The sequence below is a fragment of the Nymphaea colorata genome, chromosome 1 (assembly GCF_008831285.2).
Source record: "Nymphaea colorata isolate Beijing-Zhang1983 chromosome 1, ASM883128v2, whole genome shotgun sequence".
In the NCBI taxonomy this organism is placed as follows: Eukaryota; Viridiplantae; Streptophyta; class Magnoliopsida; order Nymphaeales; family Nymphaeaceae; genus Nymphaea; species Nymphaea colorata.
In genome coordinates, this window is record NC_045138.2 from 38,360,205 (window position 1) to 38,421,152 (window position 60,948).

Sequence of the window (60,948 nt, forward strand, 5' to 3'; positions counted from 1 at the left end):
ACCATCAAGTTCGAAATGTCAATCACATGCATTTGAAATAAATGGCGGATTGAAGACATAGCCGATACATGGCCAACTAGATGCATCGACATAATTGTATGTTTTAGAATGTTATATGTGAGACAAAAGTATTGTCTATGAAAATACTATGGTAGGAAAGATACGATGAACCCCGTACAACAAGAGGGGAAACAGTTCCATAAGACATGCGAACTGCATATGGATATTGTTGAGGCAACGTCTCCACAATCAAGTGAAAAATGTCAATTACATGCATTTGAAATAAATGGTGAATTGAAAATATAGCCGATGCATGGCCAACTAGATGCATCGGCATAATGATCCGTTTTAGGAGGTTATGTGTGAGATAAAAGCATTGACTCTGAAAAAAGTGGGGTAGGAAAGATGTGATGAACCCTATACATCGAAAAGGAAAGCCGTACCTTGAGACATGGGAACTGCATATGGATCTTGATGAGGCTACGTCCCTACTATCAAGTTCAAAATGTCAATCAAATGCACTGTAAATAAATGGCTGACTGAAGACATGGTCGATGCATGGCAAATTAGATGCATCAGCATAATGGTGAGTTTTAGAGGGTCATGTGTGAGACAAAAGTATTGACTATGAATAACCTAGAGTATGAAAGTTACGACAAACCCCGTACAACAAAAAGGGAAGCAGTCCCGTCAGACATGCGAACTGCATATGGATATTGATGTGGCAACGTCCCTACCATCAAGTTCAAAATGTCAATCACATGCATTTGAAATAAATGGCGAATTGAAGACATAGCCGATGCGTGGCCAACTAGATGCATCGACATAATGGCATGTTTTATGATGTTATTTGTGAGACAAAAGTATTGTCTATGAAAATTCTATGGTAGTTAAGATTCGATGAACTCCGTACAACAAGGGAAGCAGTTTCGTAAGACATGCGAACTGCATATAGATATTGTTGAGGCAACGTCTCCACAGTCAAGTTAAAAATGTCAATTACACGATTTTGAAATAATTGGTGAATTGAAGATATAGCCGATGCATGGCCAACTAGATGCATCGGCATAATGATCCATTTTAGGGGGTTTTGTGTGAGACAAAAGCATTGATTCTGAAAAAACTTGGGCAGGAAAGATTCGATGAACCCTATACATCAAAAGGGAAAGCAGTATAATGAGACATAAGAATTGCAGATGGATCTTGATGAGGCTACGTCCCTACTATCAAGTTCAAAATGTCAATCAAATGCACTGCAAATAAATGGCTGACTGAAGACATGGTCGATGCATGTCAAATTAGATGCATCAGCATAATGCTCTTTTTTAGAAGGTCATGTGGGAGACATAAGTATTGCCTATGAAAAACCTAGAGTATGAAAGATACGATGAACCCCGTACAACAAAAGTGGAAGCAGTCCGGTAAGACATGCGAACTGCATATGGATTTTGATGAGGCAACGTCCCTACCATCAACTTCGAAATGTCAATCACATGCATTTAAAATAAATGGCGGATTGAAGACATAGCCGATACGTGGCCAACTAGATGCATCGACATAATTGTATGTTTTAGAATGTTATATGTGAGACAAAAGTATTGTCTATGAAAATACTATAGTAGGAAAGATACGATGAACCCCGTACAACAAGAGGGGAAACAGTTCCGTAAGACATGCGAACTGCATATGGATATTGTTGAGGCAACGTCTCCACAATCAAATTAAAAATGTCAATTACACGCATTTGAAATAAATGGTGAATTGAAGATATAGCCGATGGATGGCCTACTAGATGCATCGGCATAATGATCCGTTTTAGGAGGTTATGTGTGAGACAAAAGCATTGATTCTGAAAAAACTGGGGCAGGAAAGATTCGATGAACCCTATACATGAAAAGGGAAAGCAGTACCTTGAGACATGGGAACTGCATATGGATCTTGATGAGGCTACGTCCCTACTATCAAGTTCAAAATGTCTATCAAATCCACTGCAAATAAATGGCTGACTGAAGACATGGTCGATGCATGTCAAATTAGATGCATCAGCATAATGCTCTTTTTTCTAAGGTCGTGTGTGAGACAAAAGTATTGACTATGAAAAACTTAGAGTATGAAAGTTACGACGAACCCCGTACAACAAAAGGGGAAGTAATCCCGTAAGACATGCGAACTGCATATGGATATTGATGAGGTAACATCCCTACCATCAAGTTCAAAATGTCAATCACATGCATTTGAAATAAATGGCGGAATGAAGACATAGCCGATGCATGGCCAACTAGATGCATCGGCTTAATGGTATGTTTTAGGAGGTTATATGTGAGACAAAAGTATTGTCTTTTAAAATACTATGGTATGAAAGATACAATGAAACCCGTACAACAAGAGGGGAAGCAGTTCCGTAAGACATGCGAACTGCATATGGATATTGTTGAGGCAACGTCTTCACAATCAAGTTAAAAATGTCAATTACACGCATTTGAAATAAATGGTGAATTGAAGATATAGCCGACGCATGGCCAACTAGATGCATCGACATAATGATCCGTTTTAGGGGGTTATGTGTGAGACAAAAGCATTGATTCTGAAAAAACTGGGGCAGGAAAGATTCGATGAACCCTATACATGAAAAGGGAAAGCAGTACCTTGAGACATGGGAACTGCATATGGATCTTGATGAGGCTACGTCCCTACTATCAAGTTCAAAATGTCAATCAAATCCACTGCAAATAAATGGCTGACTGAAGACATGGTCGATGCATGTCAAAGTAGATGCATCAGCATAATGCTCTTTTTTCTAAGGTCATGTGTGAGACTAAAGTATTGACTATGAAAAACCTAGAGTATGAAAGTTACGACGAACCCCGTACAACAATAGGGGAAGTAGTCCCGTAAGACATGCGAACTGCATATGGATATTGATGAGGTAACATCCCTACCATCAAGTTCAAAATGTCAATCACATGCATTTGAAATAAATGGCGGAATGAAGACATAGCCGATGCATGGCCAACTAGATGCATCGGCATAATGGTATGTTTTAGGAGGTTATATGTGAGACAAAAGTATTGTCTTTTAAAATACTATGGTAGGAAAGATACAATGAAACCCGTACAACAAGAGGGGGTAGCAGTTCCGTAAGACATGTGAGTCCTTTAGTAAAGATATCAGCTATCTGTTCACTGGTGGATATATAAGTAGGCACGATCTCGGCTTCTTCAACCTTCTAACGGATGAAGTGTTGATCAATCTCTATGTGTTTGGTACGATTATGCAAAATGGGATTGAAGGCAATTTTTATTGCACTTTGATTGTCACATAGTAATGATGATTGGGCAATAGGAAGATTAAGCTCTCCAAGCAAATGTCGTAACCATGATGCTTCAGCGGTCCCTGCAGCCATTGCTCTATACTCTGCCTCAGTGCTGGATCGTGCAACAGCACGCTGCTTTTTACTGTTCCAATAGATGAGATTAGAATCAAGAAAAAGACAGAAGCCTGAAACTGATCGTCGATCATCGGGATCGCCTGCCCAGTCTGCATCAGTATATGTATATATGCTATGTCCAAGAGAAAGATTGGGGCATTTTGTGTAGACTAGTCCATCTCCAAGAGAAGCTTTGAGATACTGCAATATCCGCTTAGCGGCATCCATATGTCCTTCTGTGGGGGCATGCATGAACTGAGAAATCTGATTTACAGCATATACTATGTCTGGGCGAGTAAAAGTGAGGTATTGTAACATACCAACAATGCTGCGATAGAATGTAGGATCGGAATATGCTGCAGTTCCATCAGATGAAGTCAACTTAGTGTTTAGAACACTAGGAGTGGTTATGGGTTTGCAATTAGTCATGCCTGCCCTGTCCAAAACATCTAGGGTATACTTGTGCTGCGTAAGAGTCAATCTATCATTTGTCCTGTCAAGCTCAACACCCAAAAAATACCGTAATTCGCCAAGATCCTTCATCTTGAATTCTTGCTTCAACATATTTTTAACATAGGATATATGTGATGTCGAGTTCCCAATGATAACAATATCATCAACATATATAAGCAACCAAGTGGTAGCTTCTCCGGAATGATAGATAAACAAAGAGTGATCGAGAGAGCTTCGGAGAAAACCAACTTGTTGTATATGATGAGAAAAACGATCGAACCATGATCTAGAAGCTTGCTTCAACCCATATAGAGATTTTTGTAATTTACAAACCCATTGTTGAGGATCATGAGTAGTATAGCCAGGGGGTTGCTCCATGTAGACCTCCTCCTTAAGAATCCCATGAAGAAATGCATTTTTAACATCTAACTGATAAAGAGGCCACCCATATGAGACTGCAAGAGAAATAATCACGCGTATTATTCCCATCTTGATGACTGGACTGAATGTTTCATCATAATCTTCCCCATATTGTTGAGTGAACCCGCGTGCCACAAGACGCGCCTTATGTCGATCAATGCTACCATCTGGCTTATATTTCAGCTTGTAAACCCACTTAGAACCTACAACATTCTTAGTATTTGGACGAGGAACAATCTGCCAAGTTTGACATTCATGTAAGGCTGTCATTTCCTCATTCATAGCTTCAACCCAACATTTTTCCTTACTCGCATGGTGATAAGATTTTGGTTCCACCTTTTTGTTGACTTCTGTCATAAACAACTGAAAATCCAAAGAAAAAGTATTATAGCTCACCCATCTATCAATAGGATGTCTCACGCGTTGTGACTGGCGTGGAACTGCGGTAGGTTCTGCCGTAGGAACTGATCGCCTAGAATACACCAGGCCTGAAAATCGATTATATGGAGGTGGATCATTGGGTTGAGGAAATGGAGGCACGCTGTCCAAGGAGCTACTGACAGGTGTTTCGGGTTCATTAACAGCTTGCTCCTTGTGTTCATTCAACTTTTCCGCCCCTTGTCTTAAGATTTCAGCATGTATCCAAGTATCATAAACCTCATTTTTGTCCTTGAGTGTTAAAGAAGTTGCCTTGGAGTCCTGTAACCTGCTTTCATCAAAAACAACATGCCGTGAAATATGTACACGCCCAGTTTTAGGGTTGTAACACCTATAACCCTTGTAATTTTCTGCATACCCTATAAATCTGCACAAAACAGCACGATCTTGAAATTTGTTTCGTAAGGAAACATCAACATGTACATAGCACACACATCCAAAAACACGTAAATCTTCATAACACGGCTGTTCTTGATGTAATAGAAAAAATGGAGATTTTCCATCAAGCAAAGCCAATGGCAGTCGATTTATAACATGAACAGCTGTATGAAAAGCCTCGGTCCACAATGTCATAGGTAAGTCTGTGTCATGCATCATGCTAAGGGCGCTTTCAACAATATGCCTATGTTTCCTTTCAGCAATTCCGTTTTGCTGAGGTGTATGCGGGCATGAAGTTTGTCTAGTGATCCCATTATCTAGTAGATACTCAGTAAATTCATTAGAAATAAATTCACCACCACCATCACATTGAAAATGCACAATATTGCTGGAATATTTGTTCCGAACCAAAGCATGAAATTGAGTAAACAGGCGGAAGACTTCTGATTTGTGTTTGATGAAGTGAATCCAAGTATATCGGGAATATGAATCAATAAAAATAACATAATATCTACTCCCAGAAGAAGAAGAAATTGGAGCAGGCCCCCAAACATCGGAATGTATAGTGTCAAAAACCTTTGAAGCTCTTTTATTTATTAATTGAAAAGGAAGGGCATGGCTCTTACAGAGATGACAACTCGAGCACATGCTGGACTCACTGACTGAACTCAGACTGGACTTATCTAAGAGCCCGTCTGCAACAAGACTTCGAACAAAAGACTGACTACAATGAGCTAACCGACCATGCCAAATGGATGGCTTATTATATTCTGCGACATTGATTTCACTATGAATTGAAAAGAATGGATCTGAAGAGTGAGATTTTGACAACTTTGGAGCTTCTTCAAGAACATACATGTCGCCTTTGCGAGTGCCCTCAGCGAACGTCCTCTTGGTTCGAGCATCCTTGACATAAACAGAAGACGGTGTAAATTCAACAAAGGAGTGAGTATCATCAATCAGTTTGGACACTGAGATAATATTTTTCTTGACACTTGGAACAACAAGGACATCCTTTAATGGAATGGAAGAGGAACCCATAGATATTTGTGCATTTTCAATGTGCGATATTGTGTGATGGGAACCATCTCCCGTGACAACTGAGCCTTGATCTAAATAAGGGAAAACACTAGATAAAGTACCTGTGTCACCAGTAACATGGACTGCTGCTCCAGAGTCCACATACCACTCTCCTTGCTCATTTTGCTTCAAGTGGAGCTTAGATAAGGCTGTCATAAGAAGTTGTTGCACCTCCGATGAAACATTTGATGTTGGATTTGAGCTAGATGAGGATGAAACGGACCCTGCTGCTGCCTTGTTTTCACGCCTGACTTGATTATTCTTATTCTGAGGATTGTGCCAACATTCTGATTTCACATGTCCCCTCTTATTACAATAAAAGCAAGTTGGAACCCTTCTAGATGTGGCAGCAGTAGTATTCATGCCTGGTGGTGTCGGGAGAATCCCTCTTCCCATTCCTGCCTGAGGAGTCCAAGGTCGAGTACGATTCCCTTGCAATGCATGTGTTCCTGTGATCAATACATTGTGGCTGTTGGGAGAAGTCAAATTCTGTCGCTGGACACGACTAGCTTCGTGTTGAAATAACTTGGCTTTCAGATCTTCAAAAGATGGGAGGATAGGTAAAACCTCCAAGGCTGTGCAAAAAATATCAAACTCTGTTCCCAGGCCACTCAAGGCTTGTTGCACTTTGTCTTTATCACTGACAGGATGTCCAATGGCAGCAAGTTGATCACTTACGTTTTTTATTTCATTCAGATATTCCAAAACTGTACGCGTCCCACGCTTGATATCCTGAAATTGTCTTCTTAATTGCAGAAACCGTGCTTCCGATACTTGAGAATACGTTGTGGCAAGGGTAGACCACAATTCTAAGGCTGTCAAATCATCATCAATGCCTCCTAATACCTCCTCTGACAAGGTAGAAGTAATATATGCGACAAGTGACTGGTCGTGGGCCAGCCAAACATCATATTCAGGATTATTTTCCGTAAGAGTATCATATTCAATGCTAGTTTCACTTCCAGCCGAAGCCCCAATAGCTTGATCTCCCACTACGGTCTTCTTCACTTCACGGTAAATATATTTTGGAGGTGCTGGAGTAGTGCCATCGATATGCCCATAGAGTCTATGACTTTTAATAAATGGAACAATTTGACGTTTCCAAGTCAAATAGTTACTATGATTCAATTTTTGGGAAATAAGTTGGGAGAGAAAACTGGAGGATAGAAGAGAGGGCGTCGGCTGATCCATGACTGAATAAAGATGATTAGGGCAGACAACGTGAGGCAGAAAACAGAATTAGGGCAAAAACGGACCGGAATTAGGGCAGAAAACAGAATTAGGGCAGAAAACAGAATTGAGGCAGAAAACAGAATTAGGGCAAAAACGGACTGAAATTAGGGCAAATGGATTTAGGGCAAATCACACAAGATTCAAGGCAGAAACAGAAATGAGGGATATCCACGCCAGAAATGAGTACTTAGGGCAGATTAGGGATAATCACGTCAAACTGAAACCACTCACCGGAGGACGAGGGAACCTGGCTCTGATACCATGTAAGAATCTTTGCTTAATGTAAGAATCTTTGCTTATGCACGTCTCTCCGTCTGAAATCTGCTAGAATGAGAAGAAGAAGTAGAAGAGAAGACAAATGGAGAAAGAGAGTCACCGGCCATTTTAGCCGTGTGATCCTTAAGCTATATTAAAGAATAAACCTAATCAGGTTATAACAAAATGTACACAAATTATATAACATTTACAGATGTGCCACCGCCTAGTATGTTTAGGCGTGTGGATTAGAAAACAAGTGGATCGGGTCTGAATAGACCCGAACCTCCATACGCTAACAGCAACGTCTTCACAATCAAGTTAAAAATGTCAATTACACGCATTTGAAATAAATGGTGAATTGAAGATATAGCCGATGCATGGCCAACTAGATACATCGGCATAATGATCCATTTTAGGGGGTTATGTGTGAGACAAAAGCATTGATTCTGAAAAAACTTGGGCAGGAAAGATTCGATGAACCCTATACATCAAAAGGGAAAGCAGTACAATGAGACATGAGAATTGCATATGGATCTTGATGAGGCTACGTCCCTACTATCAAGTTCAAAATGTCAATCAAATGCACTGCAAATAAATGGCTGACTGAAGACATGGTCGATGCATGTCAAATTAGATGCATCAGCATAATGCTCTTTTTTAGAAGGTCATGTGGGAGACAAAAGTGTTGCCTATGAAAAACCTAGAGTATGAAAGATACGATGAACCCCGTACAACAAAAGTGGAAGCAGTCCGGTAAGACATGCGAACTGCATATGGATTTTGATGAGGCAACGTCCCTACCATCAAGTTCGAAATGTCAATCACATGCATTTGAAATAAATGGCGGATTGAAGACATAGCCGATACATGGCCAACTAGATGCATCGACATAATTGTATGTTTTAGAATGTTATATGTGAGACAAAAGTATTGTCTATGAAAATACTATGGTAGGAAAGATACGATGAACCCCGTACAACAAGAGGGGAAACAGTTCCATAAGACATGCGAACTGCATATGGATATTGTTGAGGCAACGTCTCCACAATCAAGTGAAAAATGTCAATTACATGCATTTGAAATAAATGGTGAATTGAAAATATAGCCGATGCATGGCCAACTAGATGCATCGGCATAATGATCCGTTTTAGGAGGTTATGTGTGAGATAAAAGCATTGACTCTGAAAAAAGTGGGGTAGGAAAGATGTGATGAACCCTATACATCGAAAAGGAAAGCCGTACCTTGAGACATGGGAACTGCATATGGATCTTGATGAGGCTACGTCCCTACTATCAAGTTCAAAATGTCAATCAAATGCACTGTAAATAAATGGCTGACTGAAGACATGGTCGATGCATGGCAAATTAGATGCATCAGCATAATGGTGAGTTTTAGAGGGTCATGTGTGAGACAAAAGTATTGACTATGAATAACCTAGAGTATGAAAGTTACGACAAACCCCGTACAACAAAAAGGGAAGCAGTCCCGTCAGACATGCGAACTGCATATGGATATTGATGTGGCAACGTCCCTACCATCAAGTTCAAAATGTCAATCACATGCATTTGAAATAAATGGCGAATTGAAGACATAGCCGATGCGTGGCCAACTAGATGCATCGACATAATGGCATGTTTTATGATGTTATTTGTGAGACAAAAGTATTGTCTATGAAAATTCTATGGTAGTTAAGATTCGATGAACTCCGTACAACAAGGGAAGCAGTTTCGTAAGACATGCGAACTGCATATAGATATTGTTGAGGCAACGTCTCCACAGTCAAGTTAAAAATGTCAATTACACGATTTTGAAATAATTGGTGAATTGAAGATATAGCCGATGCATGGCCAACTAGATGCATCGGCATAATGATCCATTTTAGGGGGTTTTGTGTGAGACAAAAGCATTGATTCTGAAAAAACTTGGGCAGGAAAGATTCGATGAACCCTATACATCAAAAGGGAAAGCAGTATAATGAGACATAAGAATTGCAGATGGATCTTGATGAGGCTACGTCCCTACTATCAAGTTCAAAATGTCAATCAAATGCACTGCAAATAAATGGCTGACTGAAGACATGGTCGATGCATGTCAAATTAGATGCATCAGCATAATGCTCTTTTTTAGAAGGTCATGTGGGAGACATAAGTATTGCCTATGAAAAACCTAGAGTATGAAAGATACGATGAACCCCGTACAACAAAAGTGGAAGCAGTCCGGTAAGACATGCGAACTGCATATGGATTTTGATGAGGCAACGTCCCTACCATCAACTTCGAAATGTCAATCACATGCATTTAAAATAAATGGCGGATTGAAGACATAGCCGATACGTGGCCAACTAGATGCATCGACATAATTGTATGTTTTAGAATGTTATATGTGAGACAAAAGTATTGTCTATGAAAATACTATAGTAGGAAAGATACGATGAACCCCGTACAACAAGAGGGGAAACAGTTCCGTAAGACATGCGAACTGCATATGGATATTGTTGAGGCAACGTCTCCACAATCAAATTAAAAATGTCAATTACACGCATTTGAAATAAATGGTGAATTGAAGATATAGCCGATGGATGGCCTACTAGATGCATCGGCATAATGATCCGTTTTAGGAGGTTATGTGTGAGACAAAAGCATTGATTCTGAAAAAACTGGGGCAGGAAAGATTCGATGAACCCTATACATGAAAAGGGAAAGCAGTACCTTGAGACATGGGAACTGCATATGGATCTTGATGAGGCTACGTCCCTACTATCAAGTTCAAAATGTCTATCAAATCCACTGCAAATAAATGGCTGACTGAAGACATGGTCGATGCATGTCAAATTAGATGCATCAGCATAATGCTCTTTTTTCTAAGGTCGTGTGTGAGACAAAAGTATTGACTATGAAAAACTTAGAGTATGAAAGTTACGACGAACCCCGTACAACAAAAGGGGAAGTAATCCCGTAAGACATGCGAACTGCATATGGATATTGATGAGGTAACATCCCTACCATCAAGTTCAAAATGTCAATCACATGCATTTGAAATAAATGGCGGAATGAAGACATAGCCGATGCATGGCCAACTAGATGCATCGGCTTAATGGTATGTTTTAGGAGGTTATATGTGAGACAAAAGTATTGTCTTTTAAAATACTATGGTATGAAAGATACAATGAAACCCGTACAACAAGAGGGGAAGCAGTTCCGTAAGACATGCGAACTGCATATGGATATTGTTGAGGCAACGTCTTCACAATCAAGTTAAAAATGTCAATTACACGCATTTGAAATAAATGGTGAATTGAAGATATAGCCGACGCATGGCCAACTAGATGCATCGACATAATGATCCGTTTTAGGGGGTTATGTGTGAGACAAAAGCATTGATTCTGAAAAAACTGGGGCAGGAAAGATTCGATGAACCCTATACATGAAAAGGGAAAGCAGTACCTTGAGACATGGGAACTGCATATGGATCTTGATGAGGCTACGTCCCTACTATCAAGTTCAAAATGTCAATCAAATCCACTGCAAATAAATGGCTGACTGAAGACATGGTCGATGCATGTCAAAGTAGATGCATCAGCATAATGCTCTTTTTTCTAAGGTCATGTGTGAGACTAAAGTATTGACTATGAAAAACCTAGAGTATGAAAGTTACGACGAACCCCGTACAACAATAGGGGAAGTAGTCCCGTAAGACATGCGAACTGCATATGGATATTGATGAGGTAACATCCCTACCATCAAGTTCAAAATGTCAATCACATGCATTTGAAATAAATGGCGGAATGAAGACATAGCCGATGCATGGCCAACTAGATGCATCGGCATAATGGTATGTTTTAGGAGGTTATATGTGAGACAAAAGTATTGTCTTTTAAAATACTATGGTAGGAAAGATACAATGAAACCCGTACAACAAGAGGGGAAGCAGTTCCGTAAGACATGCGAACTGCATATGGATATTGTTGAGGCAACGTCTCCACAATCAAATTAAAAATGTCAATTACACGCATTTGAAATAAATGGTGAATTGAAGATATAGCCGATGCATGGCCTACTAGATGCATCGGCATAATGATCCGTTTTAGGAGGTTATGTGTGAGACAAAAGCATTGATTCTGAAAAAACTGGGGCAGGAAAGATTCGATGAACCCTATACATGAAAAGGGAAAGCAGTACCTTGAGACATGGGAACTGCATATGGATCTTGATGAGGCTACGTCCCTACTATCAAGTTCAAAATGTCTATCAAATCCACTGCAAATAAATGGCTGACTGAAGACATGGTCGATGCATGTCAAATTAGATGCATCAGCATAATGCTCTTTTTTCTAAGGTCGTGTGTGAGACAAAAGTATTGACTATGAAAAACTTAGAGTATGAAAGTTACGACGAACCCCGTACAACAAAAGGGGAAGTAATCCCGTAAGACATGCGAACTGCATATGGATATTGATGAGGTAACATCCCTACCATCAAGTTCAAAATGTCAATCACATGCATTTGAAATAAATGGCGGAATGAAGACATAGCCGATGCATGGCCAACTAGATGCATCGGCATAATGGTATGTTTTAGGAGGTTATATGTGAGACAAAAGTATTGTCTTTTAAAATACTATGGTAGGAAAGATACAATGAAACCCGTACAACAAGAGGGGAAGCAGTTCCGTAAGACATGCGAACTACATATGGATATTGTTGAGGCAACGTCTTCACAATCAAGTTAAAAATGTCAATTACACGCATTTGAAATAAATGGTGAATTGAAGATATAGCCGACGCATGACCAACTAGATGCATCGACATAATGATACAGTTTTAGGAGGTTATGTGTGAGACAAAAGCCTTGACTTTGAAAAGACTGGGGTAGGAAAGATGCGATGAACCCTATACATCGAAAGGGGAAGCAGTGCCATGAGACTTGGGAACTGCATATGGATATTGATGAGGCTACGTCCTTACTATCAAGTTCAAAATGTCAATCAAATGCACTGCAAATAAATTGCTTACTGAAGACATGGTCGATGTGTGGCAAATTAGATGCATCAGCATAATGGTCAGTTTTAGAGGGTCATGTGTGAGACAAAAGTATTGACTCTGAAAAACCTAGAGTTTGAAAGATTTGATGAACCCCGTACAACAAAAGGGGAAGCAGTCCCGTAAGACATGCGAACTGCATATGGATATTGATGAGGCAACGTCCCTACCATCAAGTTCAAATTGTCAATCACATGCATTTGAAATAAATCGCGGAATGAAGACACAGCCGATGCATGGCCAACTAGATGCATCGGCATAATGGTATGTTTTAGGAGGTTATATGTGAGACAAAAGTATTGTCTATGAAAATACTATTGTAGGAAAGATACAATGAACCCCGTACAACAAGAGGGGAAGCAGTTCCGTAAGACATGCGAACTGCATATGGATATTGTTGAGGCAACGTCTTCACAATCAAGTTAAAAATGTCAATTACACGCTTTTGAAATAAATGGTGAATTGAAGATATAGCCGACGCATGCAAATGCTTCACCAGTTTGTGTAGAAGACTTTGAAACATCACTTTCATCCACTTCCACACTACATGAAGAGCCTATTGCAGGAGAATCTGAAACAACTTTTTTTCCTTTCGTTCTGTTTGCCATCTTTTATGGTTTTACCTTCAAAGTCCAAGATCAATGTGTGGTGTATTAGAAAGTAGAAACATAGTGTACTACAAGATGCTTCTTCATTTAAAAAAATCATGAATGAAATGAAGTGTTCGCCGAAGAAATGGGAGAACACATTAAACAAAAGGAGTGACAAGTCATAACAATTTTACAAAGTTTGTTTGGTAGGGAAACCAAAAATTCTACATGAAACATGAGATGCTCATCTAAGACTACACAGTGGTCTCATGTTTGTGCCCTCATTTTTCATTCATGATCAGACCATATGCAAACTAATATTAATATACAATTCTTCCTAAAAAATATCCACCCAAAAACATATTCTTCACATTTAATCACCACAAACACCAATGTGATAACAACATCAAGTATTGCCATTGTTGGTAGTTAAATAAAAGCATCTACAAAAATCATACAAAATAACATGCAATTTGTGCCCTCATTTGTGAACAAGCTATGATAAGTTGATAACAGATAGATATCCCCTTTGAGGAACATTCTTTGGGACCCCAAACACCAAGATGTGGACTAAAGATGGATGTTAGTGACACTACATGACTCAGACTTCAATGTCAATACCAAAAAAACAACACATAGAATGCTGTAATATAAGACTAAGGTTGGGAAAAGAAGTGTTCTCTTCTATGGCAATTGGCAATATGACTCTTAGATGGCTGCTCCTACATGTATCAATAGGCACTACATCACAGTAAGATAGGATGCAGTGGGTGCCAACTACTTTTTAAATCAGAAAACTAAGTACACAATACACAGGGGCCAAAGGGCCCAAAACTCCTGAACTGAGCAATCACATATTTCTGGAATAGTGAGCAAATTTTGTATACTGCGCATCACACAGCTAGTAGCCTAGTACTGCAAAATATACTTTAATAACATCGAATAGTGAGCAAATTATGTGGTTAGATGAATAGCCATAACTAGCGAATCAGCCATAACATTGTACTCTGACACTTTGATACATTTTATCGAGAGCAGAAAGTAATTATATGTACAGTAAATGAGTAAAGTACTTCACATCCACGTCGGGCTGCAAAGAGATTCTATAAACCGAAACCAGTGGCACCTAAAACATTGACCGCCATTTCATTAGCAAAATGTAACCCACAAAGAGGGCAGTAAAGCGTTGAATTCTAGCTCGACAGAAAAGGTTTCACTCCATCACTCCAACAACTAACCAACCAAGAAGCTGCAAGTCAAAGTTCCTGTGTTTTCCAAAAAAAAAAACGTATGTGAAAGAGAGATGATCTACCTTTTAAGGCAAACAATTAGTTCAAAGGGTGAGAAATCTGCAAACAAGAAGTTCGACGGTCACCTTCTGCCACAAGCGCAACAGATCCGCTCACCAAACCTCCAATTCAGAGCTCTGCAAGGGAGATAAAGACCCATCACTACTCTGAAGAGTCTGAACTCAACGCATACAAAGACGCGCTCATTAAACACAATCACCACTCCTTCTACTCCAATCCCCTCCTTGCTCTTCAAGAAGAAGGAGAGACAGAGAGAGATTGTGTGTGTGTGTGCGTGTGTGTGTTTAAATTTTCCAGAGATCAGAACTCCGGAGAGCAAATGGGGAGTTTAGAAAGAGCAGAAAAATGTCACCAAGAACACTTGGAAGCAATCAACATTCATGGATCGTCTTCCGAAAACCCCAAAAACGCCCAAGTCGCGACTAACTTCCAAAGTAAACCACCAAAAACCCACACAGAAATCCGGAAGCAAATGAGGAGAGCAGAATGTCGATCAGATCACCGAAGAGCTCAACCCAATCCCCCCCACATCCTTCAGCTCACCCAACACTTCTGCCATCCAAGAAAAGCAAAAGGAAACAAGAAGAAAAAGAAAACAACGACAAGACAGAAAAAGTGAACAACGAGCAATTCCCCGGCGAGGATCACCCCCGAAGGGGAATCCCCGTCAAGCAAAGTGATCTTCTGCTCCCAGAAACCAAATGTGGGCTGCCTCCTTCCTCTACCCAGTAGGAAGCGGAGATCAAAGTGTACATTACATCAGTCGTTCAGTACATATTAAAGAGTGAGAGAGAGAGTTTACCGCACGCAGCGCAGAGAAGAGCGGCCGGCAGCGTCGCAGAGAGGGAGCAGCGGGTTTTGGCCTTCTGGGTGAGGGAGCAGCACAGAGAGAGGGAGCAGAGAGTTCCCCAAGCGTCGCAGAGAGAGGGAGCACCGGAGCAGAGAGAGGGAGCAACGCACAGAGAGGGAGCACCGGAGCAGCGAGTGCTGAACGTCTGGCCTTATGGGTGAGGGAGCAGCACAGAGAGCAGAGAGAGGGCTGGAGGGAGAGGGAGAGAAGCCGAGCGTGCCCTAACCTAAGTTAAAAATCATGTAAAAATTAAAAAAACGCCCAAACTTTTGACGAAAAAGGGCAAGTGCGGTTTGACCGCACCCGACTCGCGTCTGCGCGTCTGGAAATGGACGAATTCAGTCAGGTGCGGCTGACCGCACCCGACTCACGTTGACCTTTTTGGGTGCGCACCCGCAACGCATCGACACGGGTGTGGGTCCAAGTTGGACGCACCCAGGTATCATTGCAGACAAGTCACCCTGTTTAAGAGAATAGATGTTGTGTTTAATCTGGTATGTACGCAGGACTCTCTTTTTACGGCCATACGTCCTCGCAAACACAGTCCACATGTCATATGAGGTCAACTTTCGCAAAATAAGGGGCTGAATATCAGCAGAAACAGAACTAATAATCCAAACCTTAACTTGACTATCTTCCAACGCCCAAGTCGCCCATCCAGGATCAGTTTTACTAGGCGCAGGTTTCTCCCCAGTGATATAGGGCAGACGACCGTGACTAGTGATCCCAATTTCAAGCGCAGCAGACCAAGAGAGATAATTGTCTTTGTTCAGCCGAATAGAGGTGACTTGAACAGGCACATTTTCGCTCTTGGTATTGCTATCGTGTCAAAGGTAACATCGGTCTTGGAGGTCATCTCTTCAGTCATATCGTCCACAAAAGAAATCCAACAGTCAGAGAATACCAGAAAAGCACACGATGAGGACGGGCAGCGGCAGAACAGAGAGCTGCATCGACGGGAAAAAGGCCAGGCGACGACGGCGGTCTTGGCGACGGCGGCGGTCCAGGGGGCGGTGGTCCTGGCGACGGCGGTCTAGGCTACGGCGGCGATCCTGGCGACGACGGGGGTGCACGCCAGGCGACATCGGCGGGCTGCGTCGGCAGGCGGCGTCGGCGAGGATTTAGGGTTCAGACGTAGGGTTCCAAGAAAACCCTAAATCACAAACGAACAAAGAAGCCAAACATCACGACTTTGGCTCTGATACCATGATGAAACACGCAGCGAAAGAAGAGAAAGAAAAGCCAACATAGGATTTACGTGGAAAACCTCAGAAAGAGGTGAAAAACCACGGGAAGCTCTAACCTAGGGGCAAAACCGCAACCCTAGGAGAGAGAAAACTTCATTCACTTAATCAGCAATTACAATAAGTGATTAGAATTAAAAGAGGGAGGAAGAGAGGCCTGCCTAGGGAATCGAGCCTATCCTCGGTTCCCACGCCCATGGGTATCGGGTCCATATCCGGACCCGGTTCCCTATAACACTGTATTCTAACAGTAGGAAAGATACGATGAACCTCATACAACAAGGGGGGAAGCAGTCCCATGAGAGATGAGAACTGCATATAGATCTTGATGAGGCAACGTCCCTACAATCAAGTTCAAAATGCCAATCAAATATACTTGAAATAAATGGCTGACTGAAGACATAGCCGATGTATGGCCAACTAGATGTGTCTACATAATGGTCAGTTTTAAGAGATTATGTGTCAGATAAGAGTATTGACTATGAAAAAACTAGGGTAGGAAAGATACGGTGAACCCCATACAACAAAAGGGCAAGCAATCCCGTGAGACATGGGAACTGTAAATGGATCTTGATGATGCAACGTCCCTACCATCAAGTTCAAAAGTACTGACTATGAAAAAACTAGGGTAGGAAAGATACGATGTGCCCTGTACAACAAGAGGGAAAGGAGTCCCGTGAGACGTGCGAACTATATATGGATATTGATAAGGCAACGTCCCTAGCATCAAGTTAAAAATGACAATCACATGCACTTGAAATAAATGGCGGACTGAAGACATAGCCGATGCATGGCCAACTAGATGCATCGGCATAATGGTCAGTTTTAGGAGGTTATGTGTGAAACAAAAGTATTGACTATGAAAGAACTAGGGTTGGAAAGATGCGATGAACCCCGTAAAACAAAAGGGGAAGCAGTCTTGTGAGACATGGGAACTGCATATGGATCTTGATGATACGATGTCTCTACCATCAAGTTCAAGATGTCAATCAAATGCACTTGAAATGAATGGCTGACTGAAGACAGCCAATGCATGGCCAACTAGATGCGTCGACATAATGGTCAATTTTAGGTGGTTGTGTGAGACAAAAGTATTGGCTATGAAAAAACTAGGGTAAGAAAGATACGATGAAACCCTGTACAACAAGAGGGGAAGCAGTCCCATGAGACCTGGGAACTGTTAAACGATGTTGTTGAAGCAACGTGTCCACTGTCAAGTTAAAAAATGTTAATTTGATGCACTTGAAATGAATAGCTGACTGACGACATAGCCGATGCATGGCCAGCTAGATGCATCAGCACAATGATCAGTTTGAATAGGTTATGTTTGAGACAAAAGTATTGACTATGAAAAGACTAGGGTAGGAAGGATACGATGAACCTCGTACAAGAGGAGAAGCAGTCCTGTGAGACATGGGAACTGCAGATAGAACTGGATGAGGGAATGTCCTTGCCATCAAGTTCAAAAAGTGTGTTATGTGAAATTCAAATAAATGGCTTGCTGATTGCAGTGGTAAAGTTAGCGAATGTTGCATCTGCAAGTCGGCAGCATTCTTGACGAATAGAGATGAACGAACATAGTCTTTGTTTGGGATTATTATTGACAATCTCGTGCATCTTTTCTCATCGTCTTGGCAAGTAAGTGCGTCACTTATAACTTAAGGAGCACTCAAGAGATGAGTTGTCAGTGATGTGTGATTGTCTCGGTATGGGTGCAAATGATACGATGAAACTCGTACAACCAGAGGTGAAGCAGTCCCGTGAGACATGGGAACTACATATGGATGTTGATGAGGCAACGTCTCTACCATCATGTTAATGATGTGTGATTGCCTCAATATGTGCGCAAATGATGGGACAATGACACCCATACAACCATAGGAGATGCAGTCCCGTGAGACCTCGGAACTGCATGTGGATCTTGATGAGGCATCGTCTCTACCATCAAGTTCAAAATGTCAGTCAAATGCACTTGAAATAAATGGCTGACTGAAGACATAGCTGATGTATGCGAACTAGATGTTTCGGCACAATGGTCAGTTTTTGGTGGTTATGTGTGAGACAAAAGTATTGACTATGAAAAAACTAGGGTAAAAAAGATGCGATGAACCCCGTACAACAAAAGGGGAAGCAGTACCATGAAACATGGGAACTGCATATGGATCTTGATGAAACAACGTCCCTACCATCAAGTTCGAAATGTCAATCAAATGCACTTGAAATAAATAGCTGACTGAAGACATAGCCGACGCATGGCGCCTTGACCAACTAGATGCGTCGACATAATGGTCAGTTTTAAGAGGTTATGTGTGAGACAAAAGTGTTATCATGAAAAAATTGGGGTAAGAAAGATACGATGAACCCTGTACAACAAAAGGGGAAGCAGTCCCGTGAGGGCTGGGAACTGCATATGGATATTGACGACGCAACGTTCCTACCATCAAGTTAAAGATGTCAATCACATGCACTTGAAATGAATGGTTGATTGAAGACTTAGCCTATGTGTGGCCAACTAGATGCATCAGCATGATGATGAGTTTTAGGAGGTCATGTGTGAGACAAAAGTATTGACTTTGAAAAACTAGGGTAGGAAAGATACGATGAACCCTGTACAACAAGAAGGAAAGCGGTCCCGTGAGACAAGGGAACTGCATATGGATCTTGATGAGGCAAAGTCCCTACCATCAAGTTTAAAATGTCTGCTATGTGAAATTAAAATAAATGGGCAGCTGATTGTCGTAGTTAAGTAAGCGAATTTTGCCTCTGCGAGTGCATTCTTGATGAATAGAGATGAACGTACATACACAGTGTTTGTTATTATTGTTGACAATCTTGTGCATCTCGCCTCATCGTCTTGGGAAGAGAGTGCGACACTTAACTTAAGGAGCACTCAAGACTTGAGTTGTTAATCATGTGTGATCATCTCATTATGGGTGCAAATGATACGATGAAACTCGTACAACCAGAGGAGAAGCAGTCACGTGGGACCTGGGAACTGCATATGGATTTTGATGAGGCTATATCCCTACCATCAAGTTGAAAATGTCAATCAAATGCACTTGAAATAAATGGCTGACAGACAACCTAGCTGATGCATGGCCAACTAAATGCATCAGCATAATGGTCAGTTTTAAGAGGTCATGCGTGAGACAAAAGTATTGACTCTGAAAAGCATGCAATACTATAAAAGTGCAAGAGCATGATGAGAATAGTTAAGTAAATGTTAGATTACCTGAGGTATATTTTTTCACAATATGAACATCATGTCGCCTCCTGCATTTTGAGATCAGATGGGGCACAATTTTTTATGAAAGGGGTCATGACGACCCTTGTCATCTTGATGAATTTCATCTCGAAATAAGATATAAGGTGCATGTCATGAATTTAGGATATGATGTCCTTGACATATGTTCGTTTCCTTTACAATGAAAGATAAGACAAAATGTTGGTTGAAATCAGTGGTCGATGTTCAAATTAGTAAATGAGAGAAGATGCAAAAAGGCTATTGAAAACAAAAAAATTTCCATTTGATTACATTGAACTAGGGTAGAAAAGATACGATGAACCCCATACAGCAAGAGGGGAAAGCAATTCTGTGAGACCTGGGAACCACATAAGAATTTTGATGAGGCAACGTCTCCACCATCAAGTTCAAAATGTCAGTTATGTGCAATTAAAATAAATGGTTGATAGGTTGTCATGGTTAAGTAGCAGATATTGCATGTGGGAGCATATTCTTGACATATAGCAATGAATGAACATAGATTTTGTTTGGGATTATTATTGACAATCTTATGCATCTCACGCAAGAGAGAGAGACGCTTATAACTTAAGGAGCACTCAAGAGATGAGATGTGAATGATGTGTGATCGTCTCATTGTGGACACAAAAGATTAGATGAAACCCGTAGAACCAGCAAAAAGCAGTCCCGTGAGACCTGGAAACTACTCAAGGGTGTTGATGAAGCAACATTCCCACCATCAAGTTAAAAATGTCAATCAAACATAATTGAAATAAATTACTGACTGATGACACGACCAATGCATGGCCAACTCGATGCATCGTTATAATGGTTAGTTTTAGGAGGTTATGTGTGAGACAAAAGTATTGACTATGAAGAAACTAAGATAGAAAAGATACGATGAACCTCGTACAACAAGTGGAGGAAGTAGTCCCGTGAGACCTAAGAACTGCATAAGGATCTTGATGTGGCAATGTCCCCACCATAAAGTTGAAAATGTCAATTATGTGCAATTAAAATAAATGGCCTCTGGTGGTCATGGGAATGTAGTGTATGTTGCATGTGGGCGCACATTCTTGACAAATAGTGATGCACAAGCATATAATTTGTTTGGGATTATTATTGACAATCTTGTGCATCTCACCTCATCGTCTTGGCAAGAGAGAATGACACTTATGACTTAATGGTTTTTGAAGGTTGAGATGTAAATGACATGGCATCATCTCATTATTAGCAGAAAAGAATGGATAAAATTGGAGATTATTTTGAGCAGATATTGGCATGCATTCAAACATTTGGACTCTTATGACACCGCACTTTTACAAGCATGGTAAAAAAGATGTACAAATGGTGCAAGTATTTACTAGGTTGGGTAATGACGCTTAATCCAACATGTACAATCCCGACTAGCATGATCACCCCAACATTTCATGCAAAAATGTAGAACTTGTTGTCTTTGTTCCTTTGCTAGAAACATTAAAGAATTATAACAGCATAGGTTCTCGTAAACACAACTAATGCATGGCGGCATGGTCAACTAGATGCATCGATATAATGTTCAGTTTTAGGTAGTTATGTGTGAGACAAGGGATGACAATGAAAAGTAGACAATACTAGAAAAGTGGGAGTAGCTGAGTACATGGTGAGAATGGTTTACATATTCGACTAGTTAAGGTGTATTTTTCCCTACACAAATATCAAGCAGCTTCCTACATTTGAGACCAGGTGGGGGAGCTGCTCAATTTTTAGTGGCAAAAAATGCTACTCTTTGTTTATGAAAAAAGTCATGAAGACCTTTATCGTCTTCATGATGAATTTTGTCTTGAAATACGATATAAAGTGCATATCAACAATTATGGTGATGATGCCCTTAAGATATGTTTGTTCCTTTTCAACAAAAGATAAGAAAAAACACGGGTTGAAATTGTTGGGCGTTTTTAAAATAAGTAAATGAGGGGAGATGCAAAAAGAGTTTTTGGAAAAAGGATTTCTATGTAGGTAAATTGAAATAGGATAAAATGGCTATGATGGAGCCCGTTCAACAACGACCAAAGCAGACTTCTGACACCTGAGAACTGTTTATGGATCTTGATAAAGCAACATCCCCACCATTAAAAATGGTAATTAAGTGGTATTAAAACAATAGGCCAATTGGTTGTCATACACAAGTAGTGGATGCTGCATGTGGGAGCACATTCATAATGAAAAGCTATAAAAAAAATTATACTTTATTTGGAACTATTTTTTATGTCTCATCATCTTGGGAAGAAAGAATGACATATGTAACTTCAAGGGCATTCAAGAGGTAAAAGTTAAATTTGGTGTAATCGTCTCATTATGGGCACAAAAGGCTGGGGATGAGAAGTAAAGGAGGTGTAATCATCCCATTGAAGTTGAAAGATCTCGTGTTGAACCTATAGAATCTAGCTAACAATTTTATCCTTAAGAGTATGTGTCCCACAATGAATCGCACGTTTGTTTTGCTATAGTGTGGTAAGCTAGGGTAACTGTGATATGTTTGAATATTGTTCATAATCCAATACATGACAATACTATTATTCTCTCGCCATGCTGCATATTTTCCAATCTTCTCCTTGGGTTTAGATTTTGAAAGAATATTCTCTTTGATGCCCTATCAATGACATCATAAGACTTCTTGACCACCTTTCATTGTTGTTGTTGCTGTCAAGTTTGATAGACGACCCATATGAGAAAGGATTAGCAAATGCCTTATACTCAACCACATGATCAAATGTGGACTCACTCTTGTGACCCTTTTCCTCAGCCATGGCAGTTAAAAAAATTTTTAGTCGCCAAAACAATATTCAGCAGCTAGGGATGCATGACCAAGAAATTCTAACAATCAACAACCATCAGGTAACTCCAACAATTAACATCCACACAAACTTCAAGCAATAATCAGTTGTGAAGATCCAATCATTGATCAAATAGGATCTAGGCAACAAAATCAAATCTGGTTCTGTCTTTAACGCAGATAAACACCATGATCTAACTATTATATCCAAGTGACACAACTAGCAGTATCATAAATCCAATGATAGGATCACCACAATCAGCAAACAAGAACTCAGATTAGACGTCAGCTGCAACAACTAACAGAAATCCTCTATACCTGACATCTATTTCATGTAGAAAATTTCATATCTGAAAAAAACTGAATTAACATCGTCAACAACATGTGAGGGCTGCACTAGACGACTTATGAACAACCCACCCAATTTGGACTGTGTTTGAAAGACCTCAGATCTTCCATGGCTTAGAAACCTTTTTGCAGCTCACCAATTGTGATCCATGACCATTGACATCAACAACACGAACTAGAGAAGTCTACTCACTGCTCCATAACAGTCAGCAGCGATCAGATCCCTGATCTTCAACCAATGGCTACCTCCTTGCAGCAATCAGGCGTGTACCAAGAAAAAAAGAAAGTAGCGAAGAGAGTAGCGAAGAGAGTAGTGGAATTGCCTTATGATTTCACTAGGAAAAGCATAGTAGGGGTAGGCATATCTGCTGCAAATTGTGGCAATATATTGCTTACATCAAGGAAATGTCTTAGTTTCTGCTAGGAGTTCTTTGGGAATAGCACCTGTTAACTATAGATAAACTATTTTTACCTTTACTAGTAACGTGTGGGTGGAAGTCTTCAGTTGAGTTCATGTGGAGAAATCTCAAATATCCTCTCTCCATGGTCATTGATGGTACATTTCTGCAGGCCGCAGTGACAGGTACATATGCAATAGATGGTGGTGATCTTATACTTTTCTACTGTGAATAACTTTTGCAAATGTTTGGGCTTTTTGGACACTTGTTTAACATTTTATGTTGTTGCAGGACAATACTCAAGATGGCATTGACTGGATGAGGGTTGATTTGAAGATGATGAAGATTGTGTAAGCTTGACATTTCTAGGGCAAGGAAATAACAAGTTAACTATTTTCTTCCATTCTCACGATGTTGTCTGTGCCAATGTGCCATGTTTAGTATACTATTAAGACAATTATTATGCCTGCCTGTGCACCAAATGAGGGGAGAGGTGCTTAAAAGGAGTTCTTAATAAATCATTTTGATTATCTAGGTAACTGCCCTTACCATAGTACAATTTGAAGATTGCTTTGAGATGCATAAAAGAAAAGAAAGAACATAGTATTTGTGTTAACAGTTAAGCAAAGTAAAACATGTTCACATTTAATAATTATTTTATTTATCAGGTGCCCTTACCATATAATCAACACAATGTGAAGATTAGGTAAAGTGCATAAAAGAACAGAAAAATTGCCATATAATCAACACGATGTGAAAATTACTTAAAGTGCATAAACAAGTGCAAAAAACAAAGCTTCGATGTCAACTGAAGTAAAAGATGCTCATATTTAATATGTTATGATAAAGGTGTCCTTGTCATATGTAAATTAAGTTGTAAATTATAGCTCAAAGAAGAGACCCATTTTTTCCTGAAGCGGTCTTTTATTTCCAATTTCAAGGATCTAAATAGATGCTGCAAAAAAACCTGCACTTCCTCAAGCTTTTTTTTTTGTTCCTTTTTTTTACCCTTTTTCCTTTTAAATAAATACTTAGTTTAGTGTTTACCTTCTTGAGTTTTTGATATCTTGGTCTTGTCTGTAGTTCTTGACAGACATAATAAGGACGTCATGTGTTAATTCATGTTTTATTTATTTGAATCTTACATGATTTTCCACAGGTTTGAACCCATATGTAATAGGTGGATTCAGTGGACTGTGTTCATTTATGGGTCTTATTGCAACCCTTTTATCTGTAGGACTGGTCAAGTGCCCTGGCATTGTAAAGGTCTGAGTAAACCACCTTCTACAGGCTACTACAGCCATAGATCTTGGCTTCTATTTTTATATTTGCTTGTTGTCAATGAATAGACTTATATGGCAATTATGAAATGCACCATCACTTTGAGCATATCAGGGAGGTGCAGCAGGTCTGCTTTTCCAGGCTGTGCTTCTTATTGTTACAGTTTAGCCGAGAGATAGGATACCAGGTCTTTGAGAATAATAAAAGAAAAGAGATGGCTTAACTAGCCAACTGGAAGTAGATTAATAATGGGAGAAGGCTGCTGAATTACTTGTTGTTGTACATCGTACTTTTGGCTGGACTTGAGGTCAACTACTCTTGTGGTCCAGTTTTTTGGCTTTGATCTTATTGGCAGTTACTGGCCTACTCTATCTGACCGCTCTGGGAGGACTAAATGTTGATCAGCCTCGAAATCTTGCAAAAAGTGTTACCGCACAAAAAGAACTGAAAGAAAGGTTCTTCCCAGGTTATTCTTGCCCTTGTCTGTAGAACTGTAGATATTATAACAGAAGCTTTGGCATTTTAATGTTCATAGCATTATCCAAAGGCATCATTTATATAAAATGGCTCAGATAAATGTCCTAATTTTCTCCTGCCAGCATTTGCCTAAGTTTCATCACATAACTGTCATTTTTTCTAAAGATGCAGGTGGCCATGGTAGTTGGTCTCGCTTTTATTCGTTACTTCTTGTTCCTTCTACTCTTACCACTTGAGATTTAATTGAGGTTTTATGACTATATTACCTATTTGAAACACCATATCTGCGAGCCACTTTATTTTATGAACTTAGGAGCAGTAGAGCACATTTATTCTACATGATGCGAAATATTGAGCATCAACAAATGATTGTTCTTATGTTGAAAGTGTATCAGCTTACTTTATACATCGGATGTGCTGCTAATGGTTGAAATGGCTGATATTAACAAACTAATAAGTAATAGACATAAGCGAAATCTGAACCGGGCAGGTTATTTCGTTGGTGCCCTGTTGAACTTGAGCGTTTTGTACCTTTTGCTGCGCTGGACGAGCGTGTGTCAGGGTGATGAACATTTTACAGCTTCATGGAGCCGTTGTAGCTTCAGAATTTCTTTTTTCCTTGTTCTGTTAATTGTGGCTCTCCCACTATATCGAATGCTATATAAATGGGTTGTTTTTGTGAAGATTTTCAGGTTCGAGACTCACAAAGCTGGATTTGGAAGCAGAAAGGTTCCTACTTTTGAATATATTCCTTTCTTCCACATCATTGTGAAACAGCTTTCTGGATAGAAGGAAATTTTCTCTCACTGCAAAGGCACCTGTGATGCCTGTAACTACTTTCTAGTCCTGCTTATTCGTAGACCAGTCCTCTAACCCTGAACATTCCAGTGTCATCATCATTTGGTACCGCTGCAATGCCTAGTCATGCTTCTCCATTAAACGAATGTTTTACCATAACAATTAGACCCTTGAAGTTCTAAGTTCTAACTTGGTATATATTCAATTTCGATAGTTCAAAAGTTGTTTTGACTAAATCAACTTTATATATCACATTTGCAAAGTTATATTTATGAAAAAATTAACAAAATAAATAGTCCGTAGTGAGATTGATCCTAACAGGTCTACAAACTTGGTATATTGTATTGATAAATTCAAATAAATGAAGTTGGTTTCCAGGAAAATTGGTCAAATTCCGTCAGTTTCTCAGGTTATGTCAAAAAAGTGGACATCACGGGGGAAATTTTTCTGTCAAATCTGAACAAAAAGAACGTGGACTTCCGGGTCGCTGTCGCACTCGGTTCTATTTAAATGTATTTTTTTTTATTAACTCAAGAGAATTTAAATCAATTTTTGCATCTGCTGGTGTGAAGTCCAGTTTGATGGTATTTCTTTCTTTGGATAATGTTGTTGCTTTATTACTCGTAAGTTGTAACCAACTTGGTGGTCTCATTTCTTTATCATTTTCAGATTTATAATTTTACATTTGTATCCACACACATAGAGATATATATATATATATATATATATATATATATATATATATATATAAAGAAACCAGATAAATTGTTTAAAAGCGACTAAAATCGAAAATGAGAAATCTCAAGATTCACCTGCAGTCTCGTTTCATCTAGAACAACAAAATAAATACGTTTTCGGTTGGACACTGGATAATATCGATCAACTTTTTACTAACAAAGCTTCCAAGTTACAGGACATGTTTAAGTTTTCCAACTTCTGTACCATTACCATACAATATCGTCCGATCAGCAGGAATATGCGTGGCTATACCCATGCTTGGCTTGGAGAAGTCTCGGTCTGCCTAGTTCTCCTAATCAGTAGTATAGTGGTCTGTTCCAGTGAGGCTGTTGAGATTTTAGATGCTGGAGGCCTGACTGTCAAGCTGGGAGTCTAGGTCCACAAGCAAACCGTTCAAAGTGATTGTTAACAAACTAAGCATGACCTTAAAATAACCTGTACATGAATCAGATTATATCAGATTCAACCAATCTGAATACCCATTTGTAGCCAATGTAACCATTTCTCGTTGTCAGAACTGATTTCTATCCGGAGGCAGTGAGTGAAATCAGAAGTTTTCTGAGTTGAACACAGCATTTCTGGAGATGCCTAATGCTTGGTTTCAAAGTTTCAGTCTCCAATATCGGTTTGGCTCATGCATGGCACTTCCTGGTTTGGCTTCTATACTCCAGGATCAATTTTTCGGGATTTAATATATGCTCTGCGAGGTCGTCCGGGTGATTCAGACTACAACGTTCCCACAGTACAAATCTGTAGGCCTTTTATTTTGTTCAAATTCAAAATGCCCTAGTGACAAATAGCAAATCTGCTCAAAGTAACTCACGTTGGAAGCCATAGACATTCTTATCTGTGCATGTCTGTGTGTGAAAGAGGAGAGAGAGAGAGAGAGAGAGTATGATCTCACTTTGTGCATCTTTTCTTTTTTAATCCATAACTGTCTTGCAATTAGAGATTCTCCGCAAATTGTGCAAATAGAAAAAGCGTTAGGCATATTGGTCCATCGACCACTCACCAACTTGGTCCCTCCACCAATTGTAGCAAAACCTTTTATACAATGCAAAAGTTTACAATACCCATGACACAGTGGCATTACTTCAGAAGGTTCCAAGTCAATCTCATTATGCTCCAGTGTACAACAGACATCACGGGATGTAACTATCCCCAAGTAAACCCCATCGGCCATCACATCAAAAAAATCCGTAACATATAGCAGCTCCTTAAAGAAATTTCACAAATAAGTTCTTTAACACATCGGGTTGAATCAAGTTTGCATTAGCTAGTTAGGCTAATTTCTTTGGTTCCAAAGTCAAATAAACCAACTTTAGACCCTGTGCTACTGATTGAACATGTCAAGTATGGAAGGACGACTCCACGTAAAAAGTGTCCAGCAACTCTCAAGACTCGGTATTCATACTACACAGACCTTTGATGACGGGTCACATCCTGCATAAACCTCCAACCCTGGCTGGTCAAGCTCATCTTCCTTGAAGCATGCACACCTCTGACTTATTTTTCCTGTTAAGGCAATATCTCCAGGCCTTTGAACTAATCTTGGATAGCCATCATCACACCAAACCTGAACAAAAGACATCCACAACACAAACAAGTTCAAAGGTATACTTTGCAATATCGCCTCCACAAGGAGAATGTGAAATACTAGTGTCAGGTTTAACGGATTTGCACACCAAATCTTGGTAAACCACAGGAAAGGACATGACAAAACCACCCAGTACCAGCTGGCAAGATGATTGATGAGCTTGGGCTTTTAAGGACTGCTTTGTAACCAGTCGTGCTTCTACTTGAAAGGATAAAAGCGAGCCTTGGTTTGAAATAAATTCTTTAAGAGAAAAATGGCACAGATGGATTCCCGACTGTATCATCATTTTCAATATACCAGAAACAGACTACAGAAAAAGTGGCCTTTGATGTGAAGAAAGAAGTGCAGATGGAGTTACTTGGTCCAGTGATTAACACAAAACCACATGCCCCTCCCCCTCAGATCAAGTTATTAATTGCAACACGTGTTGTGTGTGTGTGGGGAGGGGGGAGAGAGAGAGAGAGAGAGAGAGATGACCTGCCCTCCATCTTCCTGGCTCCATCTAGAATTGCAATTTGGTCTCTTAGCTTCTTCAATCTTCTGTTTTTCTAAAAGTTGGGCACCTCTAGCAGCCTTCGCTTCAACTCCTTTTAGCAGTTGGGTTGGGGTTCCCTGATTGTTGTAGTATCGGCCAATAAGTTTACCTACATATCTATTAGAACAATGAATTTGACCATGGGCTCTCTTAGCCTTTAGCTGAAAAAACTTGCCATACTTGGTAAACCTCATGTCATGCTTGGTACAAATAAAAGAACACAGCCAATGCATGCCAAGAAATACTGTACACAGAATACTGCAGCAGATGCATTTTCCTAGCATAAACATAATTGCACACCCTAACACAGGGAAAACACATAATAAAATGGTCAAAGATTGTGAATCAAATCTACCGGTCAAACTATTTGCCAGAAAAACCCTACCGATGTACTAAACCTCTAGATAGAGATTCCAACTTATTGATCAATGGCCTAATTTATATTTTATAGTCAGGTTATTTTGTTGATAAAGAAAACAAATTTGAAACTTTCTGGAATAGAAGGTTGACACATAGTGCAAGCATTACATGTATGAAGTTTGTTTTTCTACCTTCAGGTTCCAATACCACTAAGTCCCACAATGCATGCATTGACCACAATATGGGTGGGTGGCAATACACTAATAACAAAGACAACATACAAAGGCACGTGTACAAAGTTCTATAACTAATTTATACTAGAATATGAAAAGAAAAGTGCCACTAAACCAGTAAATTAACAACTTTAGATCAGCAAATTGAAAAAAGAATCTAACAAATAAGTCAATTCAGTCTCCACTTTTCATCATTGACCCCAAGGAGGTCTATACAGGAGCTGAACCAGATTTACCCACAGTAAACTAACAGTTTTCCACTTCGGTATTCTAAATAAATTAATATTGTTATATTACTTCACATAATCTGATGATTCATATCAACAGCATGCATTTCTATTTATTGCATGTCCAGATAACACGTTTCAGCAACTTTTCTTTGCCTTCAAAGAAGGGCTGTTTTCCAGTCCAAAATACTTAAGAGTCTATGTGAGTGCATTCTACAGTTCACACAAAAAAACTAAACCACAAAAAGACAAGTTGACTACAAAATATACAATAAGTCACCAATTCCTAAGAGGAATTCTAATAGGTATTTGAACCTCAACCTGTAAAGGCACTCACTTGTATCTTTTGAAGTAAAAATCTCGCCAATCAACTACACTTTTGATCTACAAGGGAAACAGAGATGAATAGAGCTTGTCAGTAAAGATGAAACAGAAAATAAGGAAGCCAACTAGGCTTTGTAATCTCAACCATCAGAATGGTTACTAAATCAACCATAAAGCGACGCAATCAGTTTGACAAGAACTGACTGCATTAATTTGATAATAAATAAGATGGACAAAAACATGTAGGGCCCTAGGTGGTGGCCCTCCAAAAAGCCTATGCAGCATTTAGGTGGGCCAAAAACAGTACGTGAAAGGAAAAAAACAAGGAAGAAGAGGGAGAAGGAGAAGAAAAGCAATAAGAAAAAGGGAGAAGGAGAAGAAAAGCAATAAGAAAAAGGGAAAAAGCAGAAGAAAAACAATGAAAGAGGTGAGTATAAGAAAATAGGAGAGGAAAATGTAGAATTTTTTAAAAAAAAAAAACTTAGGCACCTAGGTGGCCCAGCCTAGTCGACAAGGTGGACAGCTAGGCACACTTTTGACTACTAAAAGGAAGAGCCGAGAATTACCTCCGAGATAGACAAACCACGCAAAGAGTCTGTTAAACCATCATCTAAGTTGCAAAACAGTTACCAAGATGCAGTATAAGAGCCAGATTTACATGTAATAAGGAAACAAGATAAAAATTAACCAAGAAAAATTGAAGCCTAAAATATTACATCAACAAGAAGACAAGAACGAGAAAATCTTTTAGTGCAACAGTAAGGTATTCATCTTGTATGTTACATGACATGAGCAGAAGACTAATTTTGACTTATTAACTGTTTGGGCCTTTTATCCTTAGTTTACAATTATAGAAAAGGCAATTACTAGCATGTATGAGCATACACACTACACAGGGTGCATGCATTTAAAAATGAATCCGTAAGAAGGAGCCTAAGGTGCTTAATGAGTATGCTTATGATAGTTAGGAGCAAATGGAAAAATTTAAAAATTTTCTTTGCAATAATAGTTTTTGCTTTCAAAGTCAATTGTGATTTTGTCTTTCTATGCATTTATTCTTGATCTACTTATTGTAGACAGTTAGATACTTCCTACGCACTTATCCTAGTTCCTTATTTATTTCACAGTCCAGTATTTTGAAAATCTTGGTTTTTCTGCATAATTTTTCTAATTTTAAATTTATTCTTCAATGTTTAAGCACATCCTACATGAGTTCTAGTATGATAAACTCATTTTATTAGATGTCTTTCTAAAAAATGCACAAAAAAATAACTTTAGCTTCTGATATAGTTATTGAGTGCTATATAGAGGTAGAGACATAGTTCTCAAGGCATTTTCAAATGAACAATATTTTCCTTATAATCACAACTTTGTGCACTTATAATGAGATTCTGGATCCCTTCAGGTGGAAAACTGATTCCTTGGGAACTCCAATCATAGAAGTGTGACAACCACCTGTACTCTTTTTAGTTGAAAATCAAAGACTTAAACATGTAATTTTCGAAAAGGTCAAAAAAGTTCACTAGAAACAGTTCAATGCACGGATATGTTGAAAATTTTGAACCAATTTCCATCTCGCTTGCTTGCCTCTAGTTCCTACACCATTTCTTGCTTACACTCATAATATAACAACCATGATTTACCATTTTGACACAGGAACCTCAGATATTGACTATATAATCGTTATTAAGTCCATCCCAATGACAAATTTATGCACAATTTTTTTGTCCATTATATCAGCATTTGGTATAGATCTTATATTAACATCTTTTATAAGACAATTAAGAGGATAGAAGGTATGATTTGGACAAATATGAGATTAATTGGACTTGTGCCATCTATTCTCATTCAGTTCAGCAAATAAAAGGTCTAGCTTATCATGAAGCTTCAATCTTAAAAATAAGGTTAGCAAGTCAATAACTCTATATTTGTTCTTGCATTTTAAGACATGCATCATCCAAGGCCATTAAACATGCTCAATGATTGCAAATTTAGTACACAAAGACGACATATGTAGGGTACAAGACAATAGCAAGAATAGGTACATTGTTTTTATTTTTGAACAAAGCATAAGGTTCTAAGAGCAGGATGCATAAGTTTTACCTGTAAAATTTCCAGAAACAAAGGCACGCGACGCATCTCTGTAGGGGAAAAAGGTTTCATAAGAACTTGAAACTTTAAGAAGTAAATTAAGAATCAGCCAACAGAGAAAACTTTTGCCCGTGTAGGCAACAAAGCGAATATGAATCCTTGAAACCAACGTCCAATACTCCGCATCTATAACAGAATTTTTTATACTCACTCATATAGGCATTAAAACATCAATCTGCATGAAATATGTCAAACTAAGTGCCATCTGAGCTTGTATTTGAGGTTAACCTGCCTGCAAAGTGATGGTAACCTCCACCTACGCCATAATGAGTTCTACCTTCAGTTACGTCAAACACAGAGCTGTAATAAAAATCTCAAAATCAATCAAACCAACGAAGCCAAAAGAACCAGCTTAATAATATCAAATTCTACAATCCAAGTTGATCTTCAAAGAAACACAGAACAGTACCCAAGGATTCCTAGAAGAATTGGCAACTTATCATCTGCCCCATTGTATCTAGCCAGCTCTTCTACAGTCCACAGCTTCTGGAAACATGTATTTGAAAAGTGAAACTCAAACAATTGGTTCAAGCAATTTAGAAAATTAAGAATTAAGATCAACACAAACGCCAAATGTCTACCATTACCACGAGAAAGAAGTAGCACGAACAACTCACAAAATCTGTGTTTTCCTTAAAAAACCGTCTTACCTACCACCATGGGAATGGAAATCAAACTGGAGGGTTTTCCGCTCACGAAAAGGAGCACTCCCCTGCCCGGATAGACCGTTCGTTTCAGGCCACTTTCACAGGAAAATGCAAGTCGGGCACTGCCTTTCCCATGACGGATGACACAAGAAGCAAAAGGAGGGCCTCCTTTTCCTCGGCAACTCATTCTCCTCCATTTAATATTATACAAATCACTGTTCCGCAAAATTCTTTAGATTCACAAAGATTACTGCCTCGGGTCACTTAGATTCTACAGCACACTTATTCAATTAACAGTCAACTATATCTAACCATTCTCTACAGAACCACCAGCCGGACACATGCTGGAGCCCTCCTTCCCCAATCGACAGGCAGTAAAGAAGTAAACAGCAGAGCTCTTACTAAAGAGTCAAATCCCTTCGACGGACCAAATTTTTTGCGAAGGAAAAAAAAAATGCCGAACATCTACTGAGAAACTTATATTCATCCACGAAAAAATGGCAAAAGATAGGAATGGACTAACCACTCGTCCGAACGGGTTCAGCGACGACCGGAGGAGAAGAACGGCGAGGAGAGCCACCGGGATCGAAGAAACAACCAGGAAGCGAGGAATCGACGGCTTGAACAACATTGCCTGAGGGATCGTAGGGCCTGCCCCCCGGAGACTGCGATGATGAAGGAAGAAGAGAGAGAAGCTTGAGATGAAGGAAGTAGTCCCTCAACAAAGAGAAAGAGCGGTTCTGCAGCCGTGTGCTTCAGTTTCTGTACTGGATCGGATCACGTACTTGGCGCTCCAACCGTGATTGGAAATGAACCGGGATTTTCTTTTCTTGGATCTTTTGTTCTATTGTGGAAGATTGGAGGTTTTACTGCTTAGATTGTTTTACATGTTCGCTTGTTTTTAGACCGTAATTTTGGATTTGAATGAGGGTTCAGATCCAATTTTGATGCACCAGGGTTCTCTTTTGGATTTTGGATTTTCTGATGTCTTGGGAAAGAGGAGTATTCAAATGCTTAAAATTGAACAGAATATTTGCTTTCTGGATTGCACTTTTAGATTTCAAACGAAGTCCAATTCTGATTTTGATATGTGGTGCAATTGGCGTTTCTTGATGCGAGGATTTTATGTTTAAACCAATCCACAATATTAGCTTTATGGATTGCAATTTTAGATTTGAATGAAATATCTAGATCCAATTTTTTTATGTAGCAGAATTTTACATTTTGTATATATGTAAGAAAACATAGCAGTTTGCATGCAATCATAGCATAATGTGAGGGATCGCATCATAGATCTTAAGATCTGCAATAAGATATTCGTATCAAAAAATTAATCCAAATCCACTATCATGAATTTCTTTCCTATATATGTAGAAGGCAGGCACAAAACCCATTCATTCTAAATATCGTGTCAATGTAGGTTTTTTTAATTACCAAATAAAAAACTTATAAATCTGAATTCAAGACTTGTAATCAATTTATGCAAACCTTTCTCCAAGCATATCAATCACTCATTGAGGTCGGAGGTGTTGAGTATCCATGATTTTAAGGGGTGTTTGATTGCCCAAACATAAAATCCTTAGGATTTGAGATTCGTGGACTTAAGATCATACTCTTCCACATCTGTTCTTAAATCAGACATCTTTTTAGAGCAAACCATTCACACATTTGAAACGCGAAATGTGTGTCACGTTCTAATCCTAAGTGGCCTTGGATTTAGTCTACCATGTTTGATCTTCTTATTGGATTCGACAGACAACAAACTCAGATTTCACTTGGGCCCAATCCGGCCCGACCCAAGTATGGGTCAACCCAGCCCTGGCCCGACCCAGTCCAATTTTAATAAAAGAAAATTAAAATATTTATTTGTTGTATATAAATATAAGACAAAGTGTATTAAAATATACTAAAATATTAATGGTAATATGTTTTACCGAACCAAGTTGGGTCCAGACCAATGCAGGCCCAGGATCACGCTTAGCCTGGCCCAATGTCGGCCCAGGCTCAAGCCTAGTCAGATTTATTGTCAGGCTCATCCATGCCCAATGTCGGCCCGGGCCAGTTCCTGTCTCCACCCAATGTCGGCCGGCCAAGGCCCGATCCCGGCCCCACCCAATGTTACCCCAAGCCCATACCCTATCTGATTCATTGTTGGGCCCGAGCCATTCTGAACCCATTTTTACCGACTGGGCTCCAGCTGGGTGCCCAACCTTATTTTTTCATTTAAAAGATTTCCCCAGTGAAGGAATTGGAATGGGTTTGCATGGTTAAACAGAAACTTATATCTGCTTTTCTTGCATGTGAAAACAAATTCCATCCAAACAGGTCACTGAAAGTCCTAGACCCAGGAATTTGGGAACGCCTTTTAGTCCAATGGCCATCCAGACATGCCTCAAACACCCCAAAACGACTTGTGGGGATACCTTTGCCATGCGCTTTGCATGCTTCATCTTGTTTAGCATATTATGCAGCCAACAAATATATGTCTCCGATTTTTTGCAGTTAAACATGCCAACTACCACCGAGGGTCCGAAATCGTGTTTGAATGTAACAGATTCTTTAAATATGTAGAAATCTCTTATCTATAATCATATAATCACGAGTGTGAAGCTGTGTGGGCAACTGCTCACATGGCCAGCATGGGCCCCAGCACCCCCCGTAATTTTTTAATTTACATTTAAATTAAAAAAATATTTATCCTATATAAAAAAAATTGAAAAGCTATATTTTGACTGCTGTCAAAATTTTGAAACTATAATTTAGCTCCCTTCATGAAAAAAATGTAAACTAACGGCGTGTTTGAATGTAAACTAACTTTGAACGTAATTGAAAGAACTGATCTAAGATTTGAGCTCGATGTACCCTAACTTGGCTACTTTAATTTCTCTTTCATGTGATGAGATCGACATTAATATGGCAGTTAGCCCCTTATTTTCAACATGATATTGATATCATGTAAAGTAAAGTTCTGACAATGACATAAACTTTATCATAAATTGGTCAAAGTTTATATCACGCATTTGGTTGACAAAGTTACCTCTTGGGTAAGATTTCTTATATTCTTTCAAATCACCGACCTCATGAAAATCAAAGAGATAATAGATTTAGTGGCTCTCTTGCACTAAAGTTGGGAAGAGGATAATACGCGACTAAAGTAGCGTTCATATGACATGCTTTTAAAAAAAGGGTTTTGTGAAAGCAGTTTTTTTTTTTAAAAAAAAAGGTTTTTAATCAGTTTTAAAACCCAGGTCTATATGTTCGGATAATATGACCAAAACATTTTTTCTAAAAATGACATGGGAGTGCTAAATTAATCACTCCCTTTTCAAAAGCAAAACCCATATTTTATACCATCCAAATGCGTCTCAAATGTTTTAAAAGTAAAGCCATTTTTTACTTTAAAAATTAGTTTATGGGTGTCATCCAAACGCTAAGATAAATGAAAACGGTGGTTCATATTAATTTAATAACTGGTACCAAAATTAATCAAAAGTTGATTTCCTTATTCTTGTTTCGTGCTTTTTATTCTAGAGCTTCTCTAGGTATTCTTATTATCTGGCACAGCATCCGGTTACAAACCAGATGGTGGTCAAGAAAATTGTTGGAATTCTTAAAAAAAAAAAGTAAATATTTAAATATAAAGGGGAAGAAAAAGATGGTGGTCGAGACAATAGTTGATTTTTTTTAAAAAAATATATATATTTTTCAGTTAAAATGTAATTATACAATGAGAAAAGAAAGCGTGATATGGCTCCATATTTATTGGCCGACACGCCTAGAAGAATGCAATTTCATGCGACACCGACGACACCGACGGCATTGGTTGAAGGAAACGGGAAAGAAAATAGGAAGAACGGTTTCTTGGAAGTTAATGTCGCAAACGTTGATACCCGAGTCGGTTTATTCTTTTTATAACGTTGACTCAGTCAGGCTGTATCGGCTGATGCATTTTGACCCGATTCATTGTTCTTTTCAAATCTTATTACTGTTTAATTAAAAAGAAGGCTCATGTGGATCACATCGATTATGTAGCCAATTTTAGGGACACAAAGTTGCTTAATTACATTTTATGATTTGATTTACTTTTTGTTTAGCAGAAATATTATATGAGTGTTTTATGAATCTACTTTAAAAATTGAGTAGAATCATGAAATAAAAAAACAAATGAATCTGTATCGAGGTATTAACGGTGATTCTCAAACATCCAAATCAAACATGTACTCACCAATCCAATAAATATAATAAGTACACCAACCACCACACTTAAATTTGTTAGTTTTTTTTTGCTTTTCATAGATGGCAGTTCAGAGTTCAGAATAAGAGTTCTCTACGAAACCCCATGTTTGGAACAGATTTAGGTGCCTCGTTTCCATAGAAAATCTTTCAGGCCTCACGATATTTCTCGGTGCCCTTACTGAAATTTGTGAAATGTGCAGCTTTGAAAATAAATTCTATCCAAACACATCACTGAAATTCCTACCCTTGCAAACAAGAAGCATGAGATCAGCACCGGCACCGGCACCGGCACCCCGCATTATGGTGACATAGATGGGAACATGTTCATTTTATGCTACAACGGCTTTTAGGGCACCTTTGTCATGCCTAGTGCATGCTTCATAAAATTAGCATATCGTCGTCCAACCCAATAATGTGTATCTCCTATCAAGTAGGAATTTTGGTAGTTTGAAAAAAAAAAAACAATCATGTTGGTGACACCATTTTATTTTTGCAATGCATACTCTTTAAAGTGTGTTTGAACGACCTATCGAGCCAAGCCAAACATCCAGTGGCGGATGTCTTAAGTCCATCATCTTCAAAATCCGGCAACCTTGCTATTGTCGCTAGAATAGAAACTCATATATCGTGTTTGAATGTACAAGAACTCCAACCTAATACTTTGGGGCAAAGGTAAGGCATAGCAGGTCATATTGTTAGAGCCCCTAATAGTAGAGGACCATGTGTTATATGCCGAAAATGACCAAACCCCTCCTCCTAGTAGTGAAACATATAAAATATTTATCTTATAAAATTACCAAAATGCCCCTTCAGTAAAAGGTGGAAACTTGTCTTCTTATGCTAATGACATAAGATAAAGACTGCCTTCAAGATATATGGTCTTAAATCCACAATTCTCGAAATATTAGAGAACCCATAGATGGCGATGGTCATCGGCTGACTGGAAAGAACAAAACCTACTCAACCTTCTTTCTCCAATTAGTCTTATAAAAACAAAGCTAGTGAGCAATGAAATTTATTATATGGAACATAGAACAAGCTTGATATAGACTTCACGCGTTTGGAGAAATTAGATAATGCTTGCAGTTTTGCTTCGTTGACGTACCCGTATAAAAGATAATGCAAAACGACAATCAACTTTTTGCATGTCCATAATGGGAAGCGTAAAAGTACTTCAAAACAAAATATTGGAACTCTATCTTTATATTTTGAAGCATGTATCTATTATACCACAAACACCATATCCATTTGCTTGAAAATTAAACTCGGACAATCAGTCCATCACTTTCAGACAATGAGCGTCAGTTCCTTTTCAACATCCTATCGACGTCATGTAGAATAAAGACTTGTCGAGGACATAAATTTATCATGAGTCGGTCAAATTTTAAATCACACTTTCATTTGACTCTTGTGTATCGTTTCTTTCTTCATTTCTACCAAGACAAGTGCAGATCAAATATATAATAAATTTCGTATATCTGTTGCACTAAAGTTGGGGAATAATTTGATGTCATGGACTTACTACAGTCATAATCCACTAGATCTAAGTTCATTTCATTTCATACTGAGTCAATTAGGAGTTACGTTGATATGGTTATCATTATATTTAGAAAGAATGCCATTCAAACGCATGCAAGAAAATGCAATATTAATTCATGTATTATTTCGTTCTCATTTATATCTACAAGTTTTTTTTGTTTTGTTTGTAATTGGTATCAAAATTAACTTTTCCGATTTCTATTTTATTGGCTTGAAAACTAGGATCCTCTCTCCCCCCCCTCTTTCTCTCTCATATATATATATATATATTTGATTTAAGATAAGCTCTCTCTCTCTCTCATATATATATATATATATATATATATATATATATATATATATGAAGAAAATGTTTGATTTAAGATCAGAGTGGAAAGGTCTAATTTTAAATTCATGGGGATTCAAATCACGAGGACCTCAAATCCTAGACAATCAAATGCGTCCTTGAACGGTGAATTAAGAATATTTCTTCCCCTTCTCTACTCACTTTTTTAATTATAAATGATTAAGAAGAATATGACTTCGAGAACCAAGTTCGTGAAACTTTTCATAAACAATACTTATTTTGACCAAGATCAAGACAAAAGGCATATATACCACGGGCAATAGATCAATAAAAAAACACAAACAATTGTTTAATATTTAAAGACAGTGGCTCCAATTAGAGTCAGGTAGTAAACGACGTGTTATCCGAAAAGGGTCTTCCGTCGTCAGAATTGAAAATAAGTATATGTTTTTCAAAGCTTACTTAGGCATATGCTTGCGTCTTCATGTCCGTAAATTTTTTTACTGTATTTAAGAGTTTCAAGTCAAATTGGATGAAGGAATCTCACCGATAATGTAATATCCGAAAAAAATTTATTAAATATTTCAAGTATTTATTACTTAAATTTTTAAAATAAAAAATACCCTGATATGGCCCCATGTTCATTGGCCGATACGCTTATCGGTCTGGAAACCGATACGGTAATAACGTTTATTTAAGTAATTAATTTCCAAAGCATGGAATTTGTAGGAACAAAAAATTCCTGCGCCAAATTTCGGATAAAATAAAAGCAGTTTCAAGGCAGTCAGTGTGGTAGACATTGATACTCGAGCCGGTTCATTTTTCTAAGCACTGTCCCAGTCAGGCTGTATCGGCTAATGCATTCCGACTTGAATTGTCTTATCTGCGCGATAAAAATTTGAAAGCATATGCTTTGTTAATTATTTAATTTAAATGAAGGGCCCTTGGGAACCGATCCGGTAATAACTTTTATATAGAAATCAATTTTTGTTCTTTCATGTTTGAGCGAAATCAAACAACTTTCCAGAGCTCTCCTTTTCGTAAAGAGGATGTCGGGTATCAAATTCGTATAAAAGATGATCGTCATCGTATATAAAACAAAATTTATCTAACAATTATTTATAGTTGAGTTGCTCGATTTGTAGGGGCCACTTATAATTTTCGAGACAGTAATAAATTTCTACTCTTGTTAAAGACCCCTTTTAATACTCAAGAAAACTTAGATGTCATACTTTTATACCATCAAGGTTCTATTTCGTTTTGAAACTTGGCTAGACATATAATATATATTTCAATTCAATTATCATGTTTAACATTATTTGCAGTCTCTAAAAGTAACATACTGAACTTATATTTTGTTGACGTGACAACGACCACATAGTTTTTGGCTGAGTTCAAATGAGTATTGTGAAAATAATGAAATCTAATGATATTTTGTTAATCTGATTATTGGCACCACTTAGCAGCCTTGATAAGTCACTAATTCGATTCCTGTAAAAGTCAAGTCACAAAAATTCGATTTCTGTAAAAGTCAAAACATAATACCTTAGGCGACCAAAGCTCCCGACCTCATGGTAAAAAAAAAAAAAAAAAAAGTGGGGTCGTATAAAGGGCGTTTAACTGAGGCAAAATAATTTACCATTGCAGTTAAAAAAAAAAAAAACTACCTTAATTCACGTTATAAGTTTGTTACCGTGGTCCATAGGGGCGCGTGATCAACGGCCGAGATGATTGCGACTGGACGGCCGAGTTTGATTGTGACCGGACGGCCACGATCGCGAATCACCGGGCGGCACGTGATCCGCCGAATCACGTCCGCCCCTTATCGTGGCCGGTCCGACGGAACGGACGGTGAGGGTGGAGAGACGGCGCCGCTCTCAGTCGTTAGCTACGAGAAAGACAAGAAAGGGCTCAATGAATCCCGTGAATTCCCTGCCTCTCCTCGCGGGATCCGTATTCCGGTTTCTCTATTTATCCGTCCCTTGATTTTATCGCTCGTACTCCCCCGTGTTCCCTCCCGCCCGCACTCCTCTTTCTCTCCCTCTTTTCTTGCTTCTTGGTTTGGAGGGAGAGGGAGGAGGTGAGATCTCTTTCTGGTCTGCAAATCCCCATTTTCTGGTAGTTTTCTTGCTTCGTATCCGCGCATTCTTTCAGTTGTTCCTTCTAGATTGGGCTGCTCACGACGATTAGTGTTTCATTTGTTTCTTCTTGGTGGATAAGTGAGTGCCGCCGCCGGGGAAGATGAAGTACGTTCTTGTTTCCGGAGGAGTCGTCAGCGGGCTCGGCAAGGGAGTGATGGCGAGCAGCATCGGTGTGGTTTTGAAGGCGTGTGGTCTGCGTGTAACATCCATCAAGATAGGTATCTCTCTCTCTTGCCTCCTTCTTGTTCTTGTTCTTCTTTCTAGCGAGAAGATGGCGGGCGCGGAGTTGCTTTTATGCACCCAATGTGCAGAAATTTTGTTTTCAGGGCTTCGACCTGAAATATTTCGTTCGTTTTCGCGTTGTAATGTGAGGAAGAGTAGGGGATTTATTATTTATGCCGTTTGTCGGAAGTTTCGTTGAGGTATTTCGTTTTTTCTTCCCTTCTGGATTATTAATGGACGCCGGCTTCTGGCAGCGAAAGGTTTCGAAGTTTTTCTCCTGATGTTGGTCACGCGCTTCCTTCGTTCTATGTGTTTATAGAGTGACACCTTCCGTGACGGCTGAGCGTTACACTATTACTCTCTCACTGTGCGCGTGCGCGTGTGTTCTGTCTCTGTCTCTCGCTCTCTCTCTCCATCTCTCTATCGATTAATATATTCGGATGATTTAAGTTATTAGACTGGCATCATAGTTTTTTATTTCGTTCCTTAATCTCCCTATACAAGTCTTTTATTTTGAGAGCGATCCCTTAGGTCAACCCTGGTAGGAAACAAGATACTGCATATAGATTATAACTTGTTCTTGACTATTTGACGGGTTTGAGGCGTTTATATGCCTCATTTTTCTTGAACTGTATTACTTCGATGATTTTGAGTCCTATATTTTTTGATAAGGAAATGAATCCTTCTTTTTCTTAATAATCTTAGGTTTTCACACTTTTCCACTACTACTGTCACTGTTTGTTTATTTAGGTTATTACTATTTGTTATTGTTATTATTGTTGTTTTTTGTTCTGTTCCGGATTTGATTGTTGAGACGTGTGTAGTTTCTGTTTTCCGTCGTCTAAGTACTTGGAAGATTTCCTTTTTCCCCCAAGAATTTCTACCGCTTTAATTATTTACTAAAGAGTTTTTTTTTTTTTAAAACAGTCGTGGTGTCTAGGGTTTCGAAATTTCAAATGCGACCTCGTAAAGGATTTGAGGTTCATTTCTTTTAATATTTACAATGGCTGCCATTCGCTTGTTAGTCAACCTTTTTTTTTGTTACAAATAGGACGGCTTACAGAAATGACGATTTTAGTTTTGTTTTAATTATATTATCTGTTGTTGGAAAGAACACGATTCTTTTTTTCTCGGTTCAACTCCTTGTGAAAGAGCGTCAAAGAGAAAACGTGGTCGCATTTCAGCAAATGCTTGTTGTGGATTTTTTTTCCATTTTTTAGTGTAAGAACGTTCAATGTACCCCAAAAAGTGACGACCGACTCACCAGTCGTTGCGTGAAATTCAAAATCTTTATCACCTCCCTAAGGCAGTGCTTGTCTCTCTCTATCTTATGGTGAAATAGTTGAAGTTTTGCTTTCTTTTCTGGTTTGGCTTCTTTAGGAGAAAGGTAGGCCGTCCCACCGAATCAACTTGCTTACTCTAAAAATGGATGTTGGGGTTAATTCTGGGCTATGTGGTCCCAATTCTTCTTTTTAACCCTGAAAGTTATCGAAACTTTAATTTAATTATGACGTCAGGATCTGTACAATACTTTTTAACGGTTGCCGTTGGAATTTTGGTGAAACGTTCTGCTCTTTGCACATGGCTAATAATACCTTTTGTCGTTTGCTACTTCTCCCAAGTGTCGTCAGTTTTTTTCACTTGTATGGAAAACCAGGCAAGCTGCCCACGAAAAGCAAAATTAACAGGTACCTTTGGTCTGTCCCCGTCCTTTTAATGTAAACTTGCCCTTTTGATAGTGTGTAGTAGAAGATAAAAACAGAATATTACTTTTCATGGTGCTCTTTATTACCACTTGACGGGTGGATTCCGTTTCGCTCTTTTGCAATTTAGAGTATAATCCCCACTCAAAAGAACGAGCCTTTAACGTTCCTTCAACATTTTGAATGATAAGAAAATTTAGTGCTTGTTTTCACTCTGAATTTTCGTCCACAAAGTTTTACTATCCCAAATGTAGAGTCCCCTTCTTCGTGCCCTAGTTTATGGTCCTTTTTTACCCTTAGTTCCCAATTGTTGCACCAGCATTTTTTTTTTGACTTCCATGAATAAAGCATGAATCTTTCTCTTGAGATTTACAATTCTACTCATATTATTATTGGCTCCTTTTTTCTTCAAAAGTTGATTTCCAGTATTATAGCTACATGAGCAAATGATGAAATGAGATATGCTTGTGATTTCTTCTTCTAAGAACCTGTATAACCTTCTATAATTCTTCTTTGGTTTTGGTTTTTGGGAAGTTCACACTGCATTCTGTAAATTATTTGTCATCATGTTGGTTTAAGTGAAAGAATTGACTGTTTGGTGGTGAGCTCGTGGTTGGAATGCCATAAAAGTGGGGAATGTAGACATGGTTATTTTCTGGACAAGTACACCGGTATTGGGATTTACTTTCATATTTTTGTTTTGGGTTTTCAGGAGAGTTGATTTACTTCATAAATTCTGATTTATTATATCTCAATTGCTTAGAGCAGTGTAAAAATCCACTTCAAAGTGTAATGTGTAGGCTACAACAGGAGGCTTGCACTAAAACAAATACAACACATCAAGCACAAAGGCTTCACATAAATACATGCAAAAGTACACACATAAGGGTAGACATAAATAATTTTGTCGATAGGGCTTGCATAAGCTTCAAAAATGGGAGGGAATCATCCTCCCAAGTGTACAACAAGAGGGAGTAAGAGGAAGCTGAGTTATCTGTTGGTAGGTCATTCTTGGTCAAAGGCTATCCTTGACAAAAGAATGAGGATAAAATAAACTATAAAGAAACATACACTGTAAATTTAACATCAAATAAATTATAAGTATATTAGAATTTTATTTTTCTAAAAATGCAATAAAAACATTATATTATTCATTTTTTCAAGTGATATTATTTTTATTTTCTCCATTTTTTTCTTTATTTTTTTTAAAAATGGAGATATGTATATATGTACACAGTACACTTATATGTGTGTGTATGTGTATATATATATATATATGTAGAGAGAGAAAGAGAGAGAGGCCCATATGTATACACATGTTCTAACGAGCACTTGGATGATTCTTGAAATTCTGAAAATGAAAAAGAAAGTATTGAACTACTGATCCGCGAAAATCAAATTAAACTCTATGAACCAAAAAAATAACTTCAAGGTGGTTGTCAAATTTGAGGGGATTCTCAGGCATTGTCAGTGTGTTTTATTTTGGCTTTGCTTTTGAAGGTTTATTATTTCGCAAAATAGCTGTGGAGTGGAAGTTATATACAGTTTTTTTTTTTTCTTGTGATCTGTGCAGATCCATACTTGAACACTGATGCTGGAACAATGTCTCCTTTTGAGCATGGGGAGGTGTTTGTTCTCGATGATGGTGGCGAGGTATGTGCAGTGAAAAATTTATAGGTTTATCATTTGGACTCCTCATGTTTCCTGGGCTATGTATTTTATTATCTCTAGTGCTTTTTCAAGACACATGCTGCAAATATCGATGCAGATGTATGCATGATTGAATCTTTATTTGTGTGTGGATGTGAGTGTTTGAATTTGGCTGCCTCTTTTGATGTTTCTCTCTTTGAGCATACCTTTCACTGTAAAACTAGATATGGTGAACATCATTCTAACCTTGACGTTTAATGAAGTACTGCTTCTAATATAGTGCTCCATGATTATATTACAGACAGTTTGGTTGTAGTTCTCTGTGCTAGCATTTCAGACAGTTGTCTCATGTCCTGAATCTTTTTAATTCTTGAAGGTTGATCTTGACCTGGGAAACTATGAAAGGTTTTTAGATGTCAAACTGACTCGTGACAACAATATAACAACGGGGAAAATTTACCAGGTATTAATTGGTTATCGAGTTCTAATAATTTAAATTGTAATTTTATTATTTCAATTTTCAAGTTTTCTGATGAAGATAACTTTGCCAACTATATATATTGTTTCGTGCATGTGACTGATGATATACTGTTTCTTTGTACAGTCTGTCATTGACAAAGAGAGAAGGGGTGATTATCTTGGCAAAACTGTTCAGGTCTAGAATAACAATAAGACATTAATTTAGCTAGTTTGCCCTTGGCATTCTGCTGTTGCCTGGCTTTTGGGTTCTTACTTCTAAAAATTAGTCAATAATCATGCCTTTATTACAGGTTGTTCCTCACATAACTGATGCTATTCAGGAGTGGATAGAGCGGGTTGCCATGATTCCTGTGGATGGGAAGGAGGGCCCTGCTGATGTGTGTGTCATAGAATTGGGCGGAACTGTTGGTAAGAGGAAATTTTCTATTTTTGTTTTATTCAGAACTTAGTCCTGCATATCGTGGTATCGTTTCCATTGTTAAAGTGCAAGCTTAACAGCCTTCACAAGAGCCGACAACATAACCATGTTCCTACCCACACAATCCCTTCCACACTTATATGGTTTGTCTGGACTTGCTTCTTTGTGTTCCTAATCTCTGTAGAGCTGCCATGAGAGTAAGATAATGAGTCTTATGTCTAAACAGAAAACATTTCAACAGCTTTTATGTCAATTTTGAGAGTAGTTGGCTGCTTGTTAACAGTGTTCCCATGTAGGTGATATTGAATCTATGCCATTTGTGGAAGCTCTTCGCCAATTATCATACCGTGTTGGTGAGGACACATTTTATTTACTTTTACTTACTGAAGAATCCATTTTTTTGAACTTGATACTTAGTTGGTGTTTGTCTTTCTATTGATTAATTGATTATTTTACAGGCCCTGGTAATTTCTGCCTGGTCCATGTCAGCCTTGTACCTGTTGTTAATGTTGTTGGCGAACAGGTAATTTGGGTGGACTAGCAATCTCTTATATATGGCATGGATGCTAAGTCAGTACTTGAGTGTGTGTTATAACAGCTTCGGGCGCTCAATTGACAGAACTGGTGGGGATGCTCCAAGTTTCATTAAGCAATTAAACTCTGTGCAACTTCACTGAATTGGTCAACTTACCTGCTCTGTCATTCATATTGGGTTTAATTCTAGCAGCCTGCCTGTCTACGAATTAGTTTCTGTGTTTGGCAATCTTGGCTGACTCAGGCGAGTCAGCTAGTGACTTGGGTCGCATGATTTTTATTTAGTTTAACAAAATAAAAGTATAATTTGTGGAACAATCAGTATTTGTTCCATATGAGGAACAATTATCTATGTATATGTGTGTGTGTGTGTGTCTCATATATATATATATATATATATATATACAACGAATACATGCATATAAAATATAAATGAATGTTTGAGTCATCTTGAAATCTCGTCTGAGTTGGCTGAATTTGACTGAATTAGGAAAGTCAATACCATGACTGGCACTGAGTTTTGTGTTAGTCAAATCCTTGTATTTTAACTCATCTTGGCTACGATATGATTTCATTTGAATGAGTCACAAATTGATTTTCCAGGCTTGGCGAGCTGTCTGCTCTTTTTTTATTGTAGTGTCCTATATATGTGTAAGTGTTGGTCAAATAAATAACCACTTTGGAGGCATTTTACTTGTACTTCAATTGGTAGATTATGATGCAAAAAAAAAATTGTGCTGTTTTGCTGTTATGTCTACAGAAAACAAAGCCAACTCAGCACAGTGTTCGTGAGCTAAGGGGTCTAGGTTTGATTCCAAACATTCTTGCTTGCCGCAGTACGAAGGTCTCTCTCTCTCTCTCTCTCTCTCTCTCTCTCTGTGTGTGTGTGTGTGTGTGTGTGTGTGTGTATGTGTACCTCAGGGGAGCATATGCCGCTAAACTCATGCATGTGTCAAGTGCGAATATGTCTATCATGAAAAGATACGTCCTTCCCACTTCTGAGGTTAGCTGATGTTTTAAGCAGTGTGACTTTAGCAAGGTTTAGTCAAGTTCGTGAATATCCCTAATTTTATTTTATTTCTGATCAATGGGCTCACCTGGTGGGCTTGTGTTGTCGTTAGGTAGCACCGTCCATTGATTCTGTAACCCGCTGCGACAATGTAAATGAATTTGCTGAGTCCAATGTTTATCTTGAGTTCAAAACATATTTTGTGAACCTGATTGGGAAGTGTTCCTGGATTTTGGAGACACTTAAAGGAATGAGTGAGTATCATACCGATGCTTGAGAAACCGTCAAAATTTTTGCCTGTCAAGCAATCCTTCGGGTGTTGCTTGAAATTCCCAAGACAATGATTATAGTTTTACAGACATGGAATGGAAACATTGCCATCCAGATCTTTTTTAGCTGTTTATTGGAATCCATGTATATCATTATCTATATTTGCACATTTTTTCTTGGGTGCATGTGTTCTTGTCCATTAGCCTGATTATTGCTTGATTGACTTTACAGCCACTGGAGGACAACGTGAAAGAAAAACTCTCTCAATTTTGTCATGTTCCTGTAAGGCTTTCCCTGCCTCTTTCTTCTTTTTTTACTTTTCTGATCACGTCATTTTTCTCAATGGTAATAAGGACATTATTTATCTTCCCGTTGTTTGTTGACTGACCGTGTAACAGGCTGAAAGCATTCTTACAATTTATGATGTCTCAAACATCTGGCACATACCTCTGCTTCTAAGAGTATGTGTCCTTGTATTTTATCTATTGGATCTCATTCTTCACTTCTCTTTCTATTTTATTGCTTTCTCTGTATTATGAGCATGTTCTAAGGTCCTTTTTCATTTACGTACATGTTTCTGTTTAAATTCTGTTCTTGCAGGATCAAAAGGTCCATGAAGCAATTTTAAAAGGGCTAAACCTTCTAGGGTTTGTATTCTGGAACCATCTCTTTGTTATTTAGCATCTGGATTCAGTAATGGACTTTTATAGACTTTTCTCCATAGTTATTGTATGCCTATTGATTTTTTTGGGCATATTTTCTTTCCATTCAGCTTTGCAGGAAATCCGGAGTTGCAGGAATGGACTGCAAGAGCTGAACTGCAGGATAAGTTATCTTATCCGGTAGGTTCTAATTTTGCAAATCAATTGATTTGGAGGCAAATGTTCCATTATTCATTTATTTAAGCTCATCTAGCTTTGAAGTTTTGAACATGTACAGGTTAGAATTGCCATGGTTGGAAAATATACTGGTCTATCAGATTCTTATCTGTCTGTGTTGAAGGTATGCATGTACTGTGCACTCACCAGTGTTGTTAATGTTTTCAACTTTTGAATTCTTGTAGGAAATATTGCAAACATGAAGAAAATCAGTTCTGAAATGTGATTGAACCTGTTAATGCCATGATATAGAATGGCCATGTTATTCTTGTTACTTTTTTAGCAAGACTTGGGTTCCTTGATGATTTCAAAATTTTTACAGTTCATGTATGCCTTTGAGATCTTGGGATGTGGCACTTGTTCTTAGGTTTTACTATTGATCCCTCCATGGACTTGTCAGTGGATCGGTGATTGATGAATCTGTTTACATGGAAAGCCCTTTTATTGGTACGGGACATTTCTCAAGTGGAGGATATTGATCAAGAAGAGGTGGGACCATAGATACCAGGGACTCGATGGCTCTTTTATAACTTTTCTTCCCCTTCTGCAGTACTTCCTGCTTTACATCTTCAGATACTTAACTCACCGCTTCTTCTCCATGTACCTCTTCCTGTATCCATTTCACTTGCGTGGAAGGAAAATTACTTGGATAAATTAGTCTGGAAAGTCCTTTTACAAAGGCAACATCTGAACCCAAAGGAGGTGCTTCTCATGAAACTTGTCTTTCTGTATCTCTTCCATAAGGGCATGAAAAACCTTATAAAGATAGAAGTGAAGCAGAAGCACTTTGGCTTCTCTATACAAGACTGTCATTTGAGAAATCAAATGGTCCTCAATTCTAAATATTTGTATCTGGTGTATCCATGGGGCACAATATGTTGCTTGTGTGTTCTTGGCTGGTTGAATTCTGTCTAGGACATTGTTACCTTGTTTGATTGTTTTCTCATTTCTTGATCAAGTTCTCCCTTCTTTCTGTCTCTTTTACCTCTGAAGAATTTGAGAACTTTCCTTTATGTATGAACACTTTCTTTCGCGTGTGAAATCTTACTCTTTGGAGTGTTTGTACTTAAAATTTGGAACAGGCTCTGTTGCATGCATCTGTAGAATGCTCAAGGAAATTGATGGTTGAATGGGTTGCTGCTACAGATCTTGAAGATGCTACTGCTAGAGAGGTTTCTAGAGTCCAGACATTATTAATGATCTTCTCTGCTTGTAATTCCTGTCTTTTAAAGTGCCTTAGGTAGTTAATTTCTGTCGTGCAGGATCCTGATGCCTTTGAAGCTGCATGGAATGTGCTGAAGGTAAGGCCTTTAACTCTCTCTTTCTCTCTTTTCCTCCCTTAGCTTAGGTTGTCAAGTTAATCTTGTTCAATTTGCTTTCTTATTTGTTTATTAACAGAACTAAATGATTTTGCTGTTCCTAACTCAGAGTGCAGATGGTATTCTTGTACCTGGAGGATTTGGCGATCGAGGTGTTCAAGGAAAAATCCTTGCAGCAAAGTATGCTCGCGAAAACAGAATCCCGTACCTAGGAATTTGTTTAGGCATGCAAATTGCAGTGATTGAATTTTCACGTTCGGTATGTATTGCCTGTGGGAATGGTTGATCTCTCTGTGTACTTGATTTCTTGATCTACTGAAGCACTTGTGTTTTTGAAACTTTGTTACCGCATTCTGTAAAATAATTGCCTCATTCTTGTTATTTTTCCAGATTCTTGGCCTTCATGATGCAAACAGTACAGAATTTGATCCAGATACAAAAAATCCTTGTGTGATCTTTATGCCAGAAGTAAGCCCAAACATGCATATGTTTGATACAAGGACTTATTGCTAATGTCGTTTTTTTCCTGGTTTATTTTTGTGATGTTTATACTGTTTCTTTCTAACACACATTATCTATTTATTTCTATGAGAAGGGTTCCAAAACTCATATGGGAGGTACCATGCGTCTGGGATCGAGAAGGACATATTTTCACATGGCGGACAGTGTCACTGCAAAATTGTGAGGACCAATACATGTTTTCACCCGTATGTTTATTTCTAACCTTGGAAAGATGGGGAAGGACTACAAAGCTCATTGTATTAGTGTTTTTTGGTGGTGTGTGTATTCAAGTGCAAGAACTTTGGGGACCAGTAACTACTGCTTTACCAGAAAATCTTCTGATGTAAATTTTTTTATCATATATTTCTCTTTTGTTTGACATCTCTTTTCCTTTCTCTTCCTGAACTTGGTTTGCTTAGATACGGCAATGTGGGATATGTGGATGAACGGCATCGACACAGATATGAGGTTTGTTGCCTTATGCTCTTGCACTGCAACGCCTGAGAACTGAAAAATTTCTGGCTAATGTGCATATTTCAAGCTTGATTGGTGTATCTGCATTTTTAGGTCAACCCTGAGATGATTGATCAACTGGAGCAGGCAGGTCTTTCATTTGTCGGGAAGGATGAGAGTGGCAAGCGCATGGAAGTGAGTATTTCTACTACTAAATAATTTTGCATTTTAGTGGACTCCGAGAGGTTGCCCTAGGGTGGGCTTTAAAGTGCTGAGTGAGGGTCCATTGGACCTGATCCCTTATTTTGTATGTTGTTTTGCCTATGGAGTTATAAACCTGGGGCGTCTTATGTTTTCATGTTGCATTATTTATACTTATGTTCCAATCTATTTTTGCTAGATTGTAGAACTTCCAGGTCATCCTTACTTTGTTGGCGTACAATTTCACCCGGAGTTCAAATCTAGGCCTGGAAAACCTTCAGCTGTTTTCTTAGGTAATCTGTGCTTTGCTGATAATCCTCAACGACTTAAACTTTTTTGCTTTCCGTGCGAACAGAATGATAACTGAGATTTTGCTTCACTCTTTCATGTTTAATACACATGATGTGTTTTTTGTGTTAGAAATATGAGCCTGTAAATTTTACAAAAATATCTCTAATAAAATACTTCACGTCCATTTCTTCTGAAATAAATATATCGCTACTGAAATATACTACGTAATTTTCTTTGAAATGAATAAATAAAATTGTGTGTTCCTACTGGTGTCATTGCAACCAACAACAACTTCTCTTTTCTAAATGGTAGTGACCTGCCTAATTCGAACTGGTATCTTTGCTACGGCCAACGACTTGTCCTTTCCAAATGGTGTGGTGGCTTGCTTAACCCCATCTTACGTAATAGAACCTTGGATTGGACAACTTGATTTGAGACTCTTTAAACTTCAGAGTAGATGGAATAATTTGATTGAAGTACTTGAAAGCTTAGGTTCTTCATTTAGCAGCTTGAATTGCAAAAAACATATGAACTTGTGAAGTAGCATTAAGGGAATTTGATAATTGATGGTTTAGTTTACATTCTCTGGTTCAAAAAGTTTCACGTTCCATAGTTTTGATGTTGGACACTTGACCAGTATAAACTCGTGAAATTGTGGAAAGACATCTGAAATTGTAAAAATAACATCAAGGAAATTTGTTAACGTTTTATAAGCAATATGCATTACGCTGTTTATGTCCTCTCTTCACATCCTGTGGTTCCAAAAAAAGTTCATGTTTCATAGTTTTGATATAAGCTTGTGAATGGTGAAAAATATCACTTTTTCATTATAGGCCTTTGCTTAAGTTGACCTTACGGTTAGTTTGATGTCAGTTGCACTTTTTGAATATGAGCAGGGCTTATACGAGCAGCAACTAATCAACCAATTTTTGGTATGCCACATCCAAGCCACAACAAAATAGCTACTAGGAACAGCATGAGCAATGGAACGGCAGCGCCACTCAAGTCATTCATGAATGGCAAGATAAATGGTCCACTAAGGACCAGTCTCTACTCAAACGGAAATGGCGTACATATTTAGAAAGCAATTTGGTGGCCTTGGAAATCTGTCACCGCTGGAGTTTTGCAGTTTTACTTGGAGGGGCTTTTCTTTTTTCTGTACAGCTTGCAGGTTAGGATTTTTAACTTCTTGTGCCGCATTCTATGGACTTTTCATGACAGTTTTTTTTCTCTTTAATACGGTTTAATATTTAGTATTTTCTATTATAAGGAGTTGGACTTTTATATATGGTACATTGTATATTAAGATGAACATTTTATTTTATTTGCCTGATGTATAAGCATGCACTGAAGTTTCCGCAGGTTATCATTCTCTACTCTTCTGACTGGAGATTACATAACTGTTTTTGGTGCTAACAGTTGAGTAGATTCGTGGCTGGAGACTGACGAGTGCCGGAATGGAGACCAAGCAACCTACTTGGTTCAAACATGGACAATAATTTCCATTTCATGGCAGTTTTTCTGGGAGTTGTCTTCGCAGTTACCGAAGCATTTTGGTTCAAATATGGACAATAATTTAGATTTCATGGCAGTTTTTCTGGGAGTTGTCCTCGCAGTTACCAAAGTATTTAGTCTGTACTTGTGATGGAACACCTAAAACACTGCAAGATTGAGTTATCTTGTCTCAGTTTGAACAAGATCATTCCCTATAGTGGAATGATTTCTTATGCATCTGCTTCTGAAGTTTGTATCTGAGAATCGCTATCTACGTACTAATATATCCAGTGGACGGTGAATGCAGAAAGGTCGACTTCAAAAGTGAGATGTTACGTACGGTATGAGGCTATAAGTAAAATAACAGAAACAATAAATTTACTGGATATCCGTGAAGAGTGGTCGACGTTCCTTCTCCGGAACCTCTTCAGAGTTCAACACTTCAGAAACATGCACTTCAGAAACATATGCAATCGGCTGATGAAATTGGGGTTATAAGCACAAAATTAGTAATGCATTTAATAATATAAACATACGCATTTAATAATGTAAACATACTTTTGCACAATCAACAATAAAAATGATAATATGAAACAAAGAATGCAAAAGTTTTCTTTACTTTTACACGGTCAGAATCTTGTAAGTGCAGCTGCTATTAGAATTTTTGGGTAGGGGCACGATCATTTGGCTCGAGAATCCAGTTTCGCTCGGAACTACCATCGGATGCTGCCTTGGATATTCGGAGGATACAGCTGTGGTAGTTACGTAGAGTCGTCCTATGGCCGATGCTAACATATGTTATTCCAGCACCTTTAATTTCTCCATACAGATGGGCCTGTCGACGATAAATAGACATTGAACTGTTAGTACCTCATTATATGCAGTTACATGGGTTGGCAGACCAGGATGATGGCCGATGACCTGAAACTGCAAAAGGGAGCTCCCAAGGTAAATAACAGGAAAGGGGAAAGCTAAAAGAAGTTTTACCTCATTGGCTTCATCTAAGGCACTAGTTGACTCATCCAAAAAGACCAACTTTGGCTGTGCCAGCAGCAAACGAGCAAATGCCAGCCGCTGCTGCTCTCCAAGTGAAAGGACACTAGACCATTCAAAGATTGAATCAAGACCAAAACGTCCTACGATATCACCGAGGCGAACTCTCTGCAGGGCTGCTAGGATGTCCTTATCTGTGGGTTTGTCAACAGTTCTATAGGCATCCTGCCAGCTTGGAACCCTAGATAAGAAAGGCAGCGATCCTGCAAATCATGTCATGTGTGTAAGATGATCGCAAGTAACTTTGTAATGATTCACCAACATGAGTTGAAAACACTGAATGCGCAAACTAGGCAGAAATACTACTTCATATGCTCAACAAATGCCATTATCTTAACTCTTGTCAAGAAGATCTCAACCAGTTTGATTAGTTCCAGCTAAACTTTAGGGCTTAATAGAGTTGTTTCAAACTTCTGATTTTGACAACTTATGAACTGATTATTCTCAATTATCTTCTTGTATTGAAGGAACTTATGGACTCCAGTATCCTAGACATCCAGTATAATACATCTCCTTCCATCTGGACACATTATACTAAAGGAAGCTTCTTTTTTTTTCCTGGAAATTATGGGAAATAACAATTCACTCATAGGACTGGCAGAAAACTCTCCAATTTGATAAGCATGGTAATACTTACCAACTGATTGACTTTGATCCGTAGTTGAAATAGCCTCATCTCGCCATGTTGGATAAAGTAACTGCTGACGGAGAGTCCCTAGAACCATATATGGTCTTTGTGGAAGGAAGAAAATATCCTGAAATCTTCTATTCCGAGAGCTTTCATATTCATTAATTACAGTATCTGCCACTCCATCCTCTAATGTCTTCCTCAATCCACCGGGAGCTGTTTCTGAAGAAACAGTCTCTTCAAGCTCCTTCAAATCTCCCAAATAGAATGTGATCTTGCCTTTTCCACTGCTCCAAAGACCAGCCATCGCTCTCAAGAGAGAAGTTTTTCCACTTCCACTGGGACCCATGATCTACAAAATAGAATTAAATTCAGAGCACTTCCACATTTAAGCTACTCAACTACAAGCAAGATGCATAACTAACCAGTAAATTATCTTTGTTGCAAATATCCAGGGACAATTCCTTAACAAGAGTAATGTTGCTCCTTGGTGTCCATAGAGTGAGATTCCTAATTTCCAGAAATTTTGGGTGATCATTTGAAGGCACAGATCCATTTTCTTCCATAGAAGAGTGGGTTATGTTACTATAGGTGAGAGCAATCTCTTCCTTGGGGTCAGACAAACCTGGAGTACTTGAACCGTCTAGAACATCATCAAACTCACCTACGAATAAATCAATTCTCATGATCAAAATACTGTCAGATAAATTTAAATTAATCAACGATATGCAAATAAAAGATAATAAAATTTTCAGAAAATATGTGGTGAGTCCAAGAAATAAAAGTTAGATATAGATCGCTTTATGAATGGATGCTGTGAAGCTGTGAAGGTATCAGTTCCACCACTTTGTTTTTAGTTTTTTTTTTCCTTCTTTTTTGCATTCCTTGGTCTATGGGTACTGCTACTATATGGCAAATGAAGTGTAACATTTTTTTGTTACCAAATCGACTTATATATTCTTACAAGAAAAAATTGATTTACCTAGTCGATCTATAACAGCTGAGAAGGCACTGATGGCCTGAAATTGGTACACAATAAGCGAAAAATCCCCAAGGATGTGATTGAAGGCAGATACTGATTGATTGATAACTCCAAATTCAATCTTTCCTGAGAAATACATAGGAGCAATGACAGCAGCAGGAAGAATTTGAATCAGATAGCGGTAACCATTCGTGAAGAACTCCAAATTTCGGGAAGCAATCAATAATTGCTGCAGCATAATCCCAAATAAAAAACATTAGTGTCTTAATAAAGTAGAAGAGTACATCATTCAAACAATTATAGAAGTAACAGACAGACCTAACGTGTCTTTTGTACATGATAGAAACACTAGCAAATCCCTAGCATTTATTTTTGACAAAAACCGTAGTGAGCAATTTGAAGCATAGGATTTCTTAATAAGAAGATGTTGCTTAACAAAAATCAAAAGTTGCCTAAGCACTAAAAATTACACATGCATTTGAAGAGAGTATGTTCTAATTTGACATTAGCTGGTATAAACTTTCTAGGCTCCAGCTGGGGAGAAAAAAGGAATTTCTTATAGTTTTTTTTTGGGTACATAACGTAGTTCCACAAAGAGTTCATGAAACTGGATGATGCATAATTAGAATTTAGAGAAGGATAATGTTAGATGAAAGTCTGCTCATGACAATGCAAGACATATCAATTATACGATCAACTACAGTTTAATGCATAAGTTGCACACATTGTGAAAGAAACCTACTATACTAATTATTCATTACGTCAAAGGCACAGAAACAGAATAAATGTTCAAAGAAAAAGCTAGAGGAATAGGTTAAAGGAAGATACCATCAAAAGGATGTGTATCTTTTTTTCCATTCGTTCACCAGAATGTATCATTATGCCTCATTCACAACATAATGATGAACTGTAGAAACACATTCTGTGAGATATGGCTAGATTGTCAGTTCCCTTTTTACCACAGTTTCTGTTTATCTTTTAGAACATTTAGAGGTATCAGGTAAATGTATCACCTAGTTCTGCTGTTACAATATAAATATCAGTTGCTACTAAATGAAGATTTGGTCATCATCATAAGAAATAAATGGACAAGTGAAACTCATAAGCCAACCCCATTAAGGCAGATAAGGTTTGATGATGATGAAGAATAATCTTTCTCAAAAATCGTGTTAAGTTTGTTTTATCTTTTCCTCTTCCTCTTTCGCTGCTACTTTCATTCAAATATACGCCGAGGAGAAAAAAAAATGAAAAGCTGAAATCACTTGTTGCAAGGATGACATAGGTATCAGGAACATGTAGAAAAAGTACATAACTGTTGGAACAGATCTTGATGAGTATGAGGCCAATTCAACATATAGAATATAGTTTTCTATTCTGTGCATTCATCTATTTCGGTGCACATGGACTCTCATTTTTCTTCCCGAACAGAAAGCTCATATTCTTCAATGGATATTGCTAAAAATGGAAATGCATCCTGAAGAAATAGGCAAACATTCCATAGATTTAAGATAGCTAGGTATAATGGCAAAAAATTTCAAAGCAGTTTTGCCAATACTAGGCATTTTTGAATGACAATGCAAAAGGGAAAGGTGCAGTCTTTACAGTTAGGTTTTCGAAAGCTCTTCTAAAGCGATACAGCAGAAGTTGCATCTCATTTTCCTCGCCACCATAAAATGCAATAGATTCAGCATTTTCACGAACACGAACAAGCCCATAACGGAAGTCAGCCTCCTTCTTCTCTTGCATGAAATTTAATGTAACTAGTCCCTGTCAGACATGATACTTCAAGTCAGTTCATGTGGTCCATCGGAAGAAGAACGACTATTCAGAAAAAATCCAGCATAAACTTGAAGTATATCGTTCTAATCAAAATTATAGAAAAAGCAACATTCAAAGATGCCAAACATACCCTTCCTAGGAAGACGCTGATAGCAGTGCCACCAATTGAGTAAACAATCAGCACAACAAACAATGGCGGATAGATGCCAAAAAGAATGTTACTGAATGATATCAAATCTACTGCAGCATTGAATAATGTCAAAGAAAATCCAAGCGCTGTCCCAGTAAAGGCACTGAGATCATCAACAATTCGCTGGTCTGGATTGTCGACAATTGACTGGGACTGGATTCTATAAAACATCCGATTCTTAAAATACCGTTCCATATAGTAGCTTGTCATCCAAGATCTCCACCTCAAACCAAGAATTTCCCTTGCATAATCTCTTAAAACAAAGATCTGCAAAGCAAGAAGTCAAAATCACAGGTTTCACCTTAAAGCAAGAGTTTGGCTCACATAATCTCTTAAAAAAATGAAACGCAGAGCAAGAAATCAAAACTGCATATTTGAAAACAACATAGATCTGGATGTAGAATGTCATATATTTATATAGTTCCACATTGCACATAGAACCAGCATTGATGCACGTCTTAGTTCACTAAACAGTGAGAAAAATCTTCTAGCAATAGTCCGCAATGCTAGGGAAAAAAGGCAAGTTCTATTTTGCCGTATACTGTACCTTGTAAAAATTTACGAGCTTCTTTTTCTTGAATGAAAAATAGAAACAACTAAATGAAAACTTTAGAAGTAGATCTACGGGCAACAAACTCATGGTAAAAATTCACTCTAAAGAGGAGAAAACTTTCAGACATTCAATAATTTGTGTAACCATATTGGTCTTGCTATTTGTATATATGTCTTTCATCGTTGATATAGAACTTGCACTGCCAATCGTTGAATGAAAGTTAAAAGCGTGAAGTGAGTCTAGTTATCAAATCACATAAACTTTCCTTTTCACTGAACCACCAGCAACTTCACATCCAATGTCTCACTCCATCCATTAGGGAACACTCGCTATGCTGCCTGCCAGTCTCACAACGAACCAATACATGTTTTTCATAAAGACTTTTCATATGGCTTGGAGAGAAATACCTAAAAGAGTGCAGCAATATGCTCACCGGAATTCCTCCAGCAAAACCCCCCAGGTAGTAAAGTAGCTGCCTCATGAACTGTTCTTGGTCCTTGTCTTGCAAATCAGAAAAGGAAGAGCAATCAGCATTCATTGAAAGTAAATGTAACAATCGTTATGAAAGAAATGGAAACATTATAAGTTTTAAAACCATGTGAACAATACAAACCAGATAAGGAGCATAAGAAATCAAGAGTTTACTTACTTGCAAGGGCATTATAGAAGTCCCTGCCTAAGAAATTGAATCCAACACTTATTCCTGTTGTTCCAAGTGTTAGCAGGAAAACAGCAAGCAGCCTTAACCTTGCTTGAACTTTATCTTCAGAGAACCAATATGGAGCAGCTACCTTCCAAAATCTCCGCATTAGGGTTTTAAGGTCAGTCCTCTCCCGCTGTTCTTCCTGATGGAATTATGGTAAATGGTGACCACAGGTGCCAAAAAAAAAATGGTAGCCAGAAAGAGAACTGAGTTAGATAGCCATAATAGAGAAAAACTCTAGCAGAATCTTGTAGCCAAATAACAGACGAATGTAACAAATATATTTTCTCAAAAGTGACCAACTGAAAGTTCAAATTAAGTCAATCTGAATCAAAGAACACATATTTTTGAAAATATATGTTATTGCATTGGACAGTTGAAATGACGCAGTTGAAGCATATAGATAAAGGAGACTTCAAGCAAAGAGACCACGTCATATTTTATTTGGACAATCTCTAAACCTTTCCACATACATGTATATCAAAGGGAAAGTTTCTTGCACAAACCATGATGCTCATATCAAACTACATAATCACGCTATGCAGATCCACGATATATACAAATTATTAACCAGGAATATATTCATCTCTCTAGAAGTAATTTCGTCATACCAATGCGTATACCGATGCATAAGCTGATGTTTGGGACACCTGTCCTTGGTAGTAATCAAATTATTTATGAAAATTCATACCTCTTTTCCCTGACCAAACATGCCTGACTATCATAAGCTACATATACATGCATCCCTCCATAAAAGTTTATGGAGAAAGTAACCGGCAACAACTTGTAAAGGATGTTGTAAAAGGGGAATCTCAATAACAAGTTTTGTTTCACCAGGATGCATGTTCTGCGATATCACGTCATCTCACGAATAGCTAGCGTATAATAAATAGAAAACTGTATAGCCATCCATTGTCTTTGAGTGGTTTGGCGCAGTACCTTCGGTAAAGCATCCTACGCTGTAAAAGTTATGTACTTTAACTACAAAGATGGATACATAAGCAACGCTAAAGCCTAAAAGGCAAGAGAACCAACATGGCAAAATTTCATAAAACTACAAACACATAGATAGATAGAGAGAGAGCTTTACCTTGTCATCTGGTTGGGTTTGGATGATGGCAGCAGGCGACTTGATGCTCTTGGTAATGGAAAGCCTCCTCCTACGCAACGATGATGAGGATGAAGAAGGCATGGCGGATTTCGGTATACGGAGACGGATGGGCGAAGGCAGGGATGCAAAGGAAAAAGAGAGTGGAGAGCTCTTGCTCGGTCTTAAAGACGGACTGGACGGCAGGAGGGACACGGCGAGAGGTAGATCCATTTTCCTTTTTTTTTTCTTTAATTTTTCTTTTTCCTTTTTTCCTCTGCGCTGTCTCGGTAAGAGAGAGAAGGAAGGAGAGCTCAGGGAAGCACGCGCCTCATGTCTAACACTCCAAAGCTGGAGCTGTCCTTCAGAAACAGGATGAAGTGCGCGTAAGTAATTTACGTAAATACCCTTCACAGTATCATAAAAAAAATTCAGTTTGTTCTCACATCAAAATCCGGCAGGAAAGCAAACCATATGTCTTGGCCAAATTTTCTCTGCAAATCAGTTTTTGCCACCCTTAAGAGTTGTGTACCAAAAGAATCTTTACACACGGGAACCATTCACTGGACAGGAAAAAGAAAAAATAACTATTTACCGGCAGGCGAAGTTCTGTACTGGGATACAGGGGATGTCGCAGCCCCCTCTCATGTTCGATCAAGCTACTTGCTTGTTCCAAGAAGATCAGAACAAGTGTCGAGTTGAAGATCAGAACAAGTGTCGAGTTGACATGGCTTCACTCCTCAGTATAACTTTGGTGGAAGTAGATATCGATGAATTTCCTCGGAAAAGTAAAATGTTAACGAACAATTGCCTGCAGATGACTAGGTGAATAGGCTTAAAGCCCCGAGTTAAGTAAGTCTTCAGTACAATAACCAAAGTGCTTGTTTGATCCAAGGGAGAAGAACACTGTGTCACAGAATTTTGAGTTCGATTCCACCATTTCACCAGAGTGTTCCATTCTGCCATTCCATCAAAGAATTTCTAAAAGATATTCTCCAGGCCAAAAGGGACACAACTCTTGCCACACCGGAAACCCGCGCAGGTGGATGTTGGGCGCGGAGGGGAATGCAAATCAAGCGTTTCCAAAGTGTGCAACTCCTGCTGTAACTGTAAGAACGAGTCACTCTTCTCTGTAAGAAAGAAAGAACAACTCCAAAAGAACTCAACATTTCAATTGTCCTTGAAGTAAAGTGTCGTGTCGTTTTCTGAGACGCCTTACCATGCAAGGGCTGGCTTTACTTGGCCATGTAACCTTCAAGCCACGATGGCCTCGGACCCTCGGTAATAACTCGGAAACACGAGACACAGAGAGGGGGGAGAGAGAGAGAGAGAGATTGTGCGGGTGGTTTCCTGTAGTGGGGTGGGTGATAATGTAATTAGACAGGCTTATCAACTTTGCCTTGCTTTGCGGGTTGACTTTAGCCACGACGAATAATTCATGCAAAAATATATATATAT

At 38.5% G+C, this 60,948-nt stretch overlaps 3 protein-coding genes across 5 annotated transcripts; 1 reads left to right on the forward strand and 2 right to left on the reverse strand.

The window, feature by feature from the left end:
- Positions 1-27,905: 27,905 nt before the first annotated feature.
- LOC116263437 (membrane-associated progesterone-binding protein 4) lies at positions 27,906-33,621 on the reverse strand. 2 transcript variants are annotated; one of them, XM_031643217.2, is made up of 8 exons: positions 33,414-33,621; positions 32,653-32,729; positions 32,476-32,499; positions 32,196-32,233; positions 30,659-30,702; positions 30,106-30,152; positions 28,891-29,065; positions 27,906-28,392 (listed from the first exon to the last, which is right to left on the reverse strand). In XM_031643217.2, exons 1-8 carry the CDS (start codon positions 33,519-33,521, stop codon positions 28,225-28,227), a joined length of 681 nt encoding a protein of 226 aa, XP_031499077.1. In that variant the 5' UTR covers positions 33,522-33,621; the 3' UTR covers positions 27,906-28,224. The 2 variants fall into 2 exon arrangements, with proteins under 2 accessions (XP_031499077.1, XP_031499070.1); XM_031643210.2 differs by having other exon boundaries at positions 32,472-32,543.
- Positions 33,622-40,909: 7,288 nt separating this feature from the next.
- Positions 40,910-52,748, forward strand: LOC116259255 (uncharacterized). 2 transcript variants are annotated; one of them, XM_031637368.2, is made up of 24 exons: positions 40,910-41,069; positions 41,172-41,310; positions 44,591-44,670; positions 45,044-45,130; positions 45,272-45,322; positions 45,438-45,555; positions 45,862-45,918; positions 46,024-46,088; positions 46,860-46,943; positions 47,610-47,660; positions 47,777-47,839; positions 47,979-48,025; positions 48,151-48,220; positions 48,318-48,380; positions 49,339-49,428; positions 49,519-49,557; positions 49,685-49,834; positions 49,966-50,043; positions 50,171-50,256; positions 50,496-50,544; positions 50,644-50,724; positions 50,930-51,023; positions 51,918-52,192; positions 52,441-52,748. In XM_031637368.2, the coding sequence occupies exons 2-23, from the start codon at positions 41,193-41,195 to the stop codon at positions 52,100-52,102; spliced, it is 1,806 nt and encodes a 601-aa protein (XP_031493228.1). In that variant the 5' UTR covers positions 40,910-41,069; positions 41,172-41,192; the 3' UTR covers positions 52,103-52,192; positions 52,441-52,748. The 2 variants fall into 2 exon arrangements, with proteins under 2 accessions (XP_031493228.1, XP_031493965.1); XM_031638105.2 differs by lacking the exons at positions 50,930-51,023; positions 51,918-52,192; positions 52,441-52,748 and having other exon boundaries at positions 50,171-50,282.
- Positions 52,749-53,007: 259 nt separating this feature from the next.
- On the reverse strand, positions 53,008-60,434 carry LOC116258019 (ABC transporter D family member 2, chloroplastic). Its single transcript, XM_031635400.2, has 12 exons — positions 60,086-60,434; positions 59,937-59,984; positions 59,494-59,847; positions 58,350-58,545; positions 58,134-58,201; positions 57,088-57,414; positions 56,781-56,945; positions 55,179-55,407; positions 54,622-54,860; positions 54,206-54,548; positions 53,503-53,771; positions 53,008-53,350 (listed from the first exon to the last, which is right to left on the reverse strand). Exons 3-12 carry the CDS (start codon positions 59,722-59,724, stop codon positions 53,171-53,173), a joined length of 2,247 nt encoding a protein of 748 aa, XP_031491260.1. The 5' UTR covers positions 59,725-59,847; positions 59,937-59,984; positions 60,086-60,434; the 3' UTR covers positions 53,008-53,170.
- Between the last annotated feature and the right edge of the window lie 514 nt (positions 60,435-60,948).

What these genes read in the sequence shown, in the direction of transcription:
- LOC116263437 (XM_031643210.2), bottom strand. Translation starts at nt 33,521, where the DNA reads ATGTTGTTCAAGCCGTCGATTCCTCGCTTCCTGGTTGTTTCTTCGATC. An exon ending in ATTCTTCTAGGAATCCTTGG is followed by an intron (nt 32,544 to 32,652) that starts GTACTGTTCTGT and finishes TTTTTATTACAG; the next exon opens with CTCTGTGTTTGACGTAACTG. An exon ending in TTTTACTTCAAAAGATACAA is followed by an intron (nt 29,066 to 30,105) that starts GTGAGTGCCTTT and finishes TTGTTCTAATAG; the next exon opens with ATATGTAGGTAAACTTATTG.
- LOC116259255 (XM_031637368.2), top strand. Translation starts at nt 41,193, where the DNA reads ATGAAGTACGTTCTTGTTTCCGGAGGAGTCGTCAGCGGGCTCGGCAAG. An exon ending in TTCTCGATGATGGTGGCGAG is followed by an intron (nt 44,671 to 45,043) that starts GTATGTGCAGTG and finishes TAATTCTTGAAG; the next exon opens with GTTGATCTTGACCTGGGAAA. An exon ending in TGATTGAATTTTCACGTTCG is followed by an intron (nt 49,835 to 49,965) that starts GTATGTATTGCC and finishes TTATTTTTCCAG; the next exon opens with ATTCTTGGCCTTCATGATGC.
- LOC116258019 (XM_031635400.2), bottom strand. Translation starts at nt 59,724, where the DNA reads ATGGATCTACCTCTCGCCGTGTCCCTCCTGCCGTCCAGTCCGTCTTTA. An exon ending in AAACCCAACCAGATGACAAG is followed by an intron (nt 58,546 to 59,493) that starts GTAAAGCTCTCT and finishes TAATTCCATCAG; the next exon opens with GAAGAACAGCGGGAGAGGAC. An exon ending in GGATCAAAGTCAATCAGTTG is followed by an intron (nt 53,772 to 54,205) that starts GTAAGTATTACC and finishes CATGATTTGCAG; the next exon opens with GATCGCTGCCTTTCTTATCT.